The sequence below is a fragment of the Solanum verrucosum genome, unplaced genomic scaffold (assembly GCF_900185275.1).
Source record: "Solanum verrucosum unplaced genomic scaffold, falcon-dt-bn FXZP01000163.1, whole genome shotgun sequence".
In the NCBI taxonomy this organism is placed as follows: domain Eukaryota; kingdom Viridiplantae; phylum Streptophyta; class Magnoliopsida; order Solanales; family Solanaceae; genus Solanum; species Solanum verrucosum.
The window spans coordinates 478,907-550,995 of NW_026020379.1; the positions used below are offsets into that span (position 1 = coordinate 478,907).

Sequence of the window (72,089 nt, forward strand, 5' to 3'; positions counted from 1 at the left end):
CAACTCAGTAGTATCAGCCTACCACAAATAACACTTTTGCATTGCTCTACCCGACCAAAGTCCTGGCAAGCAGATGCTTCAAGCTAGTGTTTGGCCATAAATTTTGAAAAATTATATATGTTTGCCATGAAATTTGATCTGATTTTGAAAATCTAATTTTCAAATATTTTCAAGTTTCCAGAAATTGGCTCATCAAGTTTGAACTTCAAAATCTACAGCCAAACAGGAGCTAAGATACTTCAAAACCCTAAACCCTAATCCATCACTCAACAATCAATCACTTAACCCTAAAGTTTGAAATCATTAAATAAATAAATATACAAAATTGAAGCAGCTGGTAAGTGGTAACAAACTAAAGTTCAAGTAGTATACGTTTGCCTCCACCAAAAACATGGTGAACTGACTTTTCTCTTCCGAACAGCCGCCAAATCTTAGCCTTAACCGACGACGGCGACGGCGACGGCGACGCTTCCGGCGCGGCAGCAGGTTTCACCTCTGAATCTGAATCGGACGACGAGGAACGGTCGAAGTGAATCTTGTCAGCTATTTTCTCCATCAACGATTCTTCTTTGTGCTCTGAATGCTCAACTTGCTCTGCCATTTTCAGTGTGGATCGGAGCTCCGATTCGATTACTGGAAAATTGAAACAGTGAAGAATTAAGTGAGTTTATATATGTCGGGAAAAGGAGGAGGGACCGGACATCCGAACCACTAGGTACGGGTTACCGAGCCTGAATTAAAAGTTCAACTTGTGAGGGAATTTTTTTTTTTTTTCTGATCAGACAAATTAATTTACCTTTTGTAACATTAGATTTAAATTTTGAAAATATTCACCGCGGGTAAGTGTTGCCATGAATGAGATTTCTCTAAAGTAGAAATTTTAATGAAAATTTTAAAATTAAATTGTTTCTAGTTATAGTAAGGTGACGCGAGTAATATCTAACGGTTGTTGAGTTTTAGTCTGGAAAATACTCATAACTCGATAAAATTGAATTTACAAATTAAAGTATTTTTGTCTTATTGGAGTAGATTTGAATTTTGAAAATATTTACCTTAGTCAGTTTAGTGAAAGTAAGAGAATTTTACATTCTTAAATATAAGTTTTGAAAATAAGGGTCTTTTATAAATGAGAAAATACATAAAATTCCCCCTGAACTTGACAACAAAATTTACTTTAACATTTTAACTTTACGAGTAATTATTACCCCTAATCTCTTTTCAAGTGAATTTAATATCACTCTAAAAATATAATACCAATCTCGCAATGGCAAGTGCATTCCACGCACGCCATGTCATTGCTAGTGTAACATCTCACAATTTGAAATGGCTAGAAAGAAGCTAAGAACTGGAAATATTCAATTTTTGGAAATAATGAAAATCTGGAAATTTGTTTAAGTTAGGAAAAAGTTGAGTTTTGGCCAACTTCAAATGGCTATAACTTCTAGCTCAGAATGAGTTAGAGGTACTTCCAGATATGGTAGGAAAGATCTTGGAATTATCTTTCCAACGCCGCTAAGTTTGCACGATTCCAAGTTCGTATGAGGCAGTTACGCCCAATGTTCAAATAAAGAAATGTCCAATCCGGATTTTTGAAGGGTATTTCAGTCCTTTCCTTATCCAATTAATTTAGTTCGTTTTAGTGAATTAATTATGGGTTAAATCAGAATGAGATCAATTTAGTCAATTGGAAATTCACGCTAGGGCTTGGAGAAAAGAGAAAAGAGGAGAAAGGAGAAGAAAAGCTCAAGGTTCGCCAAAAATGATCGATTTTGGTTGTGATTCGCCAAGGAATTCATATTACAAGGTATGTGAGTCTTTCATAGCATTGGGTTCATTCACCCACGTGCCAAACATGTTTAGTTCAGCGAAATCCGTCCTAAAAGAGTTTGAAAGTTGATGTTCTTGACATGTATTCTTGAATTTGAAGGTTGTTCTTGAATTGGGATGAATTGAGGAGTTTCTGAGATCTTTGAGTCGAATTATAGAGTTGTTTTGAGTTAGGTTCTTAGGTACATATGTTGAGTATCTGAATCTAAAGAGTTATTGAGAAAAATAGTCGAGTTTAGGCGAATAAGGGCTGGAAAATGAAGAAGGAAAAGTCGAGCAGGTTTTGGCACGCAAGTCCGCGTCACGGACTTGCTTTCACAGTGCACAAAAAGTTGCTCCGCGTCACGGTTAGGACGCGGACTCATGTCTCAAAATTTAATTTCGTGAGTAATTATTTAAAACACCTCCGCGTCGCGGACTTGTTCCAAGACGGTGATTTTGTGACTTTTCTAATGTTTAGCTATTTAAGATCATTCCTGAACATCATGTGATCCTTCATATCACAAATCAAAATCCTTGAATCCATAATTCAATAGGACCAGTTAAGAGTCAAGTCAAGAGCAGTTAAGATCAGAGACTAGAGAAGTTTTTAAAGTTTTCCAAAAGTCGTTTGCAAACGTTTTAACTTTGTTTTAAGACTTAAGTTTTGAGTTCAGTAAAGAGTAAAGCTTGAAGTTCATTTCTTCAAAAGTATATGGGGACTATGTATTCCCAAAGGGTTTAAAATGTTTTCACATTTAAACAAGAAAGGAAACCTTGATTTCCAAAGAGCATTCGGGCTAGTTTTCATAAAAGAGTAATCGTTTTCTAAATGAGTAAGAGGGGAAACTTCGATTTCCAAGGTTGCCTTTGAGCTAAATTTTTGAGCACTAATCTCAAATCACAGAAGAAGTATGTTTTTTTAAAAAACATAAAGAGCTAGTATTATATTTTGGGAGTAGTATTGAGCACCGATATGGGGGAGCGTTCAGAGAACCCCTAGCCCCCATAAACCATGTAGCCATCATGGGTAAAAAAGGGTCATACTTTTTAGATGAATCCTTTAACGCTTTTAGGCATAGACTAGTGGATCTACTTAGTGAGTTAGGTCTTATACCCCGGCAAGGTATAGGATGGTCCTTGGCAGCGTGAGGTAAAGTGTTGTATCATCACTATAGCTCTTAAGTGATGGTTGTCGGTTAGAGAAACTCCCACAACAGCATTTTATATTTTTATATACATCAGAAATATTTGTATTTTCATATACAAACAGAGTGCATATTGTATCTTTGCATACATACAGAGTTATTATTGTATTTCTAAATACATAGAGTTGACATCATGTTTTAAACAACTTTTCTTTATGTTGCACTTGTTTTTAAACTGCTTTATATTGAAATGAGTTCTGTAAGTTTAGTTAAGTTATTCAGGAGTTGAGTAAAGCCAAGGTAAGTGTTTCTTTCAGATTTTTTCCAAGCTTAAGTTATGTTTAGCATTCCAACTCGCATACTCGTACATTCAATGTATTGATGCCAGTTGACCTGCATCATCTTATGATGCAAATGTAGGTAACCAGGATCAGCATCCAGCGCATCGTTGATTCAATTGAGCTTTAGAGTTGTTGGTGAGCCTCCTTACTTCCGGAAGATTTCCCTTTTTCATTACTTTATCATTTTATTTCATTAGGATGTCGTGGGTGTTGACACCAAATTTTGTCCCTCCTTTCTTCTAATTTATTTTGTTGAGCTTCTAAGTTGCTAATAAGTTGAATAGTTTATAATTCGCTATTATTTTCCATTTATCTCCACTGCTATCATAATTATCTATATTACTTTAACTTTTATTATTTTTATGATTATCATCTTTGTATTATCATTTTCACTATTTTAAAATTATATATTTTTATTTTCGACATTACTATTATTACTTTATTGTCGTCTTCTTTAAAATAGATTGTCGTTACTTTATTTCAAGTTTCGTCCTTACTAAAAATTTTATATAATGTATTTATACTAGTTAGAAGCTCAAAAGAATTAATATAAGAAAGAAAAGGACCATAAAATTGGACCTAATCGAATTCCAATCGGATCAACTATTCAACCCCTTTTTTTGTGTCAAATCTGTCCAAAATAGGCCCAAATTCGCTAGCCCATTTAAAATATATCAGAAAATCTTCAACCCTAATATTATTCTAAACTCATCAGCCACAGTTCTCTCCAAAATGTCACTTTCTCCTTTTCCATTTACGTGCAAAGCTACATTTAGCTTTCAACATGGACATACTTTGGTTTCTCTATTTTGCTAAAACTCTTCTCACTCTTTTTTTTTCAACAGCTTTCTCAGCAACTTTTTCTCTTTGAGCACTCAAAAGATTTCAAATCCTTGGCCTATTATGAAATATGTAGACCTGGAATACAAAGAGATTTCAGCATTTCTTTGGCTTTATTTTGGATTATTATGAACGGTCATTTCGAATTCAAACAACCATGTTCAAACTCCCGCTCAAACATATCTTGATCTGAATTTTGGCCTATAAATACATCTCAAACTCTCAGCCAAAAGCACCTTTGAACATTGGAAAATTTTCACCTTTCTCAAAGGCCAGAACACTTGCAAGAACACCCACGAAAAGTATTAGTTGCCTAGCTTCGAAATACTTTCATACGTGTTTCAGTTTTAGCAAAGGTTGTTCATCCTTGCTCGTTTTGAAATAGCGAGTTTGGGATTCTAGATCGACAACACCCTCAGTTCACTGCCCCATAATCGGTAATCTCGACCGCTTTACTTTGTTATATTTTACTCTTTTATCCAGCTGACCAGCGTGTTCGGTATTAGTTTCTATATGAAAAATGACAAATGATATATTTTTTTTGATGCTTGTGGTTCATATTCCATGTCTGTAGCTTCAAATAAATGATTATGTACATGACTCTGACTCTAACTTTCTTATCATATTTTTAAACTTTGCATAGATAACTCTATTTATTTTGTATTGTAGAAAAGCATGAACTTAGGATCAATTTTTGAATCTACTAGTTTGACGATTTAAATCCCTGACTCAGTTCTTTTGGAAATCATGATTAAGATTTCGTTATATGATAGATACACTATATAAAATAATTATTTTTAACCATCTTTAACTAAATGAATTAATTAGTAGTCTTGTATAAATAATGTTATTTGTCCCTATTACTGTAAATGCCAACTCTCTTTAATACAATCCTAGGATCATGGTTATGAGATTATGTATATTTAAGTAGACCATAAATTGTCGTATTAGGGAGATGAAGTTGATGCTCTGAATTTGTTATATGGCTATAATCCTTGTTGCGCTTCTCCCGTATAATTGTTTTCGTTTTAGTTTGCTTATTGTTATTTGCTAGAAATTTCATTGTTCATTTTGATACTTAGCCATTACATGCTTGCTAATTTTTATTTCTTTTCTTATCTTTGTTTACATGTACATAGTAGTTGAAGAGTCTCACCGTGAGACTCAACGACACCATTGTCATACGGAGCTTGCATAAACCGAACATGGGATTGACCACTCGTATTTTTATAAAACATTTACTCGCGTTTCCTATTTCCAGAAACCTATCTGTACAAAATTAGTTGTCTAGCTTATTATTTACCTTTATGCTTGCTTAATTATTTGGTTTGCTATGATGCTTTTTTTTTTTACAATCTAGACATGTTTGATCTCTACTTGAATACTTTATTAGTGAATTGCATATAGTTTAATAACTTGAATTGAAAACAATCAGCTTGTTCTCTAGAGTCATGTTTAATACTAAAAAAAAAAAGATTTCAATTACCTATTATCTTTTAACTACTCGTGAGTGTAAAACTAATCAATGATTCTTGTTTTAACTTTGGTCATGGACTTACACTTTTTCCTAAATAGATCGATATATTTTAATATTAGCTACAATTGTTTAGCCTCACAAGATCTTACCATTTTGAATAAAAATAATTAACTTCATATTTTTCTATAAAAACAAAAGAAGCAACTAACTTATATTCTTTTAAGCCTAATTAGCAAATTGTTTGTTTTTACATTTGGATTAGCCCATTACTTTCTGTCAAATCCCACTGAAACTATTTTTGTTACTTAAATGATAATACATATTCATTCACTTAGCAGTTTAAACTTGTTTCTTACCTCTTTTACTTAGCCTAATTAAATTTAAGTTCGGTCGGTTAACCATTTTTAATGAATCTTAAAGGATGCCTAACTCCTTCCCTTTAGATTAGTTGAACCCTTACCTAGAATCTTAAGTTTAGTAAACCTTAAAATGAAGTTAACTTTAGGCATGACTTTAATCAATTTTAGGTGCCCTAATTCACCCTAAATAATTAGGTGGCGACTTCTTAAATTAGTTATTAATTTGAAAATCATCAAAATGTAGTACACTATTTTGACCCGGTTAAAATGGGGTATAACAGCTTGACGACTTCACTGGGACTTAATAGGTTCTAACCACAACAGATTTAGTTTAATTAGACTTTTATGTGCTTACTTTAATTACATTATTTGTTGTAAACTGTTTTTACATGCAACTGATTGTTTGTTTGCTTTGAATTATTTTCACATGATATAAATTATTTATTAGCTATAAATTATGTTTACATGCTATAAATTGTTTGTTTGTTATAAATGATTATGTGTTACTGCTTTTCTTAACTATCATTCCGTTCATATTTCTCCACTTCTTGGAAATTCACACTATCACACATACACGCGAGGTGTGTTTTGCGCACCCGCAAATTTCTTTCAAAATTCCAAAATTTAGGAGAGTTGGCATATGCGCGGGGTCCGGATCTTTTTCCGTGTGACCGCGTAGCCTTCTCACTCGAGTAGTCCACTCGGGAACCTTGTGTCTAGTAAAACCCACTCCTAGTTTACCTAGAGTAGAGCTAAACCAACACACTTTACAAGGAGCATATTTCATGACCTAAGAGACTTTATACCCTTGGTGTATTAAGTCCATTAGTCGACTTTACCTTAAATGTCCAAGTGGGTTTTCGACCCCAAGTGACGACCTATCATTATTTATGTGCATATTTGAGAAATATTTATGCCTAAATATGGACCATTTGCTCTAATTAATTAAACTTTAGGGATGGTATAACTAACCTTTCTGTGACAGATGCAAAGACTTTACAATGAAATACAATAAGTGGTGATCTCACCAAAAGAAACCAAGAAGGACAGACATACTAGAATTTCTTTTACTTTAGGAAATACTTTACGTTGTATTTATTAGACATGTAATAAATAATTTCATTATCTAGTACTTTATTTTTGGAGAAATAAAATTGTTTAATTAATCAAGAGCAGTGGGACGACATATTATGGCAAATATACTTCTTAAATTTACGTTAGGTCAACCTCTGGCACAAAGAGGTCACAAGCATATTAGGACACGTTTACATGTTATCTTTGTGATATATTTGAATTTACTTGATGACTTGTTTACATGTTATTCTTACAACTTCTTTGACTCTACTTGATGACTTGTATGCTACGCGATTTATTTGAATTATGTGAACATGACTTTACTTTTACATTTAAAACTAACATTATTTCTGTCTTATTATTTTATTTTATTTTTATTTTTTCCCTACCAAAGTTGATTCGTGTTGACAATCGAGCTGGTCGACCATCCTTACTTCACAAGGTCTAAGTCATCGACATTACCTCGGTGTAGTTGGGCTATTACAATGACTAATCCAACCGCGTCTGATCAAATTGGTCCAGGACATATCATGGTTCCTAATGACTCTCCAGAGACTTTCGAAGATCGAACCACTATTCAACATAATGAACATATCGCCCGCTTGACTCAAAAGATTGAGGATTTACGTAGTAAACTAACTCGGGTTAGGGACTTGACCAATTTATCCATCACACTCCAAAGTCCACTTCCTGAACCTAGAAGTATCGCACCAAACCTACCTTATTTTCCATCATTTGATTCACCAGTTCCTGAACACTTCCCTCCGCAACAACCTTCGCCAACCAACAATAACCTTCCTCCAACTACTCCCGCAAATCCACCAAATTTGCTACCCATCTACACTCTTTCACAAAGTCAACCACCTACCTACACTACCTATGTTACTCCTCCTAATCCACCAGTCAACCCACAAAATCAACCTCCAACTCATACTCCTTACATTTCTCAACCCATTAACACATATCCATAAGCTACAACTACTCCCGTAAACCCATCAAATCCATCACCTCCTGTTCAAAATATCCCCATTGTCCAAACTTATCCAGCCCAACATATACAAGGGGCACATATTGCCAATCCTTATGTGCATGTTCCTCCGATATATGCAGTGAAAACTCAAACCTATACCAATCCAATATCGGTCAAGTTTCAACCCGAGGTAGATCAATATGAGGAAATGGAGAAGGATATCAAGGTAAAGGCCGATGATGTGTTAGCTAGAGAGATTCGCGATCTTAAGGAAGTAATGAGAAATCTCCAAATTACTAGGGGAAACAAAAGCCTAGAATATGAGGATCTCTGTGTGCAACCTGACATTGATTTGCCTGGAATTGGTGATCCTCATACACATCTAAGGGCGTATTGTGACAAACTGGTAGGAGTGAGGAGAGACGAGAGGGTCAGAATGAAGTTGTTCATAAGAAATTTATTTGGTGAAGCTCTTGCTTGGTACACACAACAATATCTCCATAAATGGCGTGGTTGGAGTGATATGGCACAAGACTTTATGGATCGATTCAAGTTCAATATCGACATCATACCAGATAAGTTCTACCTCACTAAGTTAAAGAAGAAGTCTACTGAGATATTTCGTGAGTATGCTCTACGTTGGAGGTCAGAAGCAGCTAGAGTCCAACCACCGATGAGTGAAAGTGAAATGACTGCTACCTTCCTTGAATCCCAAGATAACTGTTTTTACTATGAGAAAATGATAACCATGATGGGACAAAAGGTCACAGAAATCATTAGAATAGGAGAAATTTTGGAAGAAGGGATCAAATTAGAAAGAATCCAAGACTTTACAGCCTTGCATGCTGCAAGCAAAGCGATTCAATATGGTTCTATTAATGGGAACAAAAAGAAGAAAGAAGATGTATCTGATGTCATGATTGACCAAGGACGTAGACCAAGTCAAGTTCCTTCCTACCTAAATCAACCACATCAACCCATTTACCCTTACCAATTTGGTGAATCTTCACAAACTCTCTATCATTCTCCATCAACTCCTTACCATGTCTACAACACCCAGACAAACTACTATCAACCTTGAGCTCCCACTTATAGTAAACCACATTCATACCAATCAGTCCAAGCTTCAACTTTTCAAAATCGACCATATACCGCACCTAGAGCTCGTCCAAATCATGAAATCAAAACCACTCGCAACTACACAAAAATAGCCGAACCATTGGCTCAGTTGTTTGAAAGGTTGAAAACAGCAGGAATGATACAACCGATTGAAGGGAAATTTCCTGATCCCATTCCAAAATGGTTTGACGGTTCCAAGCGTTATGCCTATCATTCTGGAGTTGTTGGACACGACACTAAGGATTGCTATGGTCTCAAAAACAAGATTGAAGTTTTGATTAAAGAAGAAACAATCCAACTTACTGGACCTCAGCCCAACGTAAACAACAACCCTCTGCCTAACTATGGAAATGTTGATGTGAACATGATAACTATAGAGGAAAATGTGGTGCTGAACGGAAGTATTGTGCCTATTAGAAAGGTGGAAAATGATACTTTATCGGCCTTTGGTGCTCCTATCTTAACAACCCAAAGACAAGCAGCGATAGAGGTTACTGCTACAACATCTTACATGCCTCTCTACAACACCGAGATACCGACCATTTGGGGTGCTGAACCAGAGGAGACTTTGAAGAATTGGACTTATACTCTGTTTGTGGTTCGCCGAGAGTCTTGGTAGATTGAGCAAGTAGTAAAACTTTTGGAGTAGCACTATTTTAAAAAAATCGAGGCTTAAATCGTGCCTTAAAACTTTATGTTGTTTTGCCTCATTTTTTGAAAGCTTAATTGCAAAATCTATGAATGCATTTCCTATTTTCTTAATTACTTCTTACTTATTACTTTCATTTTTCTTTTATATATTAATTTTCAAATTAAATCTGTCAACTTTATGATTGTGACATAATGAAACAAATGAACAAAGTTTAAAGCAAAGCAAGATTTTCGAAGGATGTTAAGACAATCTATAGTTGAACAATCGACCAAGAAACATGACAACATGGCAATATTCTAGCATGAAGTTTTCCATTCAAGAGAAGTCAAGAAACTACACCAAAGGGCAACTTTAGATAGGTTTTTTTTTAATGTAACTTCCACTTTCCATGTAATTTACGAACTACGTTCTGACCTGATTCCTTTGGTAGGATACGTAGGCAACCCACATAGGGTTCGGTTTTACTATAGAATATTTCTAAATTTCCTTATTTGTAATAGGAGAACTACGCCTGACTTGATTCCCTCGGTGGGATACGTATGCCACCCACATATGGTTCAGTCACATTAGGAGAGAAATTCAAAATCCCTTTACTATTTATGTAACTTGACCTACACATGACTTGATTTTCTTAGTGGAATATGTAGTAAATCCAAATCGGATTCCGTACTGTTAATAGAAAATTTTAAATCATTTCTATGTACTTTGAACTACGTTCTGACCTGATTCTCTTGGTGAGATACGTAGGCAACCTATATAAGGTTCAGTCTCATCACAACATAAATTCAGTATGCTTCTTCAAAATCGACACTGGGGCAGATTTTGGTAAATATGGTCAATGAATGACCGGATATTGTCAAGCTATAGGCTGCTGCCTGACAAGAAGTATAACAGACAAAGGATGTTCATTTTGTTTCAAAATTATCACAATCTAAGAGTTGGTAGAAATTACTTTTCACAACTTATAAACATAGACTTACATTTCTTTTACACTTACAAATATCTCTTTCAAATGATAATTTTTATTTTATAAGATATATTTTTATTGTTCATCTACCAAGTCTCAAACGGAGATCACAAGGTCTGAACAAACATGATGGACGGAAGGCCAACAAAGTCAAGCTTCGAGTAAATGCGAATCAACACCCCCTTCCAAGTAAGAATTTTTATTTGAGTGCAGGAACAACAAAGATACAAGAAGTCACTATTGGATAACATTAAAATCATTGTTTGCCTCCAGGACCTCGCCTGAATAAGCCAAATGACCACATCTTTAATTTTACTTTATTTCTTTTAATTCATCATGACTTTATATTCTTACTAACATATTTACCCAAAATTTGCAGGTAAAATTCCCTTGATTTATTGAATAAGAATCAAGTTCATTACAGGGGCCACTTAATCCACCAAATTGTACATCAAGGCTTAAATATCGAAGATCAGAGGCGACTTTCAACTAATTACGAATCAGCAAAGGCCTTCAAAGACAATTAAAGACATCACTTGGCCCCACGGCTCCACCATCATATCTCACACGACTTTATTTCTCACCTACCTTTGTCTTATTTTACTTTATCATGACTTTATTTATAATTTTGCTCTACATTTTTACAACAATCAACATCTAACCCCGAAGACAATTCGAGGCATTACATCATTAAGCCCCGAAAACAATCGGAGGCGTCACTTCATCAAGCCCCGAAAAACAATCGGGGGCATCATTAAAACTAGTCCCCGTAGACAATCGGAGGACATTTGGGTTCGTCCACCCTAAAATAGGACATGGGTTCATCCACCCTAAAATAGGATATGACATCACTTATCATCGAGACCCCGAAGACAACCGGAGGCCTTATTTATCATTCTAGTCCCCGTAGACAATCGAAGGATATTAGATATCATTTATCATTGGGACCCCGAAGACAACCGGAGGCCTCATTTAAGTCCCCGAAGACAATCAGTGGCCTTATTTATCATTCAAGTCTCTGAAGACAACCAGAGACATTATATTTGCATAAGCCAGACGGCTACACTCTTACTTTATTCACTACTTTACCAATTACTTTAATATACTTTACTTACTTTAATGACTTTACCTTAAACTTTACACACATCATTCATCATCAAGTCTCTGAAAACAACCAGAGACGTCATATGCCATTATATCTTCGAAGACAAACGGAGATACCAATTGGTCATACGACCTTATCATCATAAGCTATACAGCTCTCAACATCAAGTCTCTGTAGACAATCAGAGACATGTTTATTTACCAAGTCTCTAAAGACAACTAGAGACAACATTTGGCCACATGCCTTTCATAAGTAACACGACTTCATACCATTCTCACACATACATATATTACCATTCATTTATACGTTCTTACACTTTAATTTTATCTTTTACCTTAATGACAAGTTTTAACACAGGTCTCAGGAAAAATAGTCTAGAGCAACCAAAGACGCATCACAACATGGAACTCTCTCTTAGCAGTAAATTGGGGCATGTTGTTGAGAAAGTTTAGTTGTCCAACAAAGGTCAAAGAAAAAAATACATGTGTTGAATACGGTAAAACATGCCACTTCTCTATATAAATTACAATTTCTACTAACAAGTTTATTCAGTCTTTGCCAAGAGCATCCAAGAGTATGAATTCTCAAATCAAACCACAGATGTTGACGACATCAAAAAGGACACAACACAACGCCTAATTTTTTCTTAGCAGTGAACTGGGGCAAATTTGCTGAAGAGGAATATCAAACTCACTAGCAAAGGTCAAGGATCTACTCTCGAACTCATTTCTACCTACATACCACGAATACGTGAAATGTAGGTTATCCGATTCTTCTTTCATAACCACCTCTATATCTCAGCTCAATTAACTCATTATGTGACCCCTCTTGACTAAATTACGTTAGTACCACTCCTCTCAAACTCTTCCCGTGCCTATATTTGTTTGTCGAGACAAAATTGGTCACTTAGTCAACTTCTTTGCCCGAAAACTCTTTCATCGTCTCCGGTCAAAGAGGGGCAAGTTATTGACACCAAATTTTGTCCCTCCTTTCTTCTAATTTATTTCGTTGAGCTTCTAAGTTACTAATAAGTCGAATACTTTATAATTTGCTATTATTTTCCATTTATCTCCACTGCTATCGTAATTATCTATATTACTTCAACTTTTATTATTTATGATTATCATCTTTGTATTATCATTTTCACTATTTTAAAATTATATATTTTTATTTTCGACATTACTATTATTACTTTATTGTCGTCTTCTTTAAAATAGATTGTCGTTACATAATTTCAAGTTTCGTCCTTGCTAAATTTTTTATATAATGTATTTATACTAGTTAGAAGCTCAAAAGAATTAATATAAGAAAGAAAAGGACCATAAAATTTTCTCTTTGAGCACTCAAAAGATTTCAAATCCTTGGCCTATTATGAAATATGTAGACCTGGAATACAAAGAGATTTCAGCATCTCTTTGGCTTTATTTTGGATTATTGTGAACGGTCATTTTGAATTCAAACAACCATGTTCAAACTCCCGCTCAAACATATTTTAATATGAATTTTGGCCTATAAATACATCTCAAACTCTCAGCCAAAAGCACCTTTGAACATTGGAAAATTTTCACCTTTCTCAAAGGCCAGAACACTTGCAAGAACACCCACGAAAAGTATTAGTTGCCTAGCTTTGAAATACTTGCTCGTCTTTGCTCGTTTTGAAATAGCGAGTTCGGGATTCTAGATCGACAATGCCCTCAGTTCACTGCCCCACAATCGGTAATCTCGACCGCTGTAGACACGTAATTTAGAGCTGAAATATTTTTATAAACATAAATTAAATATTTTGACTTTTCTCTTATTTTATTAAGTTTATTTTAAAAGATTTGAAAACAACAAAACAGAATCACTTTTAAAGGTAAGTTTTATTGTCAATTGTTTAAAAAGAAATAAAAGATTACAAAAAATCTATTTTTGAAAATAAGTTTTTATAAATAAGCTAGTATTATTTGATTGTTTTTTATATATATAGCTAGTTGATTTTTCCTTAGATTTTTATTAATTTTAAATAATTAGTTGATATGTTATTATAATTTATTATTTGTAGTTAGTTATTATTCTTTTAAAAGTAGAATAAAACTAAAATAAAAATAAAAAATAACCTAAATATTCTAACAAACCTACCCCACTCCTACTCCTATCCAAAACATACTACACATAGAAAACAAAAAAGGGAAAAGGAGAACAAACTAAAAAAAAAAAAAAGCTTTTGACTTATTTTCCAAAAATTAAAAAATAAATAAGAAAAAAAAAAGAAAACCATCAGCAAGTTATACTCCCACTTTCTCTCAACTTCCCCACACTCCCACTCCCTCACGTTTTCCTTCACATTCCACACCCCACACAATACAACCCACACCTACACCTATCCTAACACCTATATACATACACCTACATACGTACAGGAAGTAAAAGAAGACACACACATAAAAGGCACACACAGAGATATAGACATTAATTAAAAAAGCAATACATACATTGTACTTTCTCACATTGTGATTGAAGATCTGGAAATTTGTTTTCGCGGTTGCAAGTTCGTGGTTCCTGATTATTTGTCCTTTCTTCTCGTTAACTAATTTTCACAAGAGGTAACATTTATCTGTATTTTATTTTTTGCATAATTTTATGTCATTATTGTGCAAGAATTAATTTCAATATATTGAAGTTGTTCAGTTTTCGTATGTGTTTAATCTGTTAATATTATTAATGTTGTGTACTGAAATATATTCGAACATGCTATATGACATGTGAGTATTTCTTACATGCTTAAGAGTCCATTCCTCGCTCTTTTTCCTTAATTAATTATCAAAGTTTTTATGTTTGTGTCTTACTAAGTTGAATGAATTCTTTGTTTGATCGTATTTAGAAAAGTATTAAGTCATATTTTATGCTATAATATGTGTGTTGTCTTGATATTTAGGGTTCTAACAAAAAATAATAATAATAAACTTGTTAGGATAAGGAGAAGAAAACAAATTGAATTAAAATAGATAAAAAATAAAAAATAAAACAAAATGTACAGAATGTCAAAAGAAAAATATAAACAAAAAAAAGGGAAACAAAACGTAAAAAAAAAAGATTTAAAACTAAATTTATTTTAAGGAAAAGAATAACAGAAACATTTAATAGAAAGTCAAACAAATATTATAAAAAGAAAACATGAAAAACAAGAGAAAAAAATTACTAAATTATAAAAATTTAAGAAGAGAGAGAAGCAGAACACAAAAAAAAATATTCATACCATACAACACTCCTATTTTGTATTTACAACCAACACGTACAACATTCACCAAAAATTCAATACACAAAAAAAAAAGATCTCATGGAAAAGGAAAAGAAAAATCACCCCCCACTTTATATTTTTCACTCACAAATAAAGGTTGAATTCGAGGTTTGCTTTTTCTTGTTTTGAGTTCGTTGTTCCTTATTAGATAATTTTCACAATAACACTCAATTTGATTTAATTTTGTATAGTTTTATTTCATGATTATATAAGACTTTATTCCAATGTTATGAAATTGCTAGAACTTTAGGTGTATTTAATTTTGGTATTATAATGTTGAAATACAATTGTTTGAATCCTACATATCACTAAACGATGAAACCTTTAGAATGTTGAAACTATTCACTCTAGTATTTAAGAAAAAATAATTTAAATATAGTACATTTGACAACTATTATAAGAATAACTCATTATGTATTAGAAAATTATTATTTTTAGTTTTTGTTAGTTCATGTAACAATAATAATTAAATTTCACCTCAATTAAGAATGTGGTTCCACATCTTTTTGAGATACTTAAGAAACTCAAGGAAGCGGTTACGCACCTTGGACAAATTCAAGGATGCGGTTGCGCACCTTGGCCAAATTATTTTAATAATTAACTTTCATTAATTTAAATCAAGAGGTGTAAATAGATATTATTAGGTGTGAGCTACTCGATAAAAGAAGACAACTATGTCTCTAAATATCAAGATTGAGAATGCAGTCATGCATCCGATTTGAGATTAATAAAATTCAACAATAAAAATAAATAAGAGCAAATCATGGCCGTAATAATGTATCCAAATAATAATAATAATAATAATAATAATAATAATAATAATAATAATAATAATAATTTAAGTGTAAGTCAATAAAAGCGACCGTGCTAGAACCACGGGACTCGAGGGATGCTTAATACCTTCCCCTCGGTCAACATAATTCCTTAGCCGAATCTCAAATTCGCAGACCAAATAAAGAGTCATTTCCTTTTGATTAGGGATTAAACAAATAGGTGATTTGGAACAACATAACTCAATTCCAAGTGGCGACTTTGGAAAAATAAAATAATCCCTTAATCAATACCGTCACTTAAATTGGAAAAACCCGCCGCCGTGTGCAAAAAGGGGTGTGACTTCTCTGGCGACTCCCCTGAGGACTAACCAGAATTCGAGGTTTGTATATTTGACTTTTACTTTATTTTATTTTATTATTTCATTGGATATATTGTTTTGATGACCTAATGTGCTACATGCTGCTCATTTATCGCTTTGATATTGTTGAATTGTATATAATCTGTCTTCTCGTACACCATCTGAGTCTCTAAAAATAGGGTAGTAGGGAATGCAGTTATGCATCCCAATTTCTTTTGAGATAAAGTTGGAGTGTCTGGGCACCCAGTGAAGGATTTTAATTACACATGTTAGGGGAATATTTCCCTATAACAGCCCAACTTAGATTCTATTGTACCAATAATATGTCAGAGTATGAGGCTTGCATCCTGGGTTTGAGGTTAGCTGCTGACATGGGCATCCAAGAGTTGCTAGTGCTAGGAGACTCAGACCTACTAGTCTATCAAATTCAAGGAGAATGAGAGACTCGTGTCCCAAAGCTCATACCATATCAACATTGTTTACAAGATCTTTGTCAATCGTTTGTGTCAATAAAGTTTAGACACATTCCTAGAGTTCATAATGAGATTGTTGATGCATTGGCAACTTTATCTTCGATGCTCCAACATCCTGATGAAGCTCATATCGACCCTTTGTACATACAAATTCGTGATCAGCATGCTTATTGCAACATGGTGGAGGAAGAATTTGACGGTAAACCTTGGTTCCATGATATTAAAACATATCTTCAGTCCGAAGAATGTCCTACTAATGCCACTAGCAATCAAAAAAGGACTATTCGACGACTAGCTAGCGGTTTTTTCTTAAGCGGAGGCATATTGTACAAGAAAACACCTGATTTGGGTCTTCTAAGATTTGTAAATGCTAAAGAGGATTCAACAATCATGATTGAAGTACACTCAGGAGTTTGTGGACCTCACATGAATGGATATGTTCTGGCAAAGAAGATACTTCGAGCAGGTTATTATTGGCTCACTATGGAGCGAGATTGTTATGCTGTAATTTTACTAACCTTTAGAAAAATCACTTTTTGAAATGTTCTAAGTATAAAACAATTTGAGAAAAAAAATACTTAGAAAAAGAGTCGCCACTTAATTTTTTAAAGAAATTAAGAAAACTTATAATTTTCAAAGATTTAAACAGAAAAAATCATTTGAAAATACCAAAGAGGGTTCGGGGTTCAATTTACACTTCGAGAAGGGTTTAAGCATTCGAAGTGTCCGCTAACATGCGGTTGACCTGCGACTTGACTAAAATATATTTGACTATTTTAGGAAAATAACGATTTAATATAAAAACATAATAACTTACAATATTTGATTAACTTTGAGAAAATAATTAAATAAATGACGCATTTTATATTATTCTATTTTTTAAAGGAAGAGATCCAAAATGGAACATTTGACTTGAAAATCAAGTGATTAGAATATTAATAGAATTAGATTAATTAGAATTTATTTGATTCATTTTGAAATAATAATTTAAACCAATTTAATAAATTAAAGCATGAATATCATTTTGAATTAATTGACTAAACCTTTTGAGAAAATGATTAAGTAAGTATTACTATTTTAATTAATTGAAAAGGTTTTGGCTAACATTTTTAAAATTTATTTGATGAAAAATACTTTAACTTAAAACAACCTTAACATGAGTAAAATATGATTAAGTAAAAAGCATTAAAGAACATCTCTTTTTAAGTACAAAAGGTTTAACTTAATTGAAGATATAAAATTTTGACCAATTTTTTGAGAAAAATGACTAACTAGAAAGATAACATTTTAGTTCATTTGAGAAAAATACTTTAACTTAAAAAACCACTTTAAAATAAAAATGTGCTCAAGTGAAGTTTTTAAGAACAAAGATTTAACTACAAAATTCGACCAATATTTAATTAATGAAATAAATGACCTTAAAAAAAGGGTATTCAAAGCAAACCAACACAAAGAAAGTAACTCGTCTTTTGGGGAATCTAATTAAGTTAATTAAAAATTATAAAGTTTAGAGTTAAACAACGAACAATAAATAATCACAATTAAATAATTAAAGCGTAAGGGAGAAATTGAATTTGGGCCTTCTTTTGGGCCGATTTCGCTGGAATTTTTTATCTTAACCAAATTCCTTTTTGTATACATCAACTGTATATCAGTGTATATCGGCATGTATGTCAGCTCTTTTCGTGTATATCTTACTTCCGAACACCTGTATTTCGCCTTAGCTCTATATTCTCACGTTTTTAGCCTGTATATTAGTCCCTAGCATTGCAAATCATGCATACTATTGTTGCATACCATGTATACAGAATGTATACAACCCCTTTTGGGGCTTTCCAGAATCTGTAAGCAGCCTATTCCTTGGGCTTTGAACACAGATGATGCTGACTCAAAGACGGACTTCAACTCAAAGAAATGCAAGGAATGAGTCCAAAGTGAACTCGAATTGGTATCACATGTCAAAGAACAAATAAAAAAAAATTAGCATTTGCGGAGAAAAAATAATAAGAAGAAGACGATTAATATTACTCCCTAAAGCATGTAACATATCAGCAAACAAATCTTTTAAAGAGAAAAAAAATGTCATAGGCTAATAATAATGAAGACAACCCAGTATATTAGCATTTTCTAGATAATGTAAGCATGTAAGCAAATCGACATTTTTGAGCATCTAATAGCTTGAAAATAAATAGTAATAACACTTAGTTCAATGAACAGATTAATTAAGGGAAAGAAGCATATGATAATCCATGCATAAATTTAAAGAACAAGACTTAGATATAGAGCTGAGAAACAAAATCCCGACATCAAACTCATATGTACCAGATTCAAGTATCAAATATCCTACCAAAGATATTGTTTATCAACAATAAACCAACGATTTAACGAATTTATCATTTTTTCATAAGAGATAAAATGCAACCATAACACAATAATGCAAGTATAGAGTAAGCAAATATATCAGTATCAAGTTCCTGACTTCCACTCTATACTTCCACTAAAAGACTAATTAACAAGAAATTGGCAAAATTCCTACATCATTATTGATATATGAACTAAGTGCATGAATACAGTGACAAAGTGAAATAAACTCCAAGAGAAGAACACATCCAATACTAGACAGGAAGAAATCCAATAAATTTAGCACTAAAAAAAAACCAACTAAGTTCTATCCAATACTAGTCATGAAGATGGCCAAAAATATAGAGCAAATCATGAGTAAGTCAAGCTTAGCCAAATTGAAACATAAACAAGAATGAACCAGAGACAAACTATGATCTAAAAAATAGACCGAGGAACAAGCTTAGGATGACAAGAAAAAGAAAAAAAAACAACAACCAAGAGCTCTTAAAACACAAAGATTAATTTTGAAGAAAACCAATTTTCTTTCGACTTACTCGCACACAAACAAGGGTGAAAAGAAAAGAATGAGGAAACTTGGCAGCAAGGTTGTAAATCAAATTAATATCATGATTTAAAAATCAAAATAGACATGGATATCATTCAAGCTATGTGAGAACCGAAATCAACTCTACGAGATTAAACTAACATGGACGAGAATCTATAAAGGTGAATCAAAATGACAGGGAAGACAACCAAGACTATAGGTAAGCAGTGAAGAAATAGAACTTATACAGCAGCATATTCAAATTGAAACCGAATGAACAACAAATCACTTCAAGCTAAGCGAGGCAGAGATTCAACTAGTTATATGGATACAAATTCGAATTATTGAACATAACGACCAACATATAATACTAAAGTGATTTCATTGATGCTTGAATCATGCTTACTGTTAAAAAATTCACAGGAAAACGATACTAAAATAAAAACTTAAAGCGAAGGAACCAAACGTTCTTAATAACAAACTCCATACCAAGTATCGAATACATAGCACACCGTATCGAAAATAGAACGTAAGAGAAGGCCAAGTTACCTTCTTTGGAGCAGCGAGCAGAGACGACCAGCTTGAGAGGGCAGCGATTCTTCCACCACAAAATCCAAATACAAATAGCAAACCAAGAAAATTGAGCAGGGACCTTCTCAGAACTTAGAACAAGAAAGCTAAAATCAAATTTTAAGTGTAAAATTACTATTGTTAAAGAACTCAAACTCGAAACTCCGCCCTTTTTTTTTCTCCCCCCTTCAACACCGATGGATAGGAGGTTTATATAAAGGAAATAAGGGGTCGATTTAGGAGGGAAGACGAGCAACAATTCAAAACTTTTTTTGAACTCTTTCCTCTTTTCAAAGGCAAACAGTAGGAAGTATGGAGGTTTCTGACAAAGGGGACGAGGTGATCGATTATGGACTGCTAGGGTATGGGTTTTCGCAGATGATCACGTCTATGGGTTCTCCGTGATTTCGGTGATTTTAGGCGTAAAGAAGACGAAAGCAAGTATGGGGTGAGGTCAAGTTTGGCATGCATTGCTGTTGTATCATTTCTCGCGTGAAGAAGATGCAGGGGTCGTCTAGTTCTTTTGGTAATGCTAATGTTATTGTATCGTAATTGAATTGGGTTTCTTTTGTGGGAATGGGTTGTTGGGCTGGTTGGGATTGTTGTTTGGAATCAAACTTGGGCCACTGAAAAATTAAAAAGAGGCCCAAATCTAGTCTTAATTTGTCAAATTGGGCTTAAAGGGGGTTGGAAGATTTGTATGAAAAGTGGCTAAATGAATTGCAAAATTAGCCACCTTAAATTTAAAATTTAGCCGATTTGAGTTAACTTGATGACTTCGGCTAAACTAAAATAAGACGAATTAATATAATTAACTAAAGAACTTCTTAATCTTGACTAAATAAAATAATTAATTTACATATAAACCAAATGACTTAGAATTATAACTATATTGTAAACTAAACTAGAATGAAAATAAAATCCTTTTGAGATCATTTTTGAATATTCATAAAATATACTAATTATATACATAATTATGTGAAAGATATATATTATCTAAAAAATTATAAAAAGTGACAAGACTATTTAAAATAACTTGCGAACTATATTGTTATTATTATTATTATTTATTTATTTGAAATTTTATAAAACTAATTATTTAAAATCGTTTGAAATTGAAGAAGCTCGATGATTAACCTATAATGTGGAGGTTCAAAATTGGGTCTCAACATAGATTCTATACGGTTTGTTTGTAAATGTCATGAATGTCAAATACACGGTGATTTGATACATTCTCCTCCCTCCGAGTTACATGTGATGTCTGCTCCATGGCCTTTCGTGGCATGGGGAATGAATGTGATTGGACCAATAGAACCAAAAGCATCGAATGGTCATAGGTTCATCCTGGTGGCCATTGATTACTTTACAAAGTGGGTGGAAGCAGTACCTTTCAAGTCAGTGACCAAGAAGGTCGTGGTGGATTTCATTCATTTCAACATCATCTGTCGATTTGGTATTTCAAAGGCAATTGTTACCGATAATGCTACAAATCTCAACAGTCACTTAATGCAAGAGGTATGCCGTCAATTTAGGATTGAACATCGAAATTCGACTCCATATCGCCCAAAAGAAAATGGGGCTGTAGAAGCTGCCAACAAAAATATAAAAAAGATACTTCGTAAAATGGTGCAAAGTTCTCGACAATGGCATGAAAAGTTGCCTTTTGCTTTGTTGGGTTATCGCACTACAGTTCGTACGTCAGTGGGTGCCACCCCCTATTCGCTGGTATATGGGACTGAGGCAGTTATACCTGCAGAGATCGAGATTCCATCCCTGCGGATTGTTGTAGAAGCTGAAATTGATGATGATGAGTGGATCAGAACACGTTTGAAGCAATTAAGTTTGATTGATGAGAAGCGAATCACATCAGTATGACATGGACAATTGTACCAGAAAAGAATGGCACGAGCATATAACAAATAGGTGCGTCCCAGATGTTTCGAAGAGGGTCAATTAGTGTTGGGACATATTCTGCCACACCAGGCTGAAGTCAAAGGCCAGTTTTCTCCAAATTGGAAAGGACCATTCATTGTAAAGAAGGTAATATCCAATGGTGCTCTTTACTTAGTAGATATAAAGGGCAAAATGACAGAAATAGTCATCAATGTTGATGTTGTGAAGAGATATTTTATATGATGTGATTTTTCGGTATTAGAAACCTTTATGTTTGGACTTGACATTTCAAAGGTTGATGTAATGGAAATTCTTGGTTCTGTGTCTAAGTATTAATTCATATGTTGTCACCCTTGTTGAGAATTAATTTACTTCCTTGGTTCTTCTGCTTCCTTGGCTCTTCCATAATTAAAAAAAATAAAATCAATCAACATGAACTACGTTTGACCTGATTCTTATTTCGATAAGATACGTAGGTAACCCTGACATGGGGTTCGGTCTAACCAAATAAAAATTCCAAAATTCCATATTTGTAAAAAAACTGGGGCAAAAGTCTTTTTTTTTTCTATCCCAAAGCTGAAGTCAATCCCATCATTTAAAGTCGTATTTGAGCCTTCATCTTGTCATTTCTTTCTAACCTTGTATAAAAGTTGTGTTTCAATCAAAGAAAGACATTTGGATCAACCTTTGAAATGTCAAGAGTAAGTATGTTAAGGGTACAAATGATGAAACCATGAGAGAGTCTTATTGGTGAAAATACTAACTGGGCATCATAAGGCGAATGTGAGTTGAGAGAAACAAAAATGAGAGAGTCTTATTGGTGAAAACCCTAACTCGGCATCATAAGGCGAAAGTGAGTTGTGAAAATAAAAAAATAAAAAAAAGAGTTTTATTAGTGAAAACCCTAACTGGGCATCATAAGACGAATGTGAGTTGAGAGAAATAAGAATAAGAGAGTTTTTATTTGTGAAACCCTAACGGGCACCATGAGGCGAATGTGAGTTGAAGGATAAACGGGCACCATGAGGCGAATGTGAGTTGAAGGATTCAAAGTGAAAGAATTTTAGTGGCAAAAACCCCCATGGACATCATAAGGCGAATAAGAGTTTGAAATTAGTTATGACTTCGTCAAGTAGTTGGAACTCCACATCAAGATTAGATGATCAATAATGGTTGATGAATAGATTGGATGGACAAATCGGGTAATCAATTCAAATTGCATGTCATGATCAGTAGAGTCGGCTACCACACTCAGATAAGTTTTTCTTTCTTTCTCTTTCTAAAAGAGAGTCTTCATCGAATCATTTTTTGCTATTCTCGTGTAGTATATATTTTTCTTCCACGTTTCATCGCTTTGTTTCATATGTCCTTGAGTCGAGTTTATGTCAAGAAAGTAAGAAAGGATTTCAAGACTTGTTACCAACTCTAAATTTGTACAAGGCAAAGCATCAGGCCAATGAGTTATCATCTGTCGGCAAGTTTTGGATTCAGAAGAAGTCCATGATTTGATGAAAGGTAAACAATGAGTGTCATGACATAAAGGCAAATATTGGATTTAAGTCCCTCAAAATGAGCAAATTTGGGTGAAAATACAATCAATCAATAACAAGCATTGGGCGGTTGGAAAAATGTAAAACACAATAAGTACTTGAGCAATCCTCATCAAAAGGCATAACCACAAACCAACCACCATGTTTTGAAACTCACAAATTTTCTTTGTTGAAGCAGGGGCACAAGTTATTTCGAGATCAAAGATCCAAAAACCTAGATGTTCAATTTAGTCTACGAAGAGCTAAATAGCAACATTGCACAAGAATTATAGTGCATATTACGTAAGTGTTTGTTTGTCTTATTAGTCTATGGAACATAGTGTAGCAAGGACCCTCCTGAACAATGGGACGTAGTGTAGCAAGGACCCTCCTGAACAATGGGACGTAGTATAGCAAGGATCGTCATGAATAATGGGACGTAGTCTAGCAAGAACCCTCATGAATAATGGGACGTAGTGTAGCAAGGACAATAATGTGATGTAGTATAGCAAGGACCCTCCTGAATAATGGGACGTAGTGTAGCAAGGACCCTCCTGAACAATGGGACGTAGTATAGAAAGGACCCTCCTGAAAAATGGGACGTAGTATATAGCAAGGACCCTCCTGAACAATGGGACGTAGTATAGCGAGGACCCTCCTGAACAATAGGACGTAGTATAGCAAGGACCCTCCTGAATAATGGGACGTAGTATAGCAAAGACCCTCCTGAATAATGGGACGTAGTATATAGCAAGGACCACCATGAACAATGGAACGTAGTATAGCAAGGACCCTCCTGAATAATGGGACGTAGTATAGCAAGGACCCTTCTGAATAATGGGACGTAGTATATAGCAAGGACCATCCTGAATAATGGGACGTAGTGTAGCAAGGACCCTCCTGAATAATAGGACGTAGTATAGCAAGGACCTTTCTGAATAATGGGACGTAGTGTAGCAAGGACCCTCCTGAACAATGGGACGTAGTATAGCAAAAACCCTCCTGAATAATGGGACATAGTATATAGAAAGGACCCTCCTGAACAATGGGACGTAGTATAGCGAGGACCCTCCTGAACAACGGGACGTAGTATAGCAAGGACCCTCCTGAATAATGGGACATAGTATAGCAAGGACCCTCCTGAATAATGGGACGTAGTATATAGCAAGGACCATCATAAACAATGGAACGTAGTATAGCAAGGATCCTCTTGAACAATGGGACGTAGTATAGCAAGGACCCTCCTGAATAATGAGACGTAGTATAGCAAGGACCCTCCTGAACAATGGGACGTATATAGCAAGGACCCTCCTGAATAATGGGACGTAGTATAGCAAGGACCCTTCTGGATAATAGGACTAGACTAACATAATTTTATTTAACCGGTTCATCATGAAGAATGGAGTTGGTGTAAACACGCATAAACCCTCTAAAGAGTACATCATGACAAAGCTCGAATCGTTCAAAGTCTCGATTTAAAGCTAAGCACCATCATTTATTTCTCTCACAAAATCTTCTTATATTAAACTGGGGCAAAATTTTGTGTTATTATTTTTGTTTGCTTTAATTTCAGGAATCTAGTGAAAGAATGGGGTCAATCCACATTTCCAGCTCAGGATCTTGGATGGAAAAGAGTGTAATTTTCAAGATCAATTTCGATTGAAGAAGCAGCAGCTCATTCTTAAAAAAAAAAAACACAGTCAATAACCAAGTACCAGTAAAAGGAAACTACCTGGAGAAAGACGTTTACCTTTGAACTCATTTGAGATGAAAATCAATATCTCATAACTCAAGAAGCGCGAAGACTCAAGTCAAGGTTCAAGAGAAGCTACACAGATAGGGTCGTGTACTTGTATTTCCTTTAAGTTTTTTGTCTTTTATATTCATGTAACAATAGGAGTCGCGAACTGGAGCCTCAAGGGGACCTCACTTGACTTCCAACTCATCATTTCATCTCCTTGAACTACACGTGACCTGATTCCCCTATAACCTAGGATATGTAGGATGTCCAAAACTAGGTCTCGGTCGCATATTTTTCTTTTCGAATAAGAGTCCGTTCAAAACTTGTCACGTTGTCTACTTCTTTGTCTGAAAACTCTTCGTGTTTTCAGTCAAAGAGGGGCAAACTGTAGACACGTAATTTTTGACCGAACTTAAAATTTTACACCATTTTTAGAGCTGAAATATGTTTATAAATATAAATTAAATATTTTGACTTTTCTCTTATTTTATTAAGTTTATTTTAAAAGATTTGAAAAGAACAAAATAGAATCACTTTTTAAGGTAAGTTTATTGTCAATTGTTTAAAAAGAAATGAAAGATTACAAAAAATCTATATTTGAAATTAAGTTTTTATAAATAAGCTAGTATTATTTAATTGTTTTTTTAAATATATAGCTAGTTGACTTTTTCTTAGATTTTTATTAATTTTAAATAATTAGTTGATATGTTATTATAATTTATTATTTGTAGTTAGTTATTATTCTTTTAAAAGTAGAATAAAACTAAAATAAAAATAAAAAATAACCTAAATAATCTAACAAACCTACCCCACTCCTACTCCTATCCAAAACATACTACACGTAGAAAACAAAAAAGGGAAAAGGAGAACAAACTAAAAAAAAAAAAAGCTTTTGACTTATTTTCCAAAAATTAAAAAATAAATAAGAAAAGAAAAGAAAACCATCAGCAAGTTATACTCCCATTTTCTCTCAACTTCCCCTCCCACTCCCTCACGTTTTCCTTCACATTCCACACCCCACACAATACAACCCACTACCCCACACCTACACCTATCCTAACACCTATATACATACACCTACATACGTACAGGAAGTAAAAGAAGACACACACATAAAAGGCACACACAGAGATATAGGCATTAATTAAAAAAGCAATACATACATTGTACTTTCTCACATTGTGATTGAAGATCTGGAAATCTGTTTTCGCGGTTTCAAGTTCGTGGCTCCTGATTATTTGTCCTTTCTTCTCGTTAACTAATTTTCACAAGATGTAACATTTATTTGTATTTTATTTTTTGCATAATTTTATGTCATTATTGTGCAAGAATTAATTTCAATATATTGAAGTTGTTCAAATTTTGTATGTGTTTAATCTGTTAATATTATTAATGTTGTGTATTGAAATATATTCGAACATGCTATATGACATGTAAGTATTTCTTACATGCTTAAGAGTCCATTCCTCGCTCTTTTTCCTTAATTAATTATCAAAGTTTTTATGTTTGTGTCTTACTAAGTTGAATGAATTCTTTGTTTGATCGTATTTAGAAAAGTATTAAGCCATGTTTTATGCTACAATATGTGTGTTGTCTTGATATTTAGGGTTCTAACAAAAAATAATAATAATAAACTTGTTAGGATAAGGAGAAGAAAACAAATTGAATTAAAATAGATAAAAAATAAAAAATAAAACAAAATGTACAGAATGTCAAAAGAAAAATATAAACAAAAAAAAGGGAAACAAAACGTAAAAAAAAAAGATTTAAAACTAAATTTATTTTAAGGAAAAGAATAACATAAACATTTAATAGAAAGTCAAACAAATATTATAAAAAGAAAACATGAAAAACAAGAGAAAAAAAATTACTAAATTATAAAAATTTAAGAAGAGAGAGAAGCAGAACACAAAAAAAAATATTCATACCATACAACACTCCTATTTTGTATTTACAACCAACACGTACAACATTCACCAAAAAATCAATACACAAAAAAAAAAGATCTCACGGAAAAGGAAAAGAAAAATCACCCCCCACTTTATATTTTTCACTCACAAATAAAGGTTGAATTCGAGGTTTGCTTTTTCTTGTTTTGAGTTCGTTGTTCCTTATTAGATAATTTTCACAAGAGATAACACTCAATTTGATTTAATTTTGTATAGTTTTATTTCATGATTATATAAGACTTGATTCCAATGTTATGAAATTGCTCGAACTTTAGGTGTATTTAATTTTGGTATTATAATGTTGAAATACAATTGTTTGAATCTTACATATCACTAAACAATGAAACCTTTAGAATGTTGAAACTATTCACTCTAGTATTTAAGAAAAAATAATTTAAATATAGTACATTTGACAACTATTATAAGAATAACTCATTATGTATTAGAAAATTATTATTTTTAGTTTTTGTTAGTTCATGTAACAATAATAATTAAATTTAATCTCAATTAAGAATGTGGTTCCACATCTTTTTGTGGTGCTTAAGAAACTCAAGGATGCGGTTACGTACCTTGGACAAATTCAAGGATGCGGTGGCGCTCCTTGGCCAAATTATCTTAATAATTAACTTTCATTAATTTAAATCAATAGGTGTAAATAGATATTATTATGTGTGAGGTACTCGATAAAAGAAGACAATTATGTCTCTAAATATCAAGATTGAGAATGCAGTCACGCATCCGATTTGAGATTAATAAAATTCAACAATAAAAATAAATAAGAGCAAATCATGGCCGTAATAATGTATCCAAATAATAATAATAATAATAATAATAATAATAATTTAAGTGTAAGTCAATAAAAGCGACCGTGCTAGAACCACGGGACTCGAGGGATGCCTAATACCTTCCCCTCGGTCAACAGAATTCCTTACCCGAATCTCGAATTCGCAGACCAAATAAAGAGTCATTTCCTTTTGATTAGGGATTAAACAAATAGGTGACTTGGAACACCATAACTCAATTCCAAGTGACGACTTTGAAAAAATAAAATAATCCTTTAATCAATACCGTCACTTAAATTGGAAAAACCCGTCGCCATGCGCAAAAAGGGGTGTGACAACCGCTTTACTTTGTTATATTTTACTCTTTTATCCAGCTGGCCAGCGTGTTCGGTATTAGTTTCTATATGAAAAATGGCAAATGATATATTTTTTTTTTTATGCTTGTGGTTCATATTCCATGTCTGTAGCTTCAAATAAATGATTATGTACATGACTCTGACTCTAACTTTCTTATCATATTTTTAAACTTTGCATAGATAACTTTATTTATTTTGTATTGTAGAAAAGCATGAACTTAGGATCAATTTTTGAATCTACTAGTTTGACGATTTAAATTCCTGACTCAATTCTTCTGGAAATCATGATTAAAATTTTGTTATATGATAGATACACTATATAAAAGAACTATTTTTAACCATCTTTAACTAAATGAATTAATTAGTAGTCTTGTATAAATAATGTTGTCATTTGTCCCTATTACTCTAAATGCAAACTCTCTTTAATACAATCCTAGGATCATGGTTATGAGATTATGTATATTTAAGTAGACCATAAATTGTCGTATTAGGGAGATGAAGTTGATGCTCTTAATTTGTTATATGGCTATAATCCTTGTTGCGCTTCTCCCGTATGACTGTTTTCTTTTTAGTTTGCTTATTGTTATTTGCTAGCAATGTAACACCCCGTATTCAAAATAGACAAAAATGCAGATTTTGAGAAGTTGCAGGTGCAACTTACGGTCACCATCCACGGACCGTAGGTCAGACCACGGCCCGTGCTAGTGGACCGTGGTTCACCACTGCAACCCCTCCCCATCCAGCTCAGAAAATTGGCTAAGTCCTGACTCACGGACAGACCCACGGTCCGTAGATCAGACCACGATCCGTGGTCTGTGTCCGTGGATCAAGACTTCCCTTACCAGCCTCTGACACAAACTACGGTCAACCAGCACGGACCGTCATTCGATCCACGGTCCGTAGGTCTGACCGTAGATGAGGTTAGCAGCTAGTTAGATGAAAAATATTGATGGGTCAACTTCATATGGTCATAACTTTTAGAAAATAACTAATTATGTGTCCCATGACCTATGGTTAGATAGATAATTGAATTATCTTTCCAACGCCACCAAGTTTGCTAAATTCTGACCTCCGCGTAAAAAGTTATGCCCGTTTTGGTGAAGCCCTGTCGGGCAGACTCGACCTACGGACCCAATCGACGGACCGTCGATTGATTGACGGACCGTCAGTCAGGTCCGTCAGTCACTCCGACAGCAGCTAATTCAAGGGTCTTTTGGTCTTTTTCTATTTCGTTTAACCCCTAAGATACGTCGTTTAGACCCTAAATCATGAGATTTTAATCAGTTTAAGCCTAGAAACATAACTAGAACTTACCTTAGTCAAAATCATTAATCAAACTTAGAAAATTAGAAGCAAGAGAGGAGAAAAAGGTCAAGAACCCTAGTTCAAGAACGCAGCGAGGTTTCTTCAGTTCCAGCCCCAAAATCGAAAGATTTCTCCATGGAATTCGTCACCAGGTATGTGGGATTTCACCAGTGGGTTCCTTTCGCCCATTAGGTCCCTAGAATTCAGTCAGATTCTTGATTTCATGATTATGAAGAGACCTAGGGTTTCTAGAATTATAGCAGATCATCATGAATTAGTTATTTAAATGTTCCAAATCAGATTATCATGTTATTGCTTAGTTTATCGCATGAATTTCAGAACCCTAGCTATGTATTTCTTTAGTTCTTGAATTACACATGCTAGGTCAGATATTTCAGTATTCAGTTTTACATGCCTCAGTTTATGAATGCATCATTATCAGATTAATTGTTGCATTCTCAGTTTGCATGTTCAGTTCTAGCTATCCAGTATTTACAGAAATTCAGTCATAACCAGTTAACGACTTAATTCATTGGGAGTAGCATAATATACCGAATTGGACTAGGGTTTCAGCGTACCCATATAGTCCCAGAACTACGAGCCACGTACGTGTAAGTCCCCTCTGTGGGCAACATCAGTTTAGTGATCACGCCAGCATGCCTCTATACCTCTGGCAGGGTATATTGGGTCCTCTCGATGGGGCGTATACATCGGACTCCACATTTAGCTCATGTGATTTTATGTCGGTTATTAGTAGCTCCCACAGTTCAGTCAGACTCTATTGCATTGACCACATTTACAGTTCATTCAGTATTCAGTCAGCATGTTATAAATTGGTCATTGCATTCAGTTAGCTCAGTCTTCAGTATCTATATCATGTTCAGATTATTTCATTGCTTTATTGCTTTGTTCAATTATATGTTCTTTCAACTTTACTCTATCCTGCCTGCTCAGTACCTTTCAAGTACTGATGCATACGTGCGCTACATCTTCTCGTGATGTAGGTTCAGGTTCTCAGTATCCAGATCACGCTTAGATCGGTTCTCGATCTCCATTTCAGCAGCATCAGTGGTGAGTCCTCATTCTTCGAGGACTAGTGACATGTTTATCTTTATTGCTTTTAGTTGGGGCATGTCCCAACATTTCTAGTCAGTTTAGAGGCTTATTTCAGACATAGTTAGATTCAGCTTAGTATCTTGAGTTTGATATTTCTTTTGTATTAAACTCTCAGATTTGATATATTCAGTTATAGTATATGGGTATTCCCCATCTTTTCAGATTTATTTATGAATTAGCTTCCGCATCAGTTTATTTTCTTTAGTATGCTCATGATCATGCCAGCAGGGTTAGCTTGGGATCACTTGTGGTCCTAGGTCCCGTGTCCGCGTCTCGGGGGTAGCTCGGGGCGTGACAAGAAATTTCATTGTTCATTTTGATACTTAGCCATTACATGCTTGCTAATTTTTATTTCTTTTCTTATCTTTGTTTACATGTACATACCGGAGTTGAAGAGTCTCACCGTGAGACTCAACGACACCATTGTCATACGGAGCTTGCATAAATCGAACATGGGATTGACCACTCGTATTTTGATAAAACATTTACTCGTTTTTCCTATTTCCAGAAACCTATCTGTACAAAATTAGTTGTCTAGCCTATTATTTACCTTTATGCTTGCTTAATTATTTGGTTTGCTATGATGCTTTTTTTTTACAATCTAGATATGTTTGATCTCTACTTGAATACTTTATTAGTGAATTGCATATAGTTTAATAACTTGAATTGAAAACAATCAGCTTGTTCTCTAGAGTCATGTTTAATACTAAAAAAAAAAAGATTTCAATTACCTATTATCTTTTAACTACTTGTGAGTGTAAAACTAATCAATGATTCTTGTTTTAACTTTGGTCATGGACTTACACTTTTTCCTAAATAGACCGATATATTTTAATATTAGCTACAGTTGTTTAGCCTCACAAGATCTAACCATTTTGAATAAAAATAATTAACTTCAGATTTTTCTATAAAAACAAAAGAAGCAACCCACTTATATTCTTTTAAGCCTAACTAGCAAATTGTTTGTTTTTACATTTGGATTAGCCCATCACTTTCTTTCAAATTCCACTGACACTATTTTTGTTACTTAAATGATAATACATATTCGTTCACTTAACAGTTTAAACTTGTTTCTTACCTCTTTTACTTAGCCTAATTAAATTTAAGTTTGGCCGGTTAACCATTTTTAATGGATCTTAAAGGATGCCTAACCCCTTCCCTTTAGATTAGTTGAACCCTTACCTAGAATCTTAAGTTTAGTAAACCTTAAAATGAAGTTAACTTTAGGCATGACTTTAATCAATTTTAGGTTCCCTAATTCACCCTAAATAATTAGGTGGCGACTTCTTAAATTAGTTATTAATTTGAAAATCATCAAAATGTTGTACACTATTTTGACCCGGTTAAAATGGGGTATAACAGTGGACCTGTCCCGACATCCATCTCAGTTGTTTTAGAGGCTTCATAGATATTCAGTCAGATGTTAGTTCATTCGTCATCATTTTGTTATTGGCTTATGTTCAGATTTGAGTTGCCACTTTGGCTAAGTTAAATGTTTATTTTCTTAAAACATTATGAATTTAGTTTTGGGACATGTTGAGTTATCTTGTATTTGGATTCTCTTTCGTATGTCTAAGTCTTCCGCTGAGTAAGTAAGTCAGGCCAAGGGTTCGCTTGGGGCCAGTAATGGTTCTTGAGTGTCAGTCCCGCCCAGGGTGTAGGCTCGGGGCATGACAAATATGTCAGCGCCACATCATTGCCACATCAATGCCACGTAGAACAGTATTTAATTTTTACTTTTTTATTTCTTTTTTTTTGTTTCTTTTTATTTATTCATAATTTTAGAAAGCACAAAAAAATTCAAAAAATAAGATCCCTGGTCCTCAACTCAGTCACGATTGCAATTGAACAAATTCGATCACAATTGAAAGATTGACCCAAAATGTCAAAATCCAAACTCCGATCAACTTTTCGGTGACAATCACATTGCTTTTCCCCAGTGATTGACGGATTCCAACTGCAAAATCCACTAGGCTTACACCTAAGAAATGCTCCAAGAATACCAAAAATTTGAACCCCAATGTTGAACACAGTCCGGGTTTTTCAAAATCTTGTAAGTCACCAATGATGGCCAAATCGGCGATGAAAACCCAAAAGTCAGTTTCCAGAAACCCTAATACAAGTCAATTGGCTTCGCCTTCACCCAAAAATAAAATTCGTCAGAGGAAGTTTGTTATCACCAAGAAGAAGAAGTCTAATCGAGATTATGTGAACGCTTCAATGGTTTGTAAGTGTAATAAGGTTGGTGTTGAGAAAAAGAAGTGTCTCTGTGTTGCTTACGAAACTCTTAGGGCATCTCAAGAAGAGTTCTTCAAGAATCGTGGTGGAAATGAACAAGAGGAGGAGAATGAAGTAGAGATGTCGGATCGCGATGGCGAGTCCTTGATTCCACGCGTTCAGATTGTTACTAGGTGTCTTGGTGATCTGACAGTCAGGCACAATCAGGTGGTTGAGGCGGCAGATCCGGAGAGAAAGAAAGAGGGTGAGGCTTCTAAGAGGAAAAATAGAGTCGAGATGGGGGTTTTGAAGAAGGAGAAATTAAAGAGGTGGGGGGTTCGACGAAGAAGAAAGAGGTGGTGCAAGTAGTGGTTGAGGGCGAGAGGGGTGGTGGTGTGTGAGGAGGATGAAGGAAAAAAAATTATTGGCTAAAAAGAAAAAAATGGGGCCCACTTATTTTTTTTCTTTTTAATTTTTGGTATTTACGCGCAGTAATTTCTTTGACTTGCCACGTCAGTTGTTTGAGTGTATTTAAATTCACTTGAAAAGATATAGGGGGGGTAAATAATTATCAGTAAAGTTAAAGTAGTAAAGTAAGTTTCGCTGCCAAGTTCAAGGGTGGTTTTTTTTATGTATTTTCTCTTTATAAATTACCAAATTGAACCAACTAAAATCATAACCATACATTTCAATTTAACTAATACTATTAAACACAAAATGCATCCCTAAAATATTTGAAAGGAAAACAGAAAACTTTCACTGGCGAGACAACGGAGGAGGAAGAGAGGGAGAGTGATGAGAGAAGAGAGAGTCAAACAAATGGGGGAAAATGAATTTCAAATATGTATTTATTAAAAGTTTAATTTCTTAAAAAAGATTTTATTTATTTGACCAAAAAATTTACCTCATGAAGTCAGTTTAATTTAAATATATAATTATTTTAAAAACATTAATGTCCGGGTGTAAATTCTCTCACACACAAAATGTACATAATCGTACAAGTAATATAGACTAGCAAAGTTCACATATCGTTTTCAAATAATTTGATACTTAGCAATATTCTAGTTTGTTTCAATACCGCAAATTAAACAAGTGCGTAAGTAACCAATAGAAGATTTTGGTTGATTAAATCTACGTAAATTTAAAGACTGAAAGTAAGTAAATTGGTTACGATCATATATAGCGAGAAATTTCAGTGTATACGATTTGCTACGCAATCAGTAAAGTATTTGATTTCATTGATTTAGTTCATTCGTCTAGTTATTGATTTATGAGGTTAATGGCATGATCATGGTTTTTCGAGCCTCTGATCATCTATCCAAATTGGTCTCACAATTACATCGTTGAGCAGGGATGTGATGGACCAACATGAACACAATCATATATCTTTCTATTTCATAATCAAGTAAGGCGTTCTAGGTGTATTCCTATCTAAGATGGAAATCAATTCTTTATTTTACTAAGGCATAATACATAAACATGATCCTTAACTTGACGTCAGCTGACAACTATGACCTTTAACTTTGGGTGTGCACAGGTAGACACTTAAACTTGTATAAAAGTGAACAAATCGACACATTCTTCCTACATGTAGGACACATGTGTCTACTTGTTCAATTTTACACAAGTTTAAGTGTCTACTTGTCTACACTCAAAGTTGGATCGAGGACATAATTATCCGTAGAAGTCAAGTTAAAGATCATGTTTATGTATTATGTCTTTTACTAAAGTAAAGATTTTCCTACTTATATTTTTGCATTCTATCTCAACGATTCTTCTATTAGGACTCATAGTCCGTATACTTGTAGGACTCCTAGTTGTAATTTGTGTTGTACTAGGTTACCTATTCCCCTTACCAATATAATATTCCCTTAATTTGTAGTCATTATATATAGATGAATAGAGATGGACAGCGGCATTTTATTACTTCTCTGTACATCTTCTTCTTAGTTCATAAAAAGATTATATATTTATTCTAATGGTATCTAAGCATTAAAATAATAAGCACAAAATTATAACAACAACTAATATGATAAATAAATATTGTCAATTCATTCGTTTCTAAATAATCATGATATGATCGTAATCCCAGAACAAGACTTTTGACTAAAGAGAATTAAGAAGAAAAGAAACCTAATGGTGGAAGCTCGACTCCGCATTATGCTTGCTCAAAAAATGATCATTCAATTCCCTTCAAAAATCTCCAAGAGTTTTCAGCAAACAAGAAGTTGAGAATGCATGAATAAAGTTTAAAAAAAAATAAAAAATTCTAGCTTGCTGAATTTCTCAATTTCTTTTTTACCGTCCATATTATCCAGCAACCCACCAAACTTAACTCAAAAGAGAATTGATAATATATAAATATTGTTGAATAAGACTAGATCAATACTAGTTGTTGACTATTTGATCTTTACACTTAACTCTCAATTTAATGATTAGAATTAGAAAAATTCTACGGCACTAAGGACTATAAAGGTAGCCCACCTTATTGTCTCAATTTCAATAATTAAATAAAAATGTGAACAATATTTTTTTATTGTAATTTGTTTGTCTAATTTTAATTTGCTATGGAATTTATGAAAATAAAAGAAATTTTTGAACATTGTAGCCTTAAACTAAAGATGTATTGGATATATTAAAATGATGTTTAATTTTATGGTCTTTAAACATATATGCAACAACATATTCAGTGTAATCTCACAGTAGAGTGGAGTGTAAGAAGAAGGGTAGTATACGCATAGAATTACCCCTACCTTGGAGGTAGATGTATGTATCCTATAGAACCTTTAACTCAAGGAAAAAGTAGTCCAGAACAACTCAAAAAAAGAAATGACGAAAATGAAGAAGCCATGAAAAAATATTATAGCCAACATGATGAATCATCCTGAACAATGATCACAACAAGATAATACGATAATCAGAATACAATAAACAATAAATAGTAACCAAACACAAGGGGCAAGAAACTACAAGAGTAATACAATGACTAATTGTACGGGAGAATAAGCGAGACAACACTTAACTACCTAATTAACCGTCTACCCTAATTTGTGTTTTTCATAACTTCCTATATAAAGTCATGTCTTCCGTAAGGTGAAGTTGTGCAATGTCTTAGCTAATCACCTCTTCTTAATACTTTTTCAATCTACTTTAACCTCGCCTAGAATCATCCATAGTCAACCTGTCACACCTCCGTACTAGAGCGACCATGCATCTCATCTTTACATGTTTGAACCATCTCAACCTTATTTTGTGCATCTTGTCCTCCATCAAGGATGCTTCTATCTTATCCTAGATGCCTTCATTTTAAATTATCCTAGTTGTGTTTGTTGTTATAAGTGAGAATCGAACTAGCAACTTGTGTATACTGAGGGTTAAAACCATTCAACAGTGAAGTATGTTATAAGACTATTTTTAAGAAAAAAAATCACAACCTGCTACAACTTCCTGCATAAATATTCAACAAAAATTCCAATTTCAAATATAAAAATAAGGGTAAAAAATAACATTTAAAATAAATTCTTCAGTGATCAATGTCTTCTCCGACCATCGGAATATTGTGAAAGTGGGACCACCTCCGACAAGGGCGTCGACATCGGCGTCGGCAATGGAGAGTTCCGGCAGACTGGACACGAAGCATTCAATTTCAGCCACGCATCTATACACATCACATGAAAATAATGCTTACACTCAGGTAACATCCGTAACATCTCCGCTTCCTTGTAATCGCACAAACAAATCGAACAAACGACGTCGTTTCCAGTTCCCAAATTTCCGTTTCTCTTCGAGTAAATCAGTTTAGGGTACGAATTGATTACAGCTTGATCAAGGCCCGCGAATGTATTTTGAGATGAAACGTCGTCGTTTTCGTCTTCCTCCGCAATGAAAATTACGCTCGGAATATAAATTCCGGTGTTCGGGTTTCGGGTTTGGGATTGGGATTGACGGCGGCGATAGGCGGTGGAGCGGCAGCAGAGGTAAGAGGAAAGGAGGAGAGTGGATAGGAGGAAGAGGAAGGCAAGGGCAATTGCAATTGCGTAGCCGAGGCCGATTTTATTGAGGCTCTCGATGAGCGTATTGGTGGTGGTAGTGGTGGTTAGAGGTGGTGGTGGGCCGCCGTAGACGGAGGAGGGAGTGGTGGACATTGGGAGAAGAGTAAGAGAAGATCCATTAGATTAAAGGGAAAAATGAAGGGAAAATGGTTAAGAGAAAGAAAAGTGGGTGGGTGGGTGGCATAGATGCTTTGCATTAAATAGTATGGTTTTAATAGGAAAAAAAGTCATTAAATAGCCAGCTTGGAAGAATAGATGACTTTGTTGATATTTTTGACATGACATTCCTTTTAATTTAAACTTGGGTTTTGGTCTTTAGTCTAAAATGGTCAACTCAATCCAAAGCAAAGAAAGTTGGTTCACATTCCTAAAATGGTCAACTCTCAATCCAAAGCCAAGAAAGTTGGTTCACATTCAAGAGTATATTGGGATGGTTTCTCATTCTTATTTGGAGTAAAAAAGTTAAAAGATCACTTTTAATATCGACAAACAACACAAATCTTATTAGTTTAAAACTTAATCACGTATCTTTTCGTGAGTTTTTGAAATTATCATTAATGTCATATTTTGGTTTTCAGATACATGTCTCTAGCACGTCAAGATATATGTATCTTGGATATATAGAGTTAAAATTATGTGTATTTTGTTCTAGATACATTTTAATCAAGTGAATTTACATGTATTTGATATACACTGACTTCCTCGCTCACCTCTCTCCCTAAGTATATGTATTTCAGAATATATTTAGGATTCTAGATACATGTCTATAGTGTGATTCACATGTATATATCTAGGATACGCTGATTCTTTCACTCGTCTCTCTCCCTATGTATTTGTATTTTAGAGTCTATTTTGGTAGCAAAAATACATGTATTTGACTTGAAATTTGATATGAAATTATTAATAGTGAGACAATATGTAAATATTTTTAAACTATAGAGAGATTAGTAAATAAATATGTTTGTGTAATTAGAAAGTTTTTCCTTTTAATATGGTAGGTGGCCTGATTATGTTATGTTTGTCGGCCTGATTGCGAGGGAGAAGGAAATTACATAAACATGGCTTTAAAAAGTTAGTTACTGGTTATGATTTTCTTCACGAGGGTTTCCCACATAAAATTATGTGATTTTTCTTTTGGTTTGTTACTTTCATCGGTCGTTGTCTCATAACAAATTAACTTCGGAAAAAATTATATGTATATATGTATCTTGAGAAACTAACAAAAAATAAGATACAATTAACAGTGCACCATGAAGAATATAGAAGTGTCATTGTTTTGCTGGTACAAACTAGAAGTACCATCCATGAGACTAGGGTTTGAATCTAGCTAGAGTGCCCAATATTTTCTTTGTTTTTGTTTTAAGTTTATTTGTGCACCCAAAGTCTTCAAATCCTAGGTTCGCCTCTGAATTCGTGAAGGCATCATAGATTTGGCTGCTTGGTCTGGATAGAACTATTACTTGGTAGATAACCAAATTCTTCTAGCTTTATGTGATGTTAATAGATGAACTTTTGGGATTGAAGAAAAAATTATGTAGTGTTGTACTTTTGCATCTTAGAAAGTATGTATGTCTAGCATGGACAATTACACTTATACCAAGCATATGCCACAATTTTTTCTTGTATCATATATGATTATGAATAAAAGAAGGAAAAAGATTACGTAGCTACTTGTAATGTTGGGGATGTGTCTAGCATCTACAATTACTCATCTAGTAAACAAATGAAAGTTCCATTCATATCATGTTGATCAGAAGAAATATGAGTAAAATATATTAAGGACCAAGATAAAGCATTACTCATACATTAAGGACAATTTTGATCATTTTCTTGAATTCAGAGCACAATAGTTTTTTGATTCAAAATAATTATGATTTTGTTGGAAATCTGCTATATATATCCAATATGTTTGAACACTCGACACCTAAAACACAATAACTAACAAGTTTAATTAATAGTACTCATACTAAATTATAGGTTGACAAATGCTTACTTAGAACAATCAAGATTAGATTCAATTGGTATAATGCTAGGGTAATTACAAAGTTGAGGAAGTTGTTTAGCTTTTGAATAATCCATTGCAAATGTTTGAACAGCAACTTTGATACAATTGCAAATATCTTTGTGGTTTGGTTGTGAAGCAGCAGCTGTTTTAGCCAAACTTTGTAATCCAACACAACAATCTTGACTAGGTGATGTTGCTCTACCTAGCAAAAAACTAAAACAATTAATTATTTTTGGTGCAACATCAGTACCACATTGAATTGTTGCATTTGTTATTTGGCCTACAATTAGAGCTAGGGCAAACAATGTCAAAATAATTTTTGTCATTGGTGATCTTTATTTTCAAATGTTTAATGATTTTCTATGAGAAGAGAAGAAGAGTTTTTGAGAGAGAGAGAGAGAGATGTATGAATGACTATGATAGAAAGTCTATTTATAACAAATATATGAATTTTTATTCTATTTTTGTACATATTTAGTTTAGTGACTAATTTTTAGATATCTAGATTAAACTAATTTAGCAAATATTGTAATGTTAGTAAGATATATTCTCATAAGTGCTTTTTTTAATTTTGGTATGCAATCATAAATATTTGTACTAATTAATGTATCATTAATTTTGTTCTTTAAATTCTATATTCAAAAAATCAGTAATCATAATTTTTCCTTGAAAGGCACTCATATAATTATGATTATAAATTATAATTAAATTATAGATCCTATTTATAACTAATAATTATAGAGCATCAAATCAAATATGTGTTTTACAGAACAATTTAATACGCTGAATTGGATAAGAAAAATTTCCTTTAACCTATTAGAAAATTAGTTTTTAAAAAACGTTCTAAACTTATTAGGAATGATTTTAAGATATCCTCATTTCATTTATTGGATTAATTATTTTCCTCTATTCATTATTGGATAAGAAATATCCTTAACATATTAGAAATGAATTTAAAAATGTCCTCATTCTATCTATTGGATCACGTTTGTCCTTAAAATCATTTTCAACCCTAAAATTGTCTCTACAAGCTTAAAATTGTTTTTTTCATTAATAACACAATTATATGAGAAAAGGGAATTTTACACAAATCACATAGTGTTAAGAGTTAATTACATTTTATCCCTATTTTTTCTTACATTACAAAAATTCCTTAAATTTGGTGGAATTCGGATACATCCCAAAACGTCCCGATACATCATGTCACGATTTTAGATATATCGCTCAACGTTTCGATCATCGCATCTCGGTTTCGAATATATCACTTAACATCCTGATAGGTCGCGATATATCGCGTAAAGTGATGTATCTGAGAATAGGAGAGAGTAGGGATTTTTGTAATTTTTTCAAATGGTAGGAAATTTTAGAGAATATGATAGAATAAGTTATGTATTTAGGTAATTTTTTGGGAAGATTGTGCATTATAGCAAACTACTAATTCAAAATAAATGATATAACCACAGTTTCATTTAATTCCAATTCGGAACAAACTCTCTTGCCATTCGTCTCTCCCTAAATCTTGCTCGCCACTCTCCCTGAATCTCTCTCGCCACTCTCCCTCGCTCTCTCGCTTTATACAAACACAAATGTATAAATTGTGTTTTTGTTTGTATAAAGCGAGAGAGACTGTATATACAAATACAAATACATATCTATTCTTCCTATACACTTATAATTATACAAATACAAATCGTCTCCTGCATAGTTCTCTTTCTCTCTCTCTCTCTCTCTCTCTTTATACAAACACAAATTATACAAAATACAATGTATAACTTTTTGATTGTATAAAGCGCGAGAAAGATTTGATATACAAATGTTTTAACTCGATTCAATTGTATACAAATTCAAATTATATGCAGTTATACAAATACAATCATTGATACATATACATAGTATTTACATATATACAATCATATAACCGATACACATATACAATTCACCTTTCTCCACTCTCTGTCCTCTCTCGCTCACATCTTTCATCTCTTTCCTAATCTCGCTCGCCACTCTAGCCTAACACAAAGAACATATACATATACAAATGTAATTTTCATAGACACAGACGCCCAATTTATACAAATCGCCGCGATTTATACAAATCAGATGCATGCGATTTTGTACAATCAGATGGTCCATAGTTATGTTTGCTATGAAGAGCAAAAAAACAAAACTATAGCTATAGAGCGCTAATATGATTTTTATGTTTGTTATTCGTAAAATTTACTCATTGTTCGCCTTTATTTATTGATGAGCAACTTTCACATATAACAAACACAAAATTCATATTTGTATGCTATAGCAAACTTTGCATAATTGCGCTCTATAGCAAATATAAATATGTATATTTCGCTATACATATACAAAACAAAGCAGTTGTATAATCTGCTTTGGTATACATATACAAAAAGATCAATTGTATAAAGTGAAAGAGGCGAGTGAGCGAGCGAGATCTGGGAGAGTGGCAAGTGAGATCTGGGAGAGTGGCGAGTGAGATCTGGGAGAGGGGAGAGGGGAGAGAGGAGAGAGGAGAACGAAAATATATGTATATATACAATTTTCACGCATTTTATACATTTGCGTTTTTGTATAAAGTGAGAGAGGGAAGTGAGAGAGCGAGATCTGGGAGAGTGGTGAGTGAGATCTAGGAGAGGGGAACGAAAATATATGTATATATACAATTTTCTCTCGCTTTATACAAACACAAACACATTTTATACAATTTGCGGTTTTTGTATAAAGTGAGAGAGGCGAGTGAGAGAGCGAGATCTGGGAGAGGGGAGAGAGGAAACGAAAATATATGTATTTATACAATTTTCTCTCGTTTTATACAAACACAAACGCACTTTATACACTTGCGTTTGTATAAAAAAACGAGAGAGGGGAGGGAGAGAACGAGAGTGGCGAGCGAGATTCACCAGGAGAGAGGTTAAATAACAATAGTTTGCTATGGGGTACAATTAAATCAAACTATATTTATTGCATTTAATTTGAATTAATAGTTTGCTATTATATACAATTTTCCCTTTATTGATCCACATAAAATTATGATTCAACCCAAAAGGACCCGACTCATTCATGGCCCAACCCAACATAAACCGTGTTTTATATTAACACAACTAGCGATAAAATTATTTTTTCACCTCCCATAATCTCTCAATTTTATGAACCATTATCTAAAGGAGAAAGTGTCAAACCAATTGAGAGTGTTAAGTATTTCGTTTTTGTAATGGCGAAATGTTGTTTAAATTTAGTCTTGTTAGTTAACTAATATCTCAGTTGATTTTGTTTAGTCGTTTCTAAATGAGTTTTATTACATTTACAAGTTATGGAAAAATTGAAGTTTACGAGAAGCAATTTATTTAGGGCAAACATATTGACCATCATTTTGCTAGGAATGTCAGGAAAATATTACAGTATAATCTAGGGACATTAGCTATTTAGGTTTTTGCCTTTCTTGTGGATCATCCTATGGATATCAAATGATGGAAATAATAAAGTAGAAATTTGAAACTTGGAAATACATTCTCCCTCGAAACAACATGTTTGAGAGATTTCAAAAACCTAGCTAATCTATGAGTTAAAGTCTTGAAGTTGAAGGCAAGGTAAACACAAAAAAAATATTATATGATCCTTCAAATAGTATTATTTGATGTTCTCATGATAAAGAAGAAACATCAATCACTCTCTACTTGTACTATACTAACATTCTTGCGAAAAAGAAAGAAGGAGGAAAAATATCAAATATACAATTCTAATTAATTGTCTCTCAAGACTCATTACTACTAAAAAAAAGCAAGAATTAGCGATGAAGTTTTTTATAGCTACATAAAAAAATTCGTCACTAATTTAATTAATTTAGTGACGAATTATCAAAAACTTATGTTAGTTAAGTAATTTAGTAGGCGAATTTTATAGCTATTTTTTTCTTAAAATAATGTTCAATGTCACAATACAATAAGTATGTTACTTCTCTTTCTCTTCTTTCTTCTCTTTCTCTTCTTTCTTTTCTTTCTCTTCTTTCTCTTCTTCTCCGTCACCCCGCCATAAATCAGACAATGTAGGAAGCTTGTATTCGCCACTATAAGTGAGGGGAATGGTGAAGTTACCAAATACAGGAAGGTCAATAATGAAACCCAACTCAAGTGTATAATCTATGTCCCAATCTGCTGCAATATCCCTCACTAAGCTCAATATCGCGCTGTGTGGAACCTTCGCTGGCACGTCTACTAGGGTTGTGCTTTTCGCCTTCAATGAGCCCGGGTCTGGAATTGTACCTGTAGCTACTATGCTGGAATACAATTCAAAGTAAAGCAATCAATATGAGCGAAAGAAAAATAATTTTTGAGTGATAAACTATGAAGTTTCGGTGAATTTTATGTATAAATAAAAATAAAAATAGAAAAGTGAATTTTGTGCGACAAATTATCAAAGTTGGATGACCGTGTGAATCTAAACTAATAAACCTATCTTTTGCATTTTGTTTTTTCTATCATGTAACTAGTTATTCAAAATATATAGTCGAGTTAAAGATCTTCAGAAACATGTTCTCTATCCTTACAAAGGTTGGGATATGCTCTGTATACATCCTACTTTTACGCTAGATATATCAGTATTGTTGTTATTATAATTTTATACTGTTGTCATGTTATTAGAAGGCATCTACAAGGTCTTAGTAATTTCTTCGAAGCGATCAATTTGTAATAGAAAAAGCCTAAAATAGTTCCTTAAGTTTGGGCATAGACTCACTAAGGGCTGGCCCTATTCATCTCGTGATGATAAGTAAAGGGTGTTAGCCAAAAACCTAAAAATCGATCAAGAACACATATGTTTTTATCGTTTAGTTTGATTTTTATTTTGAATTTTAAAAATCAATAAAATTTGGTTTAGCTTTGGTAAAAAAAAATAAAAATCAAACCAATCCGACTATATAACTACCTAATCTCAAATCATATAATTGCACATATATAACTCAAAAAAATCAACAAAATTAAACCTATGAAAAAATAGACTTAATTAATTTGTTTTAATTCCAACATTTGAAAAATCAATTTAATTGGTTTTAGTTTCCATACCAACCCAAATTGTATCACAAACATCCCTAACTATTAGTAGGGCATTCGTACGTAATGAACCTACCATTTAGCGTGCGTATTATATCATATAGTAATTTTAGTTTTTGTACCTGCCCCCACATTTGACAACATAAGCAATCTCCATGATAGGAATTGGAACATGGTAAGGATTCGTAACAGAAACTTTAGCATGATATGAAATGCTATCAAAGCTAATATTCTTCACATCCACATCCATAACCGTTGCTTCTGGCTTCTCCATCTCCGCCACCTTCTCTGATACGTAATTCTTCGCCTTGTCTACGTAATCCATCCTTCTCTTTCTTAGTATCTTCTCTCGAACAAATTATTTGGATTTGAGTTCCGATTTACTTTTGAAGGAAACAATGAGATTGTCGATATAAAAGATAAGATAGACTTGAATTTTTGTCAATGGATATTCTAGTTATATGATGTTGAAAAAAATTAGATTGGATTTCTTGTTATGACAAGACGGATTAACTAAATCCACGGCTGGCTATCCATTTATTCTTTAATTACTCATGTGTTATATTGATTTATATTATTACTTTAGAATTTAGGATAATATATATATATATATATATATATATATATATATATATATATATATATATTTATTTATTTTTTTACAAAAAATTGAGATATATTATATCCATAAGTAAAAGGAGCAAAAACATATTTTTTAATTAATTTACGATTAAATATGCTTTGTGAAATATTATAAGAATCGAAATTAAAATGACCAATATTTAAATAATAAAAAAAAGTGATATATCCCTTGGCTTAATCAATCAATCAAATAATCCAATGAGTTTAACGTGTTGTATACTCCCTCCGTTTAAAAAAGAATGAACTAGTTTGATTTGACATGCAGTTTAAGAAAATAAAGAAGACTTTTGAATCTTGTGGTCCTAAATTAAAGTTATGTCAAATGTACAAAATTATCATTTAATCTTGTGGCCTTAAAAATATCACGTGGAAAGTTGAAATTAAAATATTATCAAAAAAAGAAAAAGGTCATTCTTTTTGAAACAAACTAAAAATGAAAGGATATCATTCTTTTTTAAACAGAGGAAGTACAATAGAATAAGAAATAGTTATGATGTTGGTTTATGGGACGGAGGGAGTATTGTGGATCATCTATTTTTAGTAAGATGACAAGTATTAAGAAATAAAGAGTGTTAAAAGTAGAAATGTGTCCTTTTTTTGGACGGACTAAAAAAATATATTATATAAATTGGGATACAAAAAATAATTTTGACTAATTTCATATCCTTTAAAAAAGGGAAAATTACATAAATGGACCATAAAATCAAAAATAATTACAAATTCATACTCAAACCCAAAAAAATTCCTGAAATACCCATTCTCTCATAAATAATTACAGCTCATACCCCAATTCATTAAGACTGATAACTTTCACTTAACTGATAATAAATCAGTATCATATATAGTATTGGTATCATTAAGACTAATCATTTTCACTTAACTAATACTAAATCAGTATCATATACTGTATTGATATCATTAAGGCTGATTAGTCAATGATACTATAAGAGTATATAGTATCATTGACTAATGAATAATTTCTGAACAAGAAACTTTAATGATATATATATATATATATATATATACTGATTTAGTATCAATTAAGTGAAATTAGCAACCTTAATGATACAAATACAGTATATAATACTAATTTAGTATCGGTTAAGCGAAATTATCAGCTTTAATGATACCAATACAGTATATGATATTGATTTAGTATCAGTTAAGCAAAATTAGTTAGGAGGTATATAGTGTAATTATTTAGTGGGGTATGAATATAAAGGAATATATATTTGTAATTATTTTACTTTTATGGGATATTTACTTAGTTTCTCCTTTTAAAAAATATTTATCACTTTATCGCAACTTGTGAATTACAACAGTAATCTACTGCCCATTTGTAGAACATGAATATGTTTGTTCTCCCATGGTTAGACAATTTTACAAGTTTGGAACAGTAGTTGTGCTCAAGATATTCTCTCTTGGAATCATTCTTTAAGAATAGATATGTCACTCATTTGGTTTCACCTTATATTAAGGCAGATTCAATGTAGTTCTAATTAATTCAACTATATTTGATACTTTTTATGCAAAGTATAAATATAAAAAATGAGAAATAAGTATTGACAAATTAAATGCTAATTTAGTGATTAAAATTATAAATATTAAATTCATCAAATTAGAATCTTAAATCCGTTTCTAAATTGAAGAGACATTTCTAAAAATTATAAAATTTTGCTATAAATTGTTACTTGGAAGAATAAAATAGACGCTTCAAATAAATTGTTAAAGTAAATTTTCCAAGATTCCTTTTGGGCTTTGGCCGACTAAAAATCTCCCCAAAAAAATTGTTATACGGGGATAATTTTTTTTAATTAATGTTATACGGAGATAAACACATGAACTAATAAAGAAATTAATCATTGGAAATAATTATAACAAAAAGTCCCTCATCTCCAATCGCTAGCTTTTTTTACACAGACGGATAAATAACAAATTATTACAACTTATGCCTTGTAGAAATAACTAATGTTCAATTAAGGTAATAATATGATTGCACATGAATATTGTAACCTAAATTATTTATTATGCATGCAAGTCAATGATGCCAAAGTTAAATTATACTAAACTTTCGGTGGTTCCTCCAATGTTTGCCTCCTAGGCTTTGTGGGATTCATTTCAATTACACTCCTCCTCATGCTCAAATTTAAACATTCCCTAATTTAGGGCGTACACATTCATGAAGTATTTCTACCCTGCAATTATGTGAGACAAAAAAATTCATATTAAATTAGGTGTGACTCAAATATCATATGAAATTAAATCTCAAATCTAAATCATACTGTAAAAGTAAGTTCTAAAGGAGGATGTATTATAAGGAGCTCATAGTTTACGTCAGTCAATTATATTGAACCACATTCAAGTTAAACAAAAAAAAAAAGATTATCACAAAATTAACCTAAAACTAATGAAAGTGAGAAATATTGAAAACACTCTTAAATTTGGTGTGAATTGTTAGTTTCATCTTCAAACTATTGATAACCTTAAAGATATTTCTCTACTTGTCTAACTAAACTTAAATACATCCTTAATCTTGTCATATGGGTGAAATACACCCCTAAATACTAAATTTAGAAGTGTTTCGAGACTTTTTATTAAAAGTCTCACGCTGCTACAAGAGTTTGAGACTACTTGAGATGCCATGTGGTAGATCTAAGATGTATTTAAGTTCAGTTGTCAATAATTCAAAAACAAAATTAATGATTCACGTCAAGTTTAAGATTGTTGTTCAATACTTCTCTCAAATTTATATATGTATGTACCCATATCATTCTTAAAAGAACACTTTAAAAAAAAAAAAAGAATGAATCAATCAATCAAACACTTTCTTTTCTTTTCTCTACATGCCTATGATCTCTTTCTCTATAATGATGGGGGAATGGAATTATACGTTACATCTATAAAATCAATAAAAAAACATCTCATTTCAAGATTCTCTTTTTCTCTTTTCTATCTTCCTATCTCTAACGGACAAAAAAAATAAAATACTACAAACTAAAAAGAACAAAAGCATCATCTCTTTAACTTTTTCTGCCACGTGTCCTTTCCCGGTCGGTCAATCAACCACCGCCGGCCGACGTAGTTGCAGCGTTATTCGCCAGCCAAGTGAACTGAAAAGTCTCCGGAAATTTCTCCGGCGACATTTCTCCGGTGGCCGGAATTTCCAATTCATCCAATCCGTCGAAGAAATCATCATCCGGTTCCATTTTGTCCAACCCAACATCAGAAACACCAAATTCATCATCGTCAACTTCAAAAATGTCCTCTTTTTCGTCCCTGCTGCTTCTTTGATTTTCCGGTGCCGGAGAGTTGGTCGGCGGCGAAGATAAGGTGGGTTTCGCCGTTTTGTGGCGGCTGATTCCGGCTAAGGAATTTCTGTGAGTAGGCATTGGATGGTTGTGCTCAGCTGTATAAGTGACAATGAACATATCCGGGTCGGATCTATTCCGCTCCACTTGTTTTCGGGCCAAACAACCTTTAGAAGTACTACATTTGTAATATCCCCTGTTTAATCAAAATAAATGTTCATAAAAATCGACTAATAAATCACTCGAAATTTCATAAATACAGGTAAGGATAAAACGACGTATAATAGAATCTTGTATTTCCATTTTATTTTATTTTTCAAATTCTATACATAGAGGCGTTTAGTGCATCCACAAACTTTCTATGTCTTTATTGAACAAAGAAAAATTTCCATATATTGATTTAGAGTTTGTTTTTTTTTTCTTTACTTTTTTTTTTTTTTTCAAAAACAAATGAAAGTATTTATTGGAAGCAACCAAAAATGTAGTACTAAAAAACCAATAATACCTTGGGTATCGAGAACCTTTAATGGGTTTTTGTCCATATTTTCTCCAAGACCACATATCAGAAGATAAACCATCAGCAGCTACTTGGCATACTTTCTTTAATTGGTTCTTCCTGAAAATAATAAAAATAAAATCCATTACATATATGAAGAAGAAAAAAAAAGTTGAAAAATAACATGGAAGTGTAAAAAATTGGCAAATGTCTAATATTTCCATTAAAAAAATGTTCAATCCTTTATCCAACCCAATCAAATTAAAAAAACATCAGATTTTCTAACTATATGAATTTTCACCGACGAGAGGTAATTGCTCGGATGGTAAGCACCCCTCACTTTCAACCCGAAGATTGCGAGTTCAAATCACCATGAAAACAAAAAGGGTGGAAGCTCCTAGGCAGGGTAAAAAATAAATAAATAATAATTTAAAAAAAAATAAAAAATATATATATATATATGTGTGTGAATTTTCACCATGTAATTAAGGGTGGATGTAAGCTTGATGTTACCAGGTTTATCTTAATCTATTATTTTCGATACAGAACATAATTTATATGTTCACAATCATACGTAATATTTTACAATAATAGCAATTCAATTCTAATAATCTTAAATATTGAACCTATAAAATTTTAATTCAAAATACCTGGTTATTACTCAACTGATGATTATTATTTTCTTTATTGAGAAAAAAATATGACATCTGAAATTCTAGATCTGTCATCCTGTGTATATATATACATAATAAATAGAGAAAACTTCAATTTACAAAAAAGAAAAAAGTGAGTAGTAATTATAATTTACCTTCTTTTGGTTCTTGGAGTTTGAGCATGTAAAGTACAAAACAAAGAAGGTGTCTTGGGTTGAATTAATTTCGTATTAGCAAGTTGTTGATGTTGCGACGGTGATGGTAGATTCTGTAATAATAATTTCCTGGGTGATGAAATGACGGTGTTTATTTGTTCGGATTGTTGAGTATAGAAAGGCTTGCACAGTTGATGTAACTCTTCAAAATCATCAATAATTTTATTTTTATTCAATAATATGCTCGATTTGAGAACCGGATCTTCAAAGCAAAATACAGACCTATTGATGCTGCTGTTGTTGTTATCATTATCTGTTCTTCGTTGGAAGTTGCTGCCGCTGGAACTAGCGGCGGTGCAGCTTCTGACCACGGCGTGTAGATCCCAATCTTCTTCCATAGTCTCTCTGTTTTACTCTGCTTTATCCTTCACTTTTTTTTTTTAGAGAGAAGAAGAAGAAGACAAAAGAAGGCGCTGACTTTTTGAGGTAAAGAAGGAGGGATGTAAATGAGTACAATTTATTTCTCATATATAGAGAGAGAAAGAGAGTGTTGTATGCGTGTCTTTTAGCTGGTTTTTAAAGACTTCTTTTTTTCCTTTCCCAATGGTTTTTTTTAAGACCTACTCCCTCCCAAGGTCTTCGTTCGTCATAATTTTTTTTAGAATCAAATTATAAGTATTTGACTAAAATTTTATTTTCATTATATTAATATGCAAAAAAAATGTAATTTATAGTAACTTTCATATAGTTTTTGAAAATTTAAATTTTTTGTTTAAAATGTCGAATTAATGTAATCTAATTTAACTTTAAAAATTGGTCAAATTATCTTTCGAAAAGCATAATATGACAATTAAAAGGGGACGAGGGAATACGTCCTAAAATATAATTTATAGTGTCAGATATTTGTAGTCTTCAAAATAATTTAGACTGAGGGTAAAATAAGAAAATAATTAATTTTATTTTAAACTTTAAAATAATAACTATTTTGAAACATATATATTTAAATGAGGACGATAAGTATTTTAAGATTGGGAAAGTATTAATTGCATTTGAATTTGTATTTGTCACTGTTTTAAGAGTTTTGACTTGAAATAAAGTTTAGAGCTAATTTAAGGAGGTGTTGTACATGTAGTTTTGTCTTTTATCTTGTGAAGGTTAGGTTGTTTTAAATAGATTCGGTTCAAGTAAAGGACAGTAAAATCCAATATGAAAAGAGAGATAGTTATGCTCAATATAATGAAAAAAAGAACAACAGTAAGACATAATAAACAAAGCATAAAAACAACAAATAATAATAAAATTGAAAAACAAGAGTATGACAGTAATAATAATAACACTAACCAGGGAAACTAGATAATATTCAACTACCTACTAGCTAATTCTATGCCCAGAGGTGAATTTAAGAATTTTCAAACATGGGTGTACCCAGAAAAATGTATTAAGTGAGAATTGATCCGAACATAGATGCACCAAGAAAAATGTATTCAGTGAGAATTGATTCTTAATCCTCAAAGTCAAAAGCTCAACATTTAACCATGTGGACCAAATATACTTCTTATAGTACGGGTGCTATAATATAATAATATACAAATTAAAAAAAATATGTACATAAAATATCTAGTTTTACGAAGTGACCACGAGTTCCAATGCCTTATTTTTTACCTTTAGATTCGCCACTGTCTATGCCATAATCCTCATCTTTCATATCATACTATTTAGAATTGTATCCTCAAAAAGCTATAATAGTTCAGCGTACCTCTATCTTTTTACATACTCTTCATAATAAATTTTTCATACCTTCTTACTGAAACATATATATATATATATATATATATATATATATATATTTGTATGGAAAAGTTAAAACTCATAATAATAACTTTTTTTAAAAATCAAATGGATTAAGAAATACAAATTGTCATTCCCACCTATCACTTTTTACCAATTTTAAAAGTTGAACCCAACCAAGTACTAAATTCCAATTAGATTGATTAGACAACATTGGCTTTTACCAAGGGGGTGGAGTTTGACTAAAGATAATTCTCAAATGCGTGGGGTTGGTGTGCGTGTGTGATGCGGTGCTACCACGAGGCATCTGCTTACATTGGCACTCGTGAGGGAGTTACTGCTCCCTTCGTCACTATTTATTTGTCCAATGTCGACTTGACACACCTATTAAAAATAATATTATTTTTATACATTTTTAATTGTTATAATTTTTTTTAGAGTCAAACAATAATAATTTTGACTAATATTTTACGATGTATTTTTTCATCAATATTAATATGCAAAAAATTGAAATTTATAGCATCTTTTGTATATCTTTTGAATATCTAAATTTTTTGTTTAAAATATCAAATTAATGTAATTTAATTTAACTTTAAAAATTAGTCAAATTGACTTTCGAAAAGCGCAACATGACAATTAAAAGTGGACAGAAAAAGTAATTGACATGGTGAGTTTATCATTTATTTCTTATTAATTGATAGAATTCCAAATTAATTTTATTCATTAATTTTTTTTTATCTTTTTCAAAAATATTAATTTTCTAAATAAATTATAGGTATAACAAATAAAAGAATATATTAATTTTTTATTTATCAAAAATAACAAATAAAAAGTGATATAAAAAATATAGAGTAGTAGTAACTTTTATTGGGGGATCGATAGTGGGAATTACCGACGAAAACACAAATCCAAAATAATTATATAAGGAAAACGAGGGGCAATTCATGTGGACACTGCCAAAAGTTGATGGCTAACGAAGAATATATATTCAACTCACCCTTCCTGCGCGTGCAATCATCTAATATTCCTATCTATTTATTTTTCCGTTCGATATTCGTTATCTAAGTTATATTCAGATTAATTTAAATTCACATTATATAGAATGTCATTTAGGGGGATGTACTTCTTACTAGGAGTACACATGGACTAGGTTGGTTTGAGTTTTTCAATATTAATTCAAGCCTTTTGTGTCGAGTTTTTAAATTTATAAAATAAATTAAATTAATAAAACTCGGGTTTCTTCTATTTTTTTGGATTTCTTGAGTTTTCAAACTTTTTTTGAATTATTCAGATAAAGTATTCATAGAAACATATAAATTATATCAAAGTAAATATTTTTATGTATAAAATAAAATTTTAAAATTATATATATAACGTCGGGTTGGTTTGGTCTTAAATTGACTTGCTAAGTTAAAACCAAACCAACTCAAGTATAGTCGGATTTTTTTTCAATACCTAATCAAATCAAACCAATAATCGGGATTTATTTTTTTTATCGATTTGATGGTAATTTATGATTTGGTGTGATTATTTTGGTTCAATTATTTTCACCCCTACTGAATATCAAAAATAGATATCCATGACTCGAGTTCAAGACTTTTGATTAAGATAAATAAGAATCTCATTCATAACATTATATCTTTGATGGTAATAGCAATCTAGTTAAACATATGGTCTTTGGTTTAAATTTGCTTAAAATAGAAAATATATCATTTAATTCTGTGTTTAAATTTTTAATTATTTGTTTGGATTTGGCTGTTTCAGTTTTCCTATACCAAATTATTATATAATGCAGTAATGCACGTCTTTTGGTTGCATATATATATATATATATATATATATATATATATATTAGAAAAATTAAATGACAAATTCAAATGTTTATCCTGTGATTCATGTCAGATAAAAAATACTCACTCTATTCTATTTATTACTATGTGGTGATATTAAACAAAGTATATAAAAATGAGAAGAAAGATAAATCTCTGAAATATAAAATAAAATAAGTTACGTATTTGTAGGATTATAAATCATCTTCAAAAGAGTTAACAGTCAAAAGTAATATTATTTTTTTTCGAAATAAATTAAAAAAGAAAAGCACAATATATGAATTAAAGATATACCTCCTCGTTTTAATTTGTTTATTCAATTTTGATTTAGGGCAAAGTTTAAGAAAATAAAAGAGATTTTTACATTTTGTAGTCTCAGACATGCACATTAAAAGTTAGAACTAAAAGTTGTCTAAAATGAAAAAAAATATTCTCTTTGAAATACACTAAAAAGAGGGGAGTACTTAATATTTAACGATGTTTTATATAAAAACCAATTAAGTCCACTAAAATAATTTTCCAAATCTAGATAAATTGATTAAATTCTTTAGTGACAGATATGATAACAAAATCTCAAAATATTTAAAAACAAGTCGTTAATCAACCACGGTTGTTGTCTTGTTGATTATTAGAATTGAAATACTTAAAGAGAGTTTCTTTTGCTCACGATATATACATATTTTATGGTATTTAATATTAAAAGAAAACTTGTATTTGCGTTTATAAATAGGTCTACCTAATAGCTAAAAATAAAATAAAAAACTACTCTATCTACATATAAAATAACATAAAAAAATAATTTTAAAAAAAAACCCTAAGACTTAATACATAACTATTTCTTTAAATTGGTCAAGATATTCTATTTAGAGCCTCAAACTAATCCTCGTTTCGGTTGAATTCCTCATCTTCTAATAAAGTGTTCTAATTAGACTAAGGATGCATATCAATTGAATTGATTCGACTTAATTTGTAAACATGCTAAATTGATAATCAAATTAATAAAGTATTTATTATCAATTTTTTTTATTTAATCATTAAAAAAAAAAGAATCGTAAAATTCTAATATTCAGCCATTTAAATGTAAGGAGAGAAGTGTTCAATCATTTGACGATAAGGAGAATAAAGAGGGAGTAAAAATATGAAAGGATGAAGTTTAGGCAAGGAACTATATAAAATTAGGTGACATATAATTAAGTTTAAATCAACATCAAATCTCTCAAGGATATTGATGTTTGCTTTAGCCTTTAGCCAAGTTAAATAATAGAGCAACTTTCACATATAGCAAACAAAAAAATCATATTTGTATGTGTCACGCCCCAAACTCAAGGGGCGCAACTGACTCCTAAAGCCAAAACTCAGGCCCGAGCCGACCCTGCTGAACCATTTGCTACTAGCGCATGGCAGTCACATGCAATTAAGAAACCAAACAAGTATATCTCGGCTTAAAACTAAGCCCTCGGCTGGCAAGGCCCCTGTCAACAGATCTACAAAAGAACCAGCTACTCCCAAGAGTTCATATAAAGAAATATCCAACTAGCACAGAAGTCCTGATTGGGCCGTCGAGGCCACCATGATATCTATACCAAAACTAAAAACAGGTAAATATCAGTACAATACATCAAACAGCTCACAAACTTCAGCAAACCAACAACATAGGCCAGCATGGCCATAACGTAGCTATAAACCCCACACACTAGTCTGCAAGCCTCTAAGAGTAGTAAAGATTGGTGGGACAGGGCCCCAACCTACCCATGAGAATATATACAACAAAAGGTAACAAACCTCCCAACTCTGGCAGCTCCGGAGGAAAGGGGCTGACCAATCGGATAAAAGTTAATCCTGCTGATATGGAGGTCTACTCGGTCATCTGTCAGGACCTGCATGCATGAATGCAGCGCCCCCAAGGCAATGGGGGCGTCAGTACAAAATAATGTACAGAGTATGAAAGGCAATAGACTATGATGAGGTATCCTGATATACCAGAATAATCTGATAAATAAATTAAGGATAAGATAATTGTACTGACCTGCTTTTAAATCTAAATTTATCAAAAATAATAAAACAACAACCTAACCAAGCCCTTATAAGCTCGGTAGGTACAAACAGCACACAAGACCACATACTCAGGCCCCCATAAGCCCGGAAGGTGCCAATCAGCCTGTATACCCCTATCGGTAGTCCCCTAGCCCCGCAGGCAGTCACATAGCCCTCTTAGGCATCAACATATCTTATAGACAACTCATAGCCCTCTTAGGCAACAACATGGCCCTGTAGGAAGCACATAACCTTTTTAGGCGTCAATATATATCCCTGTAGGCAACTCATAGCCCTTCTAGGCATCAATATAGCTCCGTAGGCAACTCATAGCCCTTCTAGGCATCAATATAGCCCCGTAGGCAACTCATAGCCCTTTTGGCATCCATATAGCCCTGTAGGCAGAACATAACCCTACTAGGCATAGATCACATTCCTGCAGCTAACAACAATAGCCCAAAGGCAACAATAACAATCCAACAGCTAAAAGTGAGCAATTTAGTTATAGGCAACCTATACAAATAGCCTCTAAGTCGTGTCCAACATACGAATGTTACTACTGAATAAGAATCTCGATAAGAGAGGATTATACGCACTCGAGCAGCCAACAATCAACAATAATAGCTATAAGTATAACAACGATAACAACTCAATTACATTGCTCCTAAGCTTTAAGGAAACATGCCATAGGAAGAGAATAGCCTTAACATACCTTTTTCGCTAAATTCACGTGGCCTAAAGACTTTAACTCATAACTCCCTTGATACTACAACAAGGTAGGACCATAATCAACACACAAAATAAAAGATACCATGACAATACAATAAAATATATGTATTTCCGTCGCAAATTGTTATTTGCTGCTTATAAAAACTAGAGTCGATGAAAGAAGGGTCTTACCTCGATCTTAGGTTCGTAATTCACCTCAAAACCTTCAAATATACTCAAACCCCTGCTGTCCCAACACTAAAATGTGATACACTACGCAATCGATAAAACAAATTATACCACGATGTTGAGCCCAACGCGTAGAACAACTTTCGTCAAGGACTTACGTTGAGAAAATCTATATTTCATTTGATCCTAAAAATGGGTTTATATGTTTTCTCTGTATATTTAGCTTAAAATGAAGAAAAAACTCGAAGAAGAAGATATATACAACTTTCCACCGACCTAGGGCCCCACCTCACGTGCCTGCTTGCGCAGTCCCACGAAAATGCGAATATCTCTCTATTATGAAGTCGTATGAATGAACGGTTTGATGCGTTGGAAACTAGACTCGTAGACCTTCGATTCAATAGTTTGTGGGACCCATAACTATTTATAGATTGGGAGAAAACCTCCAAGACATTTGACCCAAATTTCAGAGAAATCTTTTAGAAGGAACTTACGATAACTTCCCTCCAACTTTTATTTTGCCACTTACCTAACTTCAAAACTTGAGATGCAACACTTGAACACTTAAAATAGGACATACCACATGATTCTTAATTTATTACTCACCCTCCTTGTCTTTCCACGAAGGTACGAGTTAATTTAGACGTTTTGAAAAGTCGGGGTGTTACAGTATGCTATAGCAAAGTTTGCATAATTACGCTACATAACAAACATATATATGTCTATTTCGCTATACATATACAATTGAAAGTTGTCTATTTCGCTATACATATATACAAAAAGAAGCAATTGTATAATTCGTTGGCTTTTCTTCAGATTTGTATAATTTCGCTGGCAAGCCATTGTATAAATTGTTGTTAGCCTCTCGTTTGTATAAATTGTTGACAAAAATATTTGTATATCAAAAATCACTCTCTCTTTCGCTTTATACAAACATAAAATTGGGCAGGAGAATATTTTTATTGTATAATTCTAAGTATATAGGACGAATATATATGTATTCACATGTGTATATACAATTTTCTCGCGCTTTATACAAACAGAAACGCAATTTATACAATTTTGTTGTAGAAAACGAGAAAGAGAGAAAGGCAAAAGAGAACTGGGCAAGAAAATATTTTTATTGTATAATTATAAGTGTATAGGACGAATATATATGTATTTGCATGTGTATATACAATTTTCTCTCGCTTTATACAAACAGAAACGCAATTTATACAATTCTGTTGTATAAAGCGAGAGAGGCAAGCACAGAGGGAGTGAGCGAGAGAGGAGAGTGGCGAGCGAGAGTTTGAGGGAGAGAGGTGCTGGCAAACAGTTTGCTACATGACACAATTAAATCAAAGTGTGATTATACCATTTAATTTGAATTAATAGTTTGTCATTATGTACAATTTTCCCTAAATAATAATATAAAAATTAAAAATTAGACTAGAGGACAATTCTCTCTTTTTCAATTGCTTAGAAGCTTTTATTATGTGTGAATACGTACACTAATAAAGTATTTCATCCGTAAACAAATATAAATATTGCCTGAAACCGAGAGAAATATTTGTGGGTAAAATAATAATTTTAATGAGTTATCGATTTAATGTTCAATTAAATTTATAAAATCAAAAATTGAAATGATAATTTAGTAGAAAAATAACAAAATGGTTTTAAAATCGTTTATTCAATATGATAATTTAATAGTGTATTTTTCAGCTTCAATTTATCGGTTAAATTAAGTTTCACACATTTTGAAATCAGACACTTTTGAATTTAAATTCAAATTTAATTTTTCTTCTTGCGTCTGTTCTCATTCGTCTATTAAGACAATTAAGTTAACAGCACAAAATATGTCTTTTATTTAATTATATGCATTCGTCTTAATAAACTGTAAAACTCGAGACATTGTCTATTGTAGGTTACTGTGTATAACTAAAATATATCATATTTAATGTGATTAATTTTTAAATCAAATAAACATCGAAAACACACACACATATTTTTTAAAATATGAATCGATAATATCTAACTGAAATATTTTATTAGAAGTTAATGTGTTCCATTAACACAACTTAGTTTGAATGTTCAAACAGAATATCCTGGTAAGTTTATTGAGCCGATCGATTATGTATTAGCCAAAAACTTAACATATTATGGAACATTATTTTTAATTACTTTATCCTTTCAATTTATTTGCCTTAGATAATTTTCTCTTTTCTTAGTCGATAAATTTTTTAATTTTAATTTTATAAGACATTTTTAAGACTAAGACTATTTTATATAGATATTCTACATATTATTTTTATTATAAAATCATAAAATTTAATAATTATTTTATTAAAATTTCATTTCATATCAAAATCGAACAAATAAATTAAAACGATATCTATTTCATGTGTGTATCCCTTGTTACAATTTTTGCCGTAACAAGTAAAGTTGAGAATTGACTTTTTTGGCCAAAAGGACTTTACACAATTCACACTCGAGCGCGTGGAAGCGCATTTTAGTTGACTAACTCAATATTGAGATCATGCTGATGTGGGCATGACATATGCAGAGTCGGTGGTCCCCACGCCTTTTTTTTTTATATAAAAAAAAGTAAAATAAAGACGGTAAGGCGTGCAGTGTTTGGTCGTTAATACCAGATTTGTAACAACGGCGTATCCTATGCCACAACATCAACGGTTATGAAGCACATCGATAATAATAACAATATATTTAGTAATTTCACGAATAAAATTTGAAAAATAAAAAATATTATTTTTTTGGACTCTCAAATTATGAAACATATATATGTCAATAAAATTCATTAATAGGGTACAAACTTGAGAAATTTTATTTTGCAGATTTTAGAACATTGCATTAAAGTTCTTTTTAGTGCCAATTTTGTTACGATTGTCTAATCACATATGTTGAATATTTTTGCTTCTTACTTTCTTGAGAACAATGACTCGATATATTTTGTAATTATGTGATCTTTCTCTAAAAATGAAGATTCAAACAATATTGTATGAAGATATTACTTTTTACATAGCTCAAATCGAAGGAAAGATACATCAAATGGGACAAAAAAAATAAAAATTCATTGAAATTCTATTTAACACATGATTTTTAATAAAATAGCGAAATAGATGTTTGATAGATTTGTTTGAATGATAATTTTGCATATTGGAATACTTCGTTCTCGAGATATAAAGTAAAATTATTATCTGAGAAAAGAAATAAAGCATTATATTTTTTTTTCTTAAACAAGTTTTTTTTTAATTGGATTTTTATGGTATGATTTTTAATGAGGCAACAGTAAAGACTTATTACAAGATGTACGTATTTTTTTTTTCTTTCACTAGACATTTTAGAAAAAATAAAAAATAATAATTTCTCTCTCTTATTTTCAAATATATCACTTTACACGATGTATCAATTGGATACATCACTTTACACGATGTATCACTCAAATACATCACTATACGCAATGTATCGGGACGTAATACATCACTTTACTGATGTATCGGTTAGATATATCACTATACACAATGTATGAGGATGCATGCGATGTATCCAAAACTAAGACGTAATATATCAAGACGTTAAGTGATGTATTCGAAATCGAGACGCGATGTATCATGACGTTTTGGGATGTATTCGGATTCCACAAAATTTAAAGAATTTTTATATAAAAAAAAATTTAAAAAGAGAGATAGGATATTATTAGCTCTTAACACTATATAATATAATCTGTGTAAGATTCTTCATTAATTTAACCACTTACTATTGTAGTTTGAATGATTTCTCATTCTATAAATTGGGATATTCACTTTTGAATGATGCACTTGAAAGGAAAAGAGACCTCTCCCCTTTCTACATATTTTTTCTAAGATATCTTATTTTACATTATTCCATTTGCTATTCATTTACAACAAAAGTAATATTATTCTTTTTCTTCATCAACCCTACCATAATTAACGATTTTTAAAACCATAGCATGTTTTTCTATCCTGATAAGTTCATTGTAAAAATTTTAGCAAATAGATTACATGATGTAATGCCTTGTATTATTTGTGAAGCTCATATTGATTTTATTTCTGAAAGTAAAATAGTTATTCCCTCCGTTTTTTTTAAAAAATAATCTAATTTGACTTGATACAAAATTTAAGAAAATAAAAGAAGATTCTTCAATTTTATGATCCTAAATTAAAATTATGTAAAATGTATCAAGATACACTTTAATCTTGCGGCCTTAAATATGACACTGAAAAGCTAAAATCAAAGTGTTACCCAAAAAAATATTAGCTCATGAACTAGTACTTAAAAATTAACACTAGAAAACATATTTCTCCCATGTGACTTCTTAAGTCTTCATTTAATGATAAGAAGTAACAAGTTGCCACAGAGCTTACTAGCTAGGATATCTTGATGTGGTGTGCTCTTTAATTAATGGGGTAATTGACTGGTAAATGGCAGCACTAATTAGGGGTGTAGTCTGATAATTTTGCAATGAAAAATAGACGTTAAAAGGGATTTTAATATTTTTAGCCAGGCACCAACTTGGGTTATGTTGGGATATTTATTAGCATCCCTCCTCTGTAACCAAATGTCTTGAATTTGAGTTCTGGAAATGAAGAAAATCTTATTAAGAGTGTCACCTTCAAAAATATAATACATGAATCTAGATTAGTCAATCTCCAAGCGCACTACTAAAAATATGACTTATGGTAACAATATTTTTTGGTAACCACCGTTATAGACTGTGATACAATTCTAGATCACACACTCAAAATTCCATTGATGAATTAAGAGAAGTATGAACAAAAGTAGAGAGAATTTTATTGATAACTATTATTTTGAATCTGTTACATTGAGGCCTGTACATGGGATATTATAGCCTGATGTCATGACCCACCACCTTGCCCTTCAGATTTGGTATAAAATAAGGAGGAAGAATCTAGAGTTATGAAGAGGTTAGTGGAAGACTCTAGAATTCTCTAGATCTTTCCTTAGAAGACTCTAGAATGACTTAGAATTCTCTAGACTAGTAGAGAATTCTAAAAGAGGAGAGGGACTAAATATTTTCAAGGAAGACTTTGAAATTCTCTAGAATTGGAGAGAATACTAAATAGGACTAAAGTGTAAATATTGTAGGGACATATAAAGTAAATATTATTTACATTTAGACTCCTAGGAAGTAGTATATATAGAGGCCTTCCATTTGTAAAATCATCCAACAAAGTGTAAGCATTCCACTAGCAATACAAAGTCTTCTTCCAAAGTTTTCTATGTTTTTCTTTACATTCTCTTAGCGATCTTAGTTTCAAAAGGCTTACTTGAGCTTACAAGATCTTGAAAGACTAGTGAGTAAAGTTTTCTACTGCCGCACAAAACTTCAGTGAGACTCTAAGTTCGTGACACTGAGATCTAAAATATCTAATTAGATTCTTGAAACTTCTTGACAGCTCACTCTAGACAACTCATCCATCCTCTCAACTAGCTACTAATTATAGCTACTAACTTCAGTAACTTATATAGTAAAATTAATGAAACAGTAACAATAAATAATTATGAACCAGTAACTTGTGAGCTATTTTAACACACCCCTCAAACTGAAGGTATTGAATGTTGAGCACACCAAGCTTGCCTAAGATATGCAAGTGTTGAGCTTGTCCCAGACCCATCATCAAGTCAACAACCTACTGTTGAGTGTGTACATAAACAACCTCATCAATTAACCCTGCTTTGATAATCTTATTTATGATGAAATTGACAATCTATTTCCATATATTTGGTTCTCTTATGAAAATGTGGATTAGCTGTTAATTGAATGGCAGATTTCTCGTCACTCAAGATGGTGACAAACATTTTAGTAAGGACTCCCCGCACTACAAGAAAATTGCTTAATAAAGACCAATAGTTAGGGACGGGGTTCTTATTGGGTCCCTAAAAGTATACTTATTAGGACAATTTTTTTTCCTGGTCTTGAATTTCTATTTTTATTTTTCGAGTTAGCGAAGAGTCTAAATCTGGTTCCAAATAAAATATGCATCTCGTCCCTAAATACTAAATGTATTTATAAATCCCTCCACCTTTATATTATAAAACCCTACCGTCACTATCCATTTCTTCTATGTTGAAGCTTGTAAATACCTAAAAATGGACTCTTCCTCTCTCAAAGTCTAAAGTCTCAATCCGTATCAATCTAAAGTAGCTGGAGATTCGCGAATCGAATGACAAGAAATGTCTATCGGAATAGGTCTGTATATTTTCTTTGTCTTTTCATTTTTGGTTTAAATCAAGAATTTTCTTTCTCGCTGCAGCTTTGATTGTTGAAATTGATATTTTTTGAAACTAATTCTTCCTAATACTGATTGTTTTGGCATGAAGGCTATAACTTGGCGTGTTGGACTTGGTGAGAAGAATGGTAGATAGATATTAAGAAAGGGGCTTTTAGGTGAAGGAGAATTTGGGAATGAAAATATCTCCCTGTCATTATTTGGTTTGTATGAGTAAATAATTTTAGGGAATACAACTATTTCTTTTTTGAAATATCCTTTAAGATACAAGTATGAGATCTTGCGTTTTTGGGATGGTGAGCGAGTCTACTCCGAACTAAGAAGATAAAATTATAAATTTTCTTTGATATGTTCAAAGCAATAAACTATTTCATATGCAATTTTGCACCAACGTTTTGTAACTTTTTCCTTAAACAGTTAAACGTGAGACAGTTAAACAGGGGAAGTAAATATGAGAGAAACATAAATCATACATATGAACAATGATATTAATTTATAGAAGTCCATTAGTATTCTGGAAACATGTTTGGATAACAAAGAAAACATGGGGCTGGGCTATGATTGTGGCTTTTATTGGCTGAATTCTCTAATACATTAGGTTTTCTAGTTTGGTTCTTCATTCTAGAATGTTACTACATGTTCTATTTTTTAAGAATTGTATAACCAATATAGTGAGGATAATATTGATTGTATAGGTTAACTCGACTAATTTCTAAAAAAAATCTAGCTGACAGTTTATTTATACTACTCACTTTAACTATCTATGATGTGTTGTCTTAGGAAACAAGAGTACTTTTTGAGAACCTGTAGATGAGTGATCTTTAGTTGTATGTTTTTTTTAAGCATTCCAGCTACCTTAACAAATCCTACAACTAGAACTTGCTAAAATATATATGTTGTGACAGTATTTTTGCTTTAGGTAACTAACCTATTTAATTGCATTGTTACTGTACCTTTCTATTCATTAGAGTGTTTCTTGGTATATGACACAAAAAAAAGACCAAGTCCTCTCCATTTACATTCAAAAATACTTTTAAAGTTAGACTAGTTGAATGAAAAGAGCTCTCCTAAATGTAATTATCTTGTAAGGGTTTATGCGAGATCTCTTTAAGCAATTGTCGGTTACCTTTCCTGAGTATCTTGTGTAGATTGTTATCTTTCAAGTAGGTGAATCACTTAAAACTCAGTAATATAAGTTGAGATTGTAGAATTGTCTAATTTGTTTAACATGAACAAAGAAGAGATTCTTGAGTTCTTTTACTATATTATCTTGAACCTTTTTGAATAGTTTTGATACTTAATTGGCTAATAATCGAAGAAGAAGCTATTAGAGTTGTCCAAGCCATCTGCTTGAGGTGATGGTTACTTCTTTGGAAATTTAAAAAAATTGAAAAGTTATCCTCTATTTACTCCTAATATATTGAAGATTTTTGGTTTATGTTATCCTCTGCTACTGCCCTTAGATGCCATATCTATATATCGTGCAGATTTGCAAAGATCTCTTTGATTGACTATCCAAGCCAATTACTAAATGCATTTGTCTATTAGGACAGTGAAATCACAAGAATTTTTTATGATGTCATCTATCTAAACCTCTTTCAAAGACTTCATTATGAATGTCGGCTATTTAGCTATTTAAGTTGATCTTATCAGCTGAAAGGATTGCTCCTAAATTAATTTCATGTTGAGCACTTGAAAATGTTGATGTTGAAGATAAAAATGTGTATGCATCAGGTTATGTCATTTTCTTTTTACGGTAAATTTAGATGTTATAAATAAATAAATACCAGTCTTTTTCTTTTGTTCATCCAATATTTCTGATCTAATAATTAATGCAGCGCATTAAGTAGTTTTTCTATTTTTCTCCTCTTAATAGCGATCATAATGTACATGGACAACCCATTGCGTTCTACAACATTTGCTAAGAGGTTCGAGGCAAGTACCTTCTTCATGATGAGTTACTTTGTTGTCTTTTACCTTACTGATTTTTTTGAGGTATCGAGCTAATTATTGAGCTACTTGAAACAACTAGAAATTACAATTTGGTCTTTTAAGATAGAATGGCAAGATAAGATTTACTTCCACATCTTTTTAATATTTATAGGAGCTGCAACTTGATTTAATAATGTGGAAAATGATATATGGGGCTTAAACTTTCAATAACTATAATGAGCTTAAACTCCTCTTTCCTTGGTATGTTCTATAGAACTAGTAAAGCTTGTGTAGGTCCCATTTACAAGAAGATAGTTTTAGGACAATGAAGATGAAATATGATTAAGCAATTTGAACTCTTTACTTGCTTACTTTGAGATTTATTATATATTCTTTACAGGGTTAAATCACTGTTAAACTTATAAATTAAGTTACTCTTTTGTGCTGTTAAAACTGGACTCCTCTTTGTATGCACTTGCCGTTAGCTTAATTAATGTTGCACATCAAGAGTGTTTGCATTCTGCATAAAGCATCTGAAATAAACATGTTTGTGTATCATCTTGGTTGTCACATTGGTCAAATTTTGTATGTTCCTGACCATTGCCAGGTGCATTGAACTATTGAGATTCATCAACACATTGCTGACATTGCAATGCCGATAAGTGTATTAAAAGATAATAGGCCTTCACACTCTGGTGGGACTTTGGCAATTGCTAACATGCAGTAGGCAAATATGGGTTTCACTCCACTTCTAGAAGATTGGAATCTGCTTGAAGCTAATTTCTCCTCTACGTGCTTGACAAAAATGGACTCGAAATTGCTCGAAATAGCTACTGGACCTGGCACTTTTCAGACAATGGAACTGCTGGTTCTGGTTGGATAAGCCAACAAGACATCTACATTTATATATTTATATTATTTGAAAGGAGGATGTCGTTTTTTTTTTGGTGAAGTAGGTGCGTAAACTATGAAGTGATTGATGTATTATGTATGAAAGCAGATTATGATAATTTTATAATATATTCATTTGATTCTTTGTATTAGAAATTTTACTTTTATAAACCACAATTTACTGGTCCTAAATAGCCCAACTAAACTAGTCATGTATGCAAGCTAAGGACCAGTAAATATAGTCCCAAAAAATATTTTCAGGAAAAAGGTTCTTGCTATTAGGGACCAGAAATACAGTTCTAAAAACATTTTTGGGACAAGTTTTATACCCGTCGTAGAAATATTAAGGACCAGCTATTTCATCCCGTCCTAAATGACTTATAGCGACGGAAGCTTTAGGGATAGGGTGGTGACCAGATTTTCCCGTCTGTATTGACCTTTAGGGACCGGAACCTAACTTTTAGGGACCAGATTTCCCTTCTCTATTGAGCGTTTTTGTTGTAGTGCCGCTCAGTAAATAGACCAAGTACCCATGTTACTTCAGATGCAATGCTCCTGTAATCAATTTTAGCGAAATTAAAACTATCTATTATTTTTTAAACTTTCATGAGACTATAGATTCTCCAAACTTGAACACAGGCCCTATGGTGGATCATATGGTTGGGGAAAACAACCCAGTCTGAGTCACACCAACAAGTCAACATGGTGGCAAATATAACCTCTAACCAAACTCCTTAACAAATTTTCTATTTCAACAATTATGACTGTTGTATAAGGATATGCGCTCTATCGAGACACTTGCAATAATATGAGAACTTTTGCAATACGTGTATCTATAATAACGGTGATCATAACCGTCCCAATAGATGTATCTATCACAACTGTTAATTCATTGGAAAAAAAAAGTCTATTGCAACGACTAAATTTCCCACCTTATTTTACTCTTTCTAATTCGGTTGAATTCTAGGTGGGTGATTTTTTTTAAATTTGTTTATTAATTTCTCTTCTTTGTAACAAATATTTTCAGTTATATAGTAGATTTTAACTCAAATAACAAAGTTTCTTTTACATTATTTAGGTTAAATTAAAAGGATTAAGGACCATTTTGATGAAATATGTACCTAGGATAGAGCCAGTATCATTACATCACTCCCTAATGTTGCTAAAGCTAATATTGGAATTGAATTTTTAGTAGATTTATCTTAACTAATTTGATAGCTTTGGACCCAAAATTAATAAAATAAATGAATACTTGCAATTAATTGAATAGTATTACTTTTGATTATTTTTTTCTATGTTTTTACAATATTCTTATTAAGATTTGTTTCTGATGGTTTATCATGCTTTGAGTTGCTCTAATATATGGTTTACTTAAATTCTTAGAGCACATGATGATTTCCTTTTTGCAAGGCAATGAAAAATGAGAAAATGACACAAAATATTGGGTCAAAAAATTCTTTAAGATACTACTTAAAATTCATACCCCAATGATTAAGCTACAACTTCATATCTACATTCCCCCCCCCCCCCCCCCCCCCCGGGCACTTTTTATTAATTAAGCACAAAGTATTATAATCAACACTCAGAAGAGGATTAAAAATATTAAATATGAGAAAAATAATCGCTTAATATATGCATTTTTGTCCGAACATCACCACCTAATACTTAGATTCTTGTTCGTTCTGTACAAACATAAAAACTCAATATCAATATGTGTATGCAAATGTTGTATAAACAACATATATGAATATATATGCATCTCTGATACATAGTTATACATTTTTTTATATATTATATATACAATATTGATACATTACATAACTATTTATATAATATTGATACATTACATACAATCATTTTTATTGATAAAACTTTTTATTACCTATACAGTTACATAAGAATCCATGAAAAATTCTATAATTACTTCCACTACTAGAAATTAGGAGTAAATTCCTTGAACAATCACTCATATTTAAGAAATTATTTAGGAATGTCACGTTTGTTTCATTTAAGACTAGAATATCTCCTAACTATCCCTATTTTCCTCAAAATATACTTAACACAATGCATCCCCCTCTTCTGCATTTCTCTTCTCTCCATTTTCCCCAAGTTCTAGCTTGGATCGGAGACACATATCATAGTTTAGATTTAATGATTGCGATCTAATTAATTAAAGCAAAGTCCTAACAATAGTTATTTACTTTCATATTTGCGTCTTAAATATTTTTGCAATCATAGAATCTTGATATGTAAAATAGTTTATATTAATCATTATGTTAAATCTAGAAAATTTATTCAATGAGAGATCTGCTTTTGAGGTATCATATATGGACTCGCTCGCTTAATTCAATAGTTTTTGTTCAAAAAGTATATCTAGGTTAAGAAAATCATTAAATATGTACATATTTTATATTTGAAAATTAAAATCCAATTATTAACATTCTAAAATTCATCCGAACCCATAACGTTGAAATTCTAACGTACAAGATTCTGACTTTGTGTCCTCATAAATTATTTTTCTTCATTGTTTAGGACTCTCTAGTGAGTTTATTGTTGCTCAGAGATTTCATTTTAAATCTAAACTGATTAGTCTTTTTTCTTTGTTGGAGCACTTAAAGCTAACTCTTATAATAGTTGAGGATATTGAATTGATACTTTATTCTCTCCTTATTATAATTGATCGATGAATTTGGTTATAGCTATTTTAATGACTTGCTACACCACGTGATCAATGACTATTAATGATTAAAATAATTTGACATGCATGCTCATAGAGGTAAGGTTCAATATTCATAGTTTTCATTATCTCTTGTGTCGAGCATTTACGTTATTTATCACAAGACACATTCTTTTCAACAAAATGGACTACAGTCATATGTTATGTGCTTCATAAATTTTTAATATTTATCAAATTTATATGACTCACCTCGACATTACTTTGAAAGGTCAAAAATGGCTTTATTTTTATTTCTTTTAATTTGATGGAGGTTTATATAATTATATTTATCAACTAGGTAGCATGACAATCACATCACAATGACCTTCAGTTTCGATTGATGGCAAAAATTACCTTCACATTTGAAGACCACTTTAAGAACCATAATTTTTTCATTTTTTTTATAGTTTCTACGATGATGACTACTATAGTTTGTCTTTCCATGCCCATATTTATACATTCAAGGGGAACTTTCAAAAAAGAATGCAGTTTGAGCTTAATTAGAGATTTATAACTATAGTTTACTTAATAACGATTCATAACTACATGTTAAAAGGAGGAGAGATGTGAATGAGACTGAAAGAGGAAGACAAGAAGCGAACGGGAATTTGAAAGAGAGAGGGAAGAGCGAGAGAGAGGTTGAATACATGTTGTATTTATTGCATCAAGAATATAATTGATTTGAATCAATAAATTAAATTATATAAAAATTAGACGAGCGAGATCGGGAGAGGGAGGAGTGAGACGACAAATTGTATTTATATTCATGTGTTGCTTTGTGTATTTGTATTTCTGTGTTACATTGTGTGTTTGTATTTGTATTTGTTGTCTTATATGTTTGTATTTATATTTGTATCCGTTATCTTGAAAAAGTTATTATTTGTATTGTATCATTGAAATATACCATTTCTGTTTGTATTCATTTGTTGCCGTATGTATTTATATTAGACTAATATGGTTCATTCTTAGAGAGGTTATGAATGACATTGTTATGAATCAAGTCCAGCCCAATGTAGGTACTAATGTCATACAAGTTGTAATTAGGCCGACAAGAACTATTGGGCTTAGAACAAACAATAGGGTCAGGTTAATTTGGAATCCGGGTTGAGTTGTGGGTAGGAGAACAGTCCTCTCATCCACTTTCTTTGAGTCTTAGTAGGCGTTTGGCCATGCGATACCATATCACGATATGGAATCGTGAGATGGAATCAACGGTTGGACATGCGATTTTACGCTGATTCCATATCATGAGATGTGATTCCATATTCTCCAAAAACCATGATATGGGAATTCCATATCATGATTTGAGATATTTTTAATACAAAAATTGATCCACAAGTTTATATTTTGTTAAAACAACTCCACATTTATATCTACTAACCATTTATTTCATATGTAAATAAAATTTATAATCATATCATTACTTTTTAAAATTTATTATTCTAACCGACATAAAATTTATTATTCTCACCAACATATAGTCACTTTAACTCACATCAACCGATTGTTGAGTAATAAATTTGTTCTCTTCATTTACTCCAACACCTAATTTATTACTTCTACCATTTTGTATTTATAACAACTTGTAATTATATCTATTTGAATAGCATAGCAAATCAAATTGATATGAGCATATCAAGTAGTGCTAGTGAGTCTGATAGTGACATTGAGGATGTTATTTTCTACGTTGCAGCATTTGAACATATCGAACAAGTCAGACGAGAACATAGGTTGTTATGTCAAACACAACAATATACATCTAGGCCTGGTATGGTATGGTATGAAAATTGTCATAGTTTATGCAGTGTTACATAATTATTTGCGTAAATACCAAAGGACTGATGAAATATTTATGGTCTATGAGCATGAAAATATAGTTGCGGATGATATTGACCAACAAATGGCTCAAAGTAACAATGTAGGTTCGTCTTCTCGGTCACATGATCGAGAAATGCAAGTTCAACGTGAGGAAATTGTCCTTACTATGTGGGAGGATTATATTAAAGACTGGTACACTACAATTTCTGTTCAATTTTTTTTATTGAATTAAAGTTAGATGAAATAGTTACTTAAGTGGAGAACAAATAGCTTTGTAATAATTTTTTATGTGACTTTATAAATTTTTGTTTATTTGGTAAGATTGAATAAACAATTGGGGTTATTTTAACAGTTTTACAACTTATGAGATTCTTATGTTTATGAGAAAATATACAACACAAAAATTACATATCGCATATCCAAACAAAACTTCAATTTCATCTTATAATTTCATATTATGATGTCATATCATGATTTCATATCATGATACCATATCGCATGACCAAACGGGCCCTAAGTTTCTCATCTCCCATTCTAGTTATCTTCAATAGTTTCCTTGTTTAACTAGTCCATTGTTGTTCTGCAATTTCTCTGTTAGTTCCACTTTTGTGTTTTAAGTTTAGTGATTATATAATAGATGAATGTTTCTATTGTGAAATTGGGATGATTACTTTATTGCTTTTTATGCTAATCTTACTAAGCATAATCGATCTTCACACCCGACTTATTCATGACCTTCAACACTTTCAACTTAACCATTTGCTCCTTGAAATGCACAGTTGCGAGACCCATGCTTCAGCATCATGTCTATTTGTATTTATATAAATAATACATATATAATAAAATTGTGTTCTGCCAATTGTAGAGAGAACGAGAGAGGGCAGAGAGATAATGAGCGATCAGGCGAGTGAGAGAGGATAGAGAGAGACGAGAGATATGAGCAAGAGAAGGAGAGAGAGAGGACATAAATTTATTATAAAATTCTAACGGTAGCTACAAATTGTAATTATTTAGACTATATTTATGTATAGTAATTTCATATCATATAGTTGCCATATTATGTAATTTTTCCTACATTCAACCGCTTGTCTTATTTCAGACTTATTATACACTACTCTATTCTCCTCGTGGAATGGAACAAATGAGTGGACCGAGCAACTTTTCATCAAAAGTATATTATTTTATCTAAATCATCATTATATCATAACTATAGTCTATAATGCATTAGGACTTGAATCCATCGTATTATCCTTAATTAATGACATAATAACTCAAACCCAAAATATAGTGAGATTAACTCTCAAACCTTTTAAATATATATATTATCACTGCTGATGATTATAGACTTAAGCAAATTTAATCATAATGAGATTTTATTATACCATCTCTCACTACATCAAAAATGATCTTTGTTGACGCCCAATTTTGGACCTCCACATTATAAATTAATCATCGAGCTTCTTCAATTTCAAACGATTTAAAATAATTAGTTTTGTAAAGTTTCAAAAAAATAAAAAATAAATATAATATAGTTTGCAAGTTATTTTAAATACATTTTCTACTTTTGTGAGTTTTAAATAATATATATCTTTTATATAATTACACATATAACTAGTACATTTTATGAATATTTAAAAATCACCTCAAAAAGATTTTAGTTCTACTCAAATATTTGGTTAATTAGTTTAGTAGTTTATATTTTAAATAATTTAGTTTATAATTAAGTTGATTATTTTATTTTGTTAAAATTAAGAAGCTCATTAATTAATTTGTACTAATTCATCTTATTTAAATTTTGGCCGAATTCATCAATTAAATTCAAATCGGCTAAGTTTTTTAACTTCAATTGGTTCTAATTATATTTCTTTACCCACCTTAAACCCGTTTGAGACCAAGTTTTGGGCTATTTTCTCAATAATTTTCGGCCCAATTCCATTCCCAACCCACCCAACTCTTACTTCCAATTCCCAGCCCACCAATTTGCAAACAAAACAAGCCCAACCCACTTCCTTTTCCCACAATACCATGCAATACATAACCCAACATTACACACATACAACAAAACCAATCACCCTTGGCCCACCTATTTTTCCAATTCAATACAACAACAATACCAACATTACGTACATCAGCAATTCAAAAAAAAAAAAAAAAAAAGACCCACCAGCTGTACACCGACAATACATACCATACGTACAACATACAACCCTGACGACCCCTGCGTCTTTTTCTTCTCCTTGCTCCACGCGAAATAACCCAGTACTATTCCAGGCTTCCAGCAGTCCGTTTCCAGCCATCCAGCACGCGTTTTCATCCTTGCCAACGTGAGATCGCTCCACGTGGCATCTCAAGGACATTAGAGTCGATTTGAGGCGTCGATTCTCCCTTTCCCCTTCCGAAATAGGGCAAAAATTTTAGAAAAAGTATGCCTCCCTTCAATGGTGAAAGAAATTGAT

General features: G+C 32.3%; 4 protein-coding genes and 1 pseudogene across 4 annotated transcripts in view; all 5 read right to left on the bottom strand.

Moving 5' to 3' along the window:
* The window catches only part of LOC125838939 (reticulon-like protein B6), a 2,537-nt gene extending 1,900 nt beyond the window's left edge, over nt 1–637 (bottom strand). Inside the window, exon 1 of the mRNA XM_049517941.1 lies at nt 373–637. Coding sequence (XP_049373898.1) covers nt 373–601 — 229 coding nt within the window. The 5' untranslated portion in view covers nt 602–637. The remainder of the gene's footprint in view (nt 1–372) is intronic.
* Nucleotides 1–24,640, bottom strand: part of LOC125839003 (uncharacterized) — a 58,217-nt pseudogene extending 33,577 nt beyond the window's left edge.
* Nucleotides 24,641–36,548: 11,908 nt separating this feature from the next.
* On the bottom strand, nt 36,549–37,313 carry LOC125838942 (RING-H2 finger protein ATL67-like). Its single transcript, XM_049517943.1, has one exon. It carries the CDS (start codon nt 37,231–37,233, stop codon nt 36,619–36,621), a length of 615 nt encoding a protein of 204 aa, XP_049373900.1. The 5' UTR covers nt 37,234–37,313; the 3' UTR covers nt 36,549–36,618.
* A 5,792-nt stretch (nt 37,314–43,105) lies between these two features.
* On the bottom strand, nt 43,106–44,547 carry LOC125839004 (desiccation protectant protein Lea14 homolog). The gene is made up of 2 exons (XM_049518001.1): nt 44,325–44,547; nt 43,106–43,430 (listed from the first exon to the last, which is right to left on the bottom strand). The coding sequence occupies exons 1-2, from the start codon at nt 44,525–44,527 to the stop codon at nt 43,106–43,108; spliced, it is 528 nt and encodes a 175-aa protein (XP_049373958.1). The 5' UTR covers nt 44,528–44,547.
* Nucleotides 44,548–47,654: 3,107 nt separating this feature from the next.
* On the bottom strand, nt 47,655–49,976 carry LOC125838933 (WRKY transcription factor 22-like). Its single transcript, XM_049517935.1, has 3 exons — nt 49,457–49,976; nt 48,658–48,768; nt 47,655–48,348 (listed from the first exon to the last, which is right to left on the bottom strand). The coding sequence occupies exons 1-3, from the start codon at nt 49,852–49,854 to the stop codon at nt 47,904–47,906; spliced, it is 954 nt and encodes a 317-aa protein (XP_049373892.1). The 5' UTR covers nt 49,855–49,976; the 3' UTR covers nt 47,655–47,903.
* Nucleotides 49,977–72,089: the final 22,113 nt, after the last annotated feature.

Excerpts from the sequence above, each read along its gene's own strand:
- LOC125838942 (XM_049517943.1), bottom strand. The coding sequence starts at position 37,233 with ATGTCCACCACTCCCTCCTCCGTCTACGGCGGCCCACCACCACCTCTA.
- LOC125839004 (XM_049518001.1), bottom strand. The coding sequence starts at position 44,527 with ATGGATTACGTAGACAAGGCGAAGAATTACGTATCAGAGAAGGTGGCG. Across the intron at positions 43,431-44,324 it reads GTTGTCAAATGTGGGGGCAG|CATAGTAGCTACAGGTACAA; the intron begins GTACAAAAACTA and ends ATTGTATTCCAG.
- LOC125838933 (XM_049517935.1), bottom strand. The coding sequence starts at position 49,854 with ATGGAAGAAGATTGGGATCTACACGCCGTGGTCAGAAGCTGCACCGCC. Across the intron at positions 48,769-49,456 it reads ACTCCAAGAACCAAAAGAAG|GAAGAACCAATTAAAGAAAG; the intron begins GTAAATTATAAT and ends TATTATTTTCAG. Across the intron at positions 48,349-48,657 it reads AAAGGTTCTCGATACCCAAG|GGGATATTACAAATGTAGTA; the intron begins GTATTATTGGTT and ends TTGATTAAACAG.